Source organism: Palaemon carinicauda, unplaced genomic scaffold (assembly GCF_036898095.1).
Source record: "Palaemon carinicauda isolate YSFRI2023 unplaced genomic scaffold, ASM3689809v2 scaffold1, whole genome shotgun sequence".
NCBI classification, from domain to species: domain Eukaryota; kingdom Metazoa; phylum Arthropoda; class Malacostraca; order Decapoda; family Palaemonidae; genus Palaemon; species Palaemon carinicauda.
This window is the reverse complement of record NW_027168481.1, coordinates 917,538-989,626: the sequence shown is the minus strand read 5'-3', so window position 1 is coordinate 989,626 and position 72,089 is coordinate 917,538.

Genomic DNA, 72,089 nt, shown 5'->3' with positions numbered 1-72,089 from the left:
CGCGCTAGTTAGCGGGGGGTGGGGAAGGGTAGCTTGCTACCCCTCCCCCCTCCACACACCGGTGACTTGCTTCACTTCACTTTTGGCTCGGCGGTGATCAGACGTGTCTGTTCATCGCCTTCGTGACAGCCTTTAATTTTCTGCTTTTTCTTTTCAGCTTGTGTGATTGGTTGGAAGTTGACCTTCAGTTATTTTCTTTTATTTACTATGCGTACATGCCTTGGAGTTGCCGGCCGTCCTTGTGGGACTTTCATGTCGGACGTTATTACGGATCCTCACACCCTCTGCCCTCAATGTCGGGGCCGACGGTGCGACCAGGATAACATGTGCCGTGAGTGCAGGGAGTGGTCTGCCTCCCAGTGGGAGAGGTTTGGCCTTCGGCGTAAGAAGAAGTCCAAGAGAGACCGTTCTCCTCCGGGGTTAGCCTTGAAGGAGGAAGGTTCTCGGGACTCTTCTTCTGCCGCCCAAACCTCCTCCGAAGCTCCCCCTCGTCCGCCTCCTAAGGAGAGTCGTCCGAGTGGGAGCGCAGGCCCTTGTTCTGTTTCCCTACCTTCGGTGGGGGGAGAGGGCGTCGCCTCCCATAGCGAGGCGGTTCCCCCTCCTCCTCCGGGGGAGGTTATTGATAATAATGCCTTATCCAGTGATGATCTTTTACAGATTTGGTCGTCCCTGGGGCTTAAGGGCTTACCCTCCAGGGTCCCTCTTATTGACCTTGTCTCGTTGGGGGCCGCTGTTAAACAGTCGCCGGTGGTAGCGGAGGTAGACCCTCTGTCTATTGTCGACGTCGTGGTGACAGAGGCCTCCGACGTGGCTGGGCCTTCTGACGCAGGTGCTGTTGCTGGTGATGGTGCTCAAGGCTCTCCTCCTCCTTCCGTGCATCCTTCGAAGGGGGAAGTGAGTCCTTCGGTCTCGACTGCTGCCCAGCTTCCTTCTGAGGGAAGTGTTTTGTCGGAGAATCCCCTTTGGAGGACCGATGGTCCCGACGATCTCCCCCGAGGCCGCCTCCGCCGTAAGGCTCACCGCCCTCTACGCCACAAGGGCCTCCCTTCCCCTTACAGGGGGACTAAGAGGCGCCTTTTTGGGTCTTCGTCCTCCGGGGGGGACTCTCCTTGTCACCCTCAACCGACTACTCCGCCCTCCTTGAACCTCTCTGCAGACCGCTCACCATCTCCTGCCGGATCTTCGCCTTGTGGAGAACTCGTCACCCGACGGGCAACGGTCCCTTCGGGGCTAAGGGATTCTTCCCTTACGCGAGCAGGGCTAGCGCACAAGCGCTCTCCTGCTCGCCAGCGGTCTCCTGCTCGCCAGCGCTCTCCTGCTCACCAGCGATCTCCTGCTCGTCGACGATCTCCTGCTCGCCAAGACTCTCCAGCTCGCCGACGCTCACCTGCTCGTCGGCTCTCTCCTGATGTTCGCCCCCCTCGCCAGCGCTCTCCTGCTCGTCAGCTCTCTTCCGAGCATCAGCGCTCATTTGAGGACCATCGCCCTGCGGTCTCTGACCACCCTTTAGTTCCTGCTGAACTCCCTGCTCACCATCCACCTGGTCCTGTGGCTACGCAACATCGTGCTGCGCGTGTGTCAGAAACACATGTTCGCCAACGCGCCAGCGATCTTCCCGTTCCTGCTCGTGAACGCGCCGCACCACCTGTCCTCTCACAGGACACGCGTCGACCTTCTGCTCGCCAGCGATCACCAACTCGCCAGCGATCACCAACTCGCCAGCGATCACCTACACATGCTGCTCGCCATCGCACGACCCTGCATGATCGCCCGCTTACGCATGCTGCTCCTCATCGCACAACCCTGAACGATCGTCCTCCTGTGGATGCTGATCACCATCGCACCCTTTCACGCGATCATTCACCTGCGCATGCTGCTCGCCATCGCACAACCCTGCACGATCGCCCGCTTACGCATGCTGCTCCTCATCGCACAACCCTGAACGATCGCCCTCCTGCGGATGCTGATCACCATCGCACCCTTTCACGCGATCATTCACCTGCGCATGCTGCTCGCCATCGCACAACCCTGCACGATCGCCCGCTTACGCATGCTGCTCCTCATCGCACAACCCTGAACGATTGCCCTCCTGCGGATGCTGATCACCATCGCACCCTTTCACGCGATCATTCACCTGCGCATGCTGCTCGCCATCGCACAACCCTGCACGATCGCCCGCTTACGCATGCTGCTCCTCATCGCACAACCCTGAACGATCGCCCTCCTGCGGATGCTGATCACCATCGCACCCTATCACGCGATCATTCACCTACACATGCTGCTCGCCATCGCTTACCATCACGCGGTCATTCACCTGCGCATGCTGCTCACCATCACATCAGTGCATCGACATACCACAGCTCGTCATCGATCGCCTGTGGATCTACATCGCCAGCGATTTTCTTCACCTACGCGGCAGCACGATCCCTCGCCGTCGCGCCATCGCTTGCGTTCGTCGCCTCGGACACGTGTTCATTTACCTGCCCACCCTCACGCCCACTCGCCTGCGCGCCCGCGCGACCGCTCGCCTGCGCGCCCGCGCGACCGCTCGCCTGCGCGCCCGCGCGACCGCTCGCCTGCGCGCCCACGCGACCGCTCACCTGTGCGCCTGTGCGCCCGCGCGATCACCCGCGCGACCATTCGCCTTTGCGCGACCGTTCACCCTCGCGCGACCATAGTTCGCGGCTAATTCCACAGCCGGTGGTAGCAGCAGGGACGCGTGCTCCTAGACGGCACTCGGGATCACCTCCATCCAAGCACAGGTTGGTAGTTCAGGACGAAGACAGGTCAGTACAGCATTCTTCCCCACCTTCTTTTCAGGCAGGTACCGTCGTGTCCACTCCAAAGGATCGCCCGATCCCTTTCACCTTAGCGAGGATTTCGGACTCTGTGTCCTTGGAGCAGCAGACTGTGTTTGGTCCGCTGGCATGGGCGTTAGTGAGGGTTATGAAACCAGCACTCGCCGGCCAGGGTAACAAACCAGCGGCTGTCTCTCCTACGCTGAAGAGAAAGAGAGGAGTGGACTTCGTGGTGACTTCCCCCAGGGCGAAGTTGGTTCCCAAGAGGTCGGTCTCGAGGGTCCCCTCTCCTGCACGAGTACTCTCTCCTTCTCCCGTGGACGAGGCCTTTCCGTCCTCAGGTGAGTCCAGTGGGGCGGTAGTCTTCCCCTCAGCACCAGGGGGGGGAGACTTCGCTTCAGGCAGGAGAATCGTCTCGTGAGGAAGGGGCCCCTCGAACCTCGTTGTTGGGATCCTGTATCCCTCCCAGGAGGGAACCCAAGGATTCCAAGACCATCCCTAAATCCTCTGCAAGGATTCGTCAGGAACCCATGACTACCCAGGGGAATGTCCACGTATCACCCCAGGAAGAGATTCCTGGGGCAGGAGACTTAGCTGCCAGCCCGCAGGGAGGAGAACAGCAAGAGTCCGAACATGCCTTCTGGCAGGTCCTAAGCCTGATAAGGCAACTTAACAGTCTTACGGATCCAGTCATCCCCCCCCCCCCGTGAAGGCAAAGACATGATTCTGGATGAAGTGTTTGACGTTCGGAAGGCCCCTAAGACCAGTGCAGCTCTGCCCTGGTCTCGGGGGCTGAAGAGTGCCAGAGCTAGGGCCAATGCTCAGCTCGCACTTCTTGCCTCCTCCAGTCGTTCCACTGCCGGGAACAAACTCATCCCTCCTCCTCGCCTTCAGCAGAGGAGGTATTTCAAGATCCTGGGTGAGCACAACCTCGCTCTTCCTCTCCATCACTCTGTGGAGGAGCTGGCGAAGGGAGTTCCCTTGGAGAAACTCTCTGCCCGGCAGGTGTCGTTCTCGGTGGCAGAGATCCTTAACCACGAGAAGGTCGCTAAGTGTGCCATGCAGGCCACTTCGTGGCTGGACTTCTGGTTAGGATCTCTGGGCATCCTATTGCGATCGGAGGACTTGTCCAAGGAGACCAATAGGAAGGCCCTAGAGACCTTCTTGCTCTCTGGCACCCGCTCCATCGAGTTTTTGGCGCACCAGGTTACCACCCTGTGGGCCAACTCGGTGTTGAAGCGTCGCGATGCTGTGTCCGAGAGATTCCATCCGAAGGTCCCCGCCGTAGATGTGTGTAGGCTCCGACATGCCTCCCTCCTGGGGGAGAGCCTGTTTGAGCCTCAAGACTTGGAGCGAACGGCTGAGAGGTGGAGGAAATCCAGCACGGACTCCCTCTTCCACAGGGCCCTTACAACTCGGCCCTATAAGCCTCCAGCCCCGCCACAACAGCAGCAACAGCCTCGTAAGGCTCCCAAACAGGCACCGGCAGCTAAGAAAGTGGTGTCTAAGCCCCAGCCCTTTCCAGCCAAGGTCAAGAGGGGCGGTAAGTCCTCCAGGGGAGGCAAGACTTCTAGGGGTGGCGGCCGCGGCTGCAAGCCCTAGGGGTGGCAGTCCCCCTGCGTGTCCACCTGTGGGGGGATGCCTTCAGCGTTGCGTCCGCAGGTGGCAACATCACGGGGCCGTTGCTTGGACGGTCTCAGTGATCGGCCAAGGTTATCGCGTCCCGTTCAAGTCATCTCAACCTCACCTGACAGCGAATCCAGTGTCGTTGAGCTCCTATGCCATGGGATCGGCAAAGGGGCTGGCCCTTCAGGCCGAAGTCGAGACCATGTTCGAGAAGGGTGCTCTCCAGGAGGTCGTGGACGGCTCTCCAGGCTTCTTCAGTCGACTCTTTCTTGTAAAGAAGGCTACTGGAGGCTGGAGACCCGTCATCGATCTCTCGGCTCTGAACAGGTTTGTCAGACAAACCCGGTTCAGCATGGAGACAGCAGACACGGTCAGGCTTGCGGTGAGACCACAAGACTTCATGTGTACACTGGATCTAAAGGATGCGTACTTCCAGATCCCAATCCATCCGTCTCCCAGGAAGTACCTGAGATTCTGCCTAGACAACAAGATCTACCAGTTCAAGGTGCTGTGTTTCGGTCTCTCCACAGCTCCTCAGGTGTTCACCAGAGTGTTCACCCTGATTTCGACTTGGGCGCACAGGAACGGCATTCGTCTCCTTCGTTACCTAGATGATTGGCTGATCTTAGCAGACTCGGAGTCGACCCTTCTTCGGCACCGAGACAGGCTTCTAGATCTTTGCCAGGATCTGGGGATCATGGTAAACATCGAGAAGTCCTCTCTGCAGCCGGCCCAACGACTGGTTTATCTAGGCATGCTAATAGACACCAATCTCCACAAAGCCTTTCCATCAGACGACCGGATAGCAAGGCTGAGGAGGGTGGCGGAACCTTTCCTCAGGCGAAAAGAACTCCCCGCCCAATCGTGGTTGCGTCTCTTAGGCCACCTATCCTCCCTGGCCCGTCTGGTTCCAAACAGCCGCCTCAGGATGAGATCCCTTCAATGGCGGCTCAAGTCCCGGTGGAATCAAGGATCCGATTCGCCGGACATTCTGATCCCAATGGGGTCTCTGGAACAGACGGACTTGCGGTGGTGGCTGGCCGACGAGAACCTGCGAAAGGGAGTGAGTCTTCTCGTCCTCCCCTCGGAATTGACTCTGTTTTCGGACGCGTCAAAAGAAGGGTGGGGGGCGCACGTTCTGAACCAGAGGGCCTCAGGCCTTTGGTCAGAATCAGAAAAGTGCCTACACATCAACCTGCTAGAATTGAAGGCCGTCTTTCTGGCCCTTCAACAGTTCCAACGGTTCCTGGCGGGTCACTTCGTGGTGGTGATGAGCGACAACACCACGGTAGTGGCTTATATCAACAAGCAGGGAGGCACTTTTTCGCAACAGCTATCCCATCTTGCAGTAGAGACTCTGAGGTGGACCGAAACCCACTCGATAACACTATCAGCTCGCTTCATTCCTGGCAAGAGGAATGTGCTCGCCGACAGTCTGAGCAGGGCTTCGCAGATAGTGAGTACCGAGTGGTCTTTGGATCCTCAGATAGCCAACAAAGTCCTGACTTTGTGGGGTTCCCCGACGGTGGACTTGTTCGCGACAGCCTTGAACTTCAAGCTGCCCCTGTACTGCTCACCAGTCCCGGACCCCAAGGCACTCTGGCAAGATGCTTTCCAGCAACGGTGGGACAACATCAACGTGTACGCCTTTCCACCATTCTGTCTGATGAGAAGGGTGCTCAACAGGACCAGACTATCGGTCAACTGTTCCATGACTCTAGTAGCTCCGCTGTGGCATCACGCGGAATGGTTTCGGGACCTTCTGCAACTCCTGACGGAACTCCCAAGGGAGCTTCCTCCACGACACGAGCTTCTCAGACAACCCCACTCCGGTGTCCCTCACAGGGCCGTAGCCTCGCTTCGGCTCCACACCTGGAGACAATCCAGCGTCTCCTCGCGGAGAGAGGCTTTTCGCAACAGGTTGCGGAGAGAATGTCTCGGCACCTGCGAAGGTCCTCTGAGGGAGTCTACCAAGCGAAGTGGAGAGTCTTTTGTGGTTGGTGTCGTGGAAGGGGTATCTCTCCACTCGATGCCACTATTCCAGCAATAGCGGACTTCCTTGTGTATCTGCGAGAAGAAATGCGCCTTTCTGTCTCGGCAGTGAAAGGCTATCGCTCAGCCTTAAGCTTGGCCTTCAGATTGAAGGGCGTGGATATTTCTTCATCGCTAGAACTCTCGTTACTCATACGTAGCTATGAGCTTACCTGCCCCCAGTCGGAAGTGAGACCCCCTCCTTGGAACGTGGTTCGAGTCCTCAGGTCTCTCAAGAGACCTCCCTTCGAGCCATTACGCCAGGCCTCCGATCGCCACCTGTCTTGGAAGACGGCTTTCCTACTCGCCTTGGCCTCGGCCAAGCGAGTTAGTGAACTTCATGGTCTCTCGTACGACATCGCCCATTCAAGGGGATGGGGGGAGGTAACGTTCAGGTTCGTCCCTGAGTTTGTGGCCAAGACTTAGAATCCTGGAGTGCCGGATCCTAGGTTCGACTCTTTCAGGATCGCGAGTCTCCGTTCTGTAACAAACGACCCAGACCAGCTGCTACTATGCCCAGTGAGGTGTCTGAGGTACTACTTGAAGAGAACGGCTGCAGTCCGTCCTCATGTGCGAGCTTTGTTTGTGAGCACAGGCAGGACAAAGAGGAGGGTCACCAGGAACACCATCTCTACTTGGATTCAAAGGGTTATCCACCATGCCCTGAATCCTGACCCTCCTCCGTCACGTCGCCCTCGGGCCCACGATGTCAGGGGTATTGCTACATCCCTGGCCTTCAAGAGAAACTTCTCTGTGACGCAGGTACTTCAAGCTGGGGTCTGGAAGCGTCAAACGACCTTCACAGCCCACTACCTGCAAGACGTGACCCACAGGAGCCTCGATACGTTCTCTATCGGCCCTGTGGTGGCTGCACAACAGCTGGTCTAACCTCAGGCTCCTTTTTGGACAAGTAGCAGTAGGGTGAGGGCGTTGTTACCCGGTCTTAGTCTGTGTGAATGAAAGAGTATGTCTGACCCTTACTTCTTTCTTCATTCTCCCCTCTCTTGGGGAAGCAGCATCCTGGTCCTCGCATAGCTGACCTCGACCTCTGCAGGTAACCCATGCTTCTTTGTGCCCCTAGTATTAAGCTTAATACTGTTGCGTCTCCCATACCCTGACGAGGTGGTATGGGGAACGTCCTATCCTAGAATTCCTGTCTCAAGGTCAACTTCATAGGACGAGTCACACTCTCCTCCTCACACTACTTATATAGGCCACTCGTTCCTAGCGATGCTAGGAACCTGTGAGGTACAGGGGCTCCCTCTCTCTAGTGCTGCTCACTGAGGGATCGAGCCCCCGGGCAAGCCGAAGTCAGTAAGGCTGAGGACTTTCCACCCTTCCTAAGGGGTAAGTCACCCTTTGTAAATAGCGTGGTTTGTATTTCGGTTACGGAACAAATGACAAATTCGAAGATAATTTGTATTTTTCCTAACCATACAAACCTTAGCTATTTACACATATGTGCCCGCCATCCCTGACCCCCAAGTCAAGTCCTACCTCTAAGTGAAGTGAAGCAAGTCACCGGTGTGTGGAGGGGGGAGGGGTAGCAAGCTACCCTTCCCCATCCCCCGCTAACTAGCGCGGGGATAATTAACCCTCGTTAAAAACTATTGGCTCGTCATTTCAGCTGCGCTAAAAGTAATACCCTTTGTAAATAGCTAAGGTTTGTATGGTTAGGAAAAATACAAATTATCTTCGAATTTGTCATGTTCCTTTCCCTCGGGATTCCTCTTCGGAGCCTTCCCGGGGGAATGAATGTTAACTAATGATTTTTGTTTTATTTTTCACAGTTACCGATCTAGTTCGTTTCTGTAATGTGACAACGGAGTGAGCTGTCTTGTTGAGGCCTGGGGATTCGGCTGTTGCTGCCTCCCCTATAGATCTTCGTCAGGGGCGTGTCTCCTTCTCCTGGAAGTACTCCCGTTACGTTTAACAGCTCTCCAGTTCATTTTAGAACACTCAGGAGGCTCGCCTCCTTGGGTGGGTAACTTTCCTTCCGAGGGAAGTTTTTCCTGTCCAGGCTTGAGTTTTTTCCCCTTTTGGGGGGTTCTTCTCTTGCCTTTTTTTCGTGCGCCTATGCTCTTGGTGCTGAGCATTCGCACCTGCATGTACGCTCAAGGGGCTGGGCAACTGCAGGAGCCCCTCTTCGGAGGATTGCTCCTTTTAGGTCACTGGCTGACCCGTCTCTTCTACGAAGTGTTTCTCTTTCGTTCGCGAGAGAGTACACTCATAGAGACTCCTCTTCGGAGGACTCTTCTGCTGTTGTTGCTGTTGGCCGCCTTCACCGTAAGGCTCACCGTCCGCTACGTCGTAAGGGCCTCCCATCTCCCTATAAGGGTGCCTAGAGGCGCCTTTTTGAATCTCCGTATGCAGCCTACAACTCCTTCTTCTTGATCTTCCGCCCCTGGTGCAGATGGACAGCAGTCTGACCTCGTCTTCCGACGGGCAACGGTCTTCCCGACGGACAATGGTCTTCCGACGAACATCAGTCTCCCGACGGACATCAGTCTCCCGACGGACAACGATCCCTTCGGGGCAAAGGGTTGCCTCCCACGGGGGTTCTTCCCTTGTGTGTCAGGGTTCCCCTGCGCGCCCTTCTGCAGTGTTCTCTCCTGCTCAGTGTTAGCGCACTGGCGCTCTCCTGCTCATCAGCGCTTTCCTGATCGCTAGCGCTCTCCTGTTCGCCAGCGCTCTCCTGTTCGTCAGCGCTCTCCTGATGATCATCTCTGCTGTTCCTGTTGGTTCCTGTTACGCGCCCTGTGCGCCCACGTTCACCCTCGCGATCTGGAACTCCGGTTCAGGTCTTGGACAAGGACTCTTCTTCTACGCTCAGGCTTCCACGCGTTGCCTCCTGCTCGCCAGCGATCACCAACTCGCCAGTGACCACAGACGCGTCAACGTTCGCCTGCTCGTCAGCAATCTCCTACGCGTCAACGATCGCCATCGATCTGCACACGTGTCAGTTCCCCCGGACTCCATCAGTAGCGATCTAGCGCTCGCCTGCAGTGGACCACGATCTCCGGTAGCTGAGTCTTGCCGTAGATCTTCCTCCTGCTCGCCAGCGCTCACCTTTACTTCTGTCCTTCTGTGCGCCAGCTTTCTTCAATCGCCAGCGCACATCTGCGCGCCCTTTTCCGCCATGCACCTATTGGCGCCAACGGTTTTTTCTGACCGTCTAGGATCGCCTGATTAACAGCTTGCTTCCGCGCTCACCTTCCTGATGCACCCGCGCGCCTTCTGTTAGCGCAATGCGCGCTGACCATCCCTAGTCTCTTACGCGTTAGCGATCGCCTACGCGCCCGCGCGATTCTTCGCCTGCACGCTAGAGTTTTGTTAACGCACCACTGCTCGCCAACGCGCCGTCGCTTGCCGACGCGCCATCGCTTGCCGACGCGCCATCGCTTGCCGACGCGCCATCGCTTGCCAACGCGCCGTCACTCGCCTACGGGCCATCGCTTGCCTGAACTTGCCATCGCTTGCCTGAACGTGCCATCGCTTGCCTGAACGTGCCATCGCTTGCCTGAACGTGCCATCGCTCGCCTGAACGTGCCATCGCTCGTCAACGCGCCATTGCTCGTCAACGCGCTATCGCCCGTCTACGCGCTATCGGTCTCCCGACCGCCTGCGCTCACCCGCGCGCCCACGTGCCTGCGCGTCCACACGCCCACGTGCCCGCGCGACTGCACACCCACGTGCCCGCGCTTCTATGCTCATGCGCGAGCGCGCACATGTGCTCCAATGTTCGCTCGCGCGCGAACCAATGGTATTCCATCGCGCGGACCGAGGGTGTTCCGTCGCGCGGACCGAGGGTGTTCCGTCGCGCGGACCGTCGGCTTGATTCCTGCAGTACCCATTGCTCGCCTACGGGTCATCGCTCGCCGACCACCAACTCTCGCCCTTCCCACCACGCTCGCCCTCCTTCTGCGCTCCTTCGCGCACTTTCGTTTGCATTCCTGCGTGCCCGCGCATGGGCTCTTCCATGTTCGGCCACGCGCAAACCATTAATTTACCATCACGCGAGCGCCAGAACACGGCCTCACCCCGTAAACGCAGAGCATGGCATTTGCAAGAGCAGGAAGAATCTTCAGGGAGGTCTGAGCAACATTCTTCTTTCCAGAACTTGGGTTAGCCCTTCCCCGTCATTCTCTGGAAGGGTTTTGCAGGGAGCTTTCCGTTCGAGATTTCTCCATCGGCCAAGGGGTGACTGGTATACCCCTTCCTCTTCTCCTTCTCGTGAAAGGGGCTTACCGGGTCCTTTCCCTCTTCGGTTGCGACCCGAGGTTTTGTACAAGGAAGCTCCAGGAAGATCATGGGTACTCTCCTCCTCTCGGGCTCAAGCACCTTGGCTTTTCATCGCCAAGTTTCGAACTTGCAGGCAAGCTAGATGTTGGACCATCTGTACCTAATGACCGAGGGCTTCCTCTCGGGTGTCTCATCCGTGGATGTCGACAATCTCAGACACCCTTCCATCCTTGGGAAGAGCTTGTTTGTGCCCAAGGACAGAGACATAGACAGCGGTTGTGCGGAGGAAGTCGACTTCCGTTTTCACTCCTCCAAGGCGCTTTCTTCCAGACCCTGCAGGGCTCCAGCACCTCTTTCTTTCAGCCTCGTCAGCCTAAGTTATCGGACCGGCTACGACAACTAAGACAAGGTGTCTAATAGCAGTCCCCTCCTGTCAGGAACAGGTAGCACGGGAGGCTCTCCCAGGGGGGCATAATCCTAGAGGGAGCGGCAGAGTTCACGAACTCTAGGATTGGCAACCCCCCCTTGCAGGTCTCACGCTGGGAGGATGCTTAAGGTTACACATCCGGATAACAGCTTCCCGATGCCGATTCCTGCACGATCTCCGTGATCAGCCAAGGATATCGCGCCTGCCGTCTCTGTCAGCGAATTCGGTGTCACTGAACCTCTATGCCATGGGGTCGGCAAGAGTTTTGCCCGTTTGGGCAGAATGATTCATGCCTTAGGATAAGGTCCTCCATAGGATCGTCAACGGCTTCACCCCCCGGCTTCTTCAGTCAATCCTTTCTCGTAGGAAAGCATCTGAGACAGTAATTCCGTAGTCGACTCGGCGTCAATGACCTCAGATGTCAGGATGCCTGAAAACTTTAATCAATCAATCCGTAGTCGACCTCTCAGCTCTGATCAAGTTTGTCGAACAAACTTCGTCCAGCGTGGAACAGCAGAATCGATCAGACTGGCAACGAGGCGACAGGATTCCTTAGGCCCTGGATTGGAAGGACGGGTACAGTGAACCCTCGTTTATCGCAGTAGATAGGTTCCAGACGCGGCCGCGATAGGTGAAAATCCGCGAAGTAGTGACACCATATTTACCTATTTATTCAACATGTATATTCAGACTTTTAAAACCTTCCCTTGTACGTAGTACTGTTAATAAACTACCCTTTAATGTACAGAACACTTAATGCATGTACTATAGTACCCTAAACTAAAACAGGCACAGATATTAAAGGCAATTTTATATCATGCGTTTCCTAAACAAGCTAAAAAGCACGTTAAAAAATGTCAAACAATGTTTTGTTTACGTTTATCTCTGATTATAATGAAGAAACAAACGCATTTACACATCTGTGTATAGGTTAGTTTTTGCATTGATTATTCAGTACAGTATGTTGATTTGGTTATTACTAATGTTTTACTTAATTTTTCTTAGGACTTCCAAATGAAATTTTTTTCTTTATGACGCCGCCTGAAACGACGGCGTCATAAAGTACGCTCAGTAAACAAACTAAGGAATTTAACGCGCAAGGTGAAAGTGATAAATAATGATATTACAGTAAAAGCTTTTATAAAATATGTTATTACAAATATTATTTACCGTATCTATATAAAATCATACTTACGTAGCAAAGCAGGAAAACAATCTACGAGAGAGAGAGAGAGAGAGAGAGAGAGAGAGAGAGAGAGAGAGAGAGAGAGAGAGTTGTTTTACATACGTAAATGTAAATTTAAAAAAAAAAAAATAGCCCCATTTCATATAAAATAGATTACAAATATTTTACTTTATCATATTACAGTAGTCTGTATAATACTGTAAAGTTCAGTACAGTATGTTGTTGTTAAAGTCGTGGCGATGAAATTCTCACGAAACAAAAACACGCCATTTGATTACAACAGCTGATTCATTCTCTCTCTCTCTCTCTCTCTCTCTCTCTCTCTCTCTCTCTCTCTCTCTCTCTCTCTCTCTCTCTCTCTCTCTCTCCGTGTTATACAATACTTATATTTAGATGAAGAAACTAAAATTAGTTTTCTTAGTGTCAATTAAATACGAAACGAAAAAATTAGGCCGAGTCTACATCCATTTCAATCATAGCTAAAAATACGGCATCCGATTTCATCAGCAAACCACTATTTTTTGGGAAATATCATTTTATTCTAGAAAATTGCCACTCTTTAAATAGTTGATTGCACATTAAGAAAGCGTGTACTTTTGTTTTTAAATTTCGGGTGTGTTTTAAAAATCGAGTATTGTTGACTTCTTTTTTTTTACTTTTGGCTGTGATTAGATCAGCTGTCATCTAGCTGCCGCTCTTGAGTGTGTACGAATACACTAACAAAGTATCATTTATACCATTTCTTAACTTATTCAAACCGTCTACAGTATACAGTTGATATTACATAATCACCAATGTGTTATAACCTATCAAATTTTTTTGTTTATTACATTTAAACTCTCTCTCTCTCTCTCTCTCTCTCTCTCTCTCTCTCTCTCTCTCTCTCTCTCTCTCTCTCTCTCTCTCTCCCTATCTCTCTCTCTATCTCTCTCTCTACCTATCTCTCTCTACCTCTCTCTCTCTCTCTCTCTCTCTCTCTCTCTCTCTCTTTCTCTCTCTTTCTCTCTCTACCTCTCTCTCTCTCTGTGGGCTACTTTTCACTACCTCCCATTCCTTACCTCTCTCTATCTCTCTAGCAAATGATATCTTTGTTGCTCCTCAAAGTTTCATTTATATTGAAAATCAATCATGATTCAATTTTCCTTACTTTCTCCAATCTCGCACCATCGGTCACATCGCGGTATTTTCGATATTTCCGGAAAATCCGCGATATATGTATATACATGGGTTATGAAAAAAATCCGCGAAGTGGTGAATCCGCGATGGTCGAACCGCGAAGTAGCGAGGGTTCACTGTACTTTCAGTTTCCATTCCATCCATCTTCCAGGAAGCTCTTGGAATTCAGCCTAGACTACAGGTGTTCCTGCTTAAGATGCAGTGTGGCGATCCCGCCGTGGCATCGCAGGTTTTTCCCCAGAGAACTCTCCCTGCTTTCCTCATGGCCGCTCAGGAGCAGGTTTCCGCCTCCTTCGCCTTTTGAAGGTCTGATCAACTCCGGTAGGCACGGGTTCGACCTTCTTCAACGCCGGGACAAGCTTCCGGATCCTTACCATGAGTGGGGGTTCATGGTAATTTGCTAGGAGCCTTCTCTACTTCTGCCTCAACATCTGGAGTATCTAGCCATGATATTGAGTCAACGGCCTTACCACGTTGGAAACTACGCTTCTCGTCCGTCCAACGAGGTTAAGCAACGTCGGTTCTGGTCGGTACTTGGATGGGTGACCGCCTGGGGACGCCAGATTCTGTTGCCACCTCCTCCGAGCCTTCCCTTCAGTTGACTGTGGCAAGGCTGAGGAGAGTCGCAGTACCTGTTCTCTGTCAAGCAGAGCTTTCAGCCCTACCTTGGAACGTTTCCTTGGTCTCTTTTCCTCATTGACCCATCTAAAGTTCCGAACGGTCGCCTCAGGATAAGTTCCCTGTGGGGCGGCCCAAGTTCCGGTGGTTTCAAAGCAACGATTAACCGGACTTTCTGGCCCCTATGGGACCAGCGGAACAATTAGACCTGCAATGGGTGTTGACCTATGGAACCTCTTGATGGGAGTGGATATTCTCGTCCTTTCCCCACATTTTTTATGCTGTTCTTGGAATCGTCAAAGAAAAGGGGGGGGGGGGGGGCATGTTCCGTTTCAGGCCTATGGTCAGGACCTGAAGGATACCTCTCCATCATTCAGGCAGGCTTAGGGGCCGTAGTCTGGCCCCTCTACAGATCCTACAGCTGCTGCCGAGTCGCTCCATGCGCGACGACTTCATGGTACTGGGGTGTTCCAACCAGCAAGGGATACATTTTCATACCTTCGCATCTTGCAGTAGATATACTGAGATGATTTGAGATCCTCTCAATACCACCATCGGCTCGCTCATTCCGGGCAGAGGAATGTTCTCTCCGACTATCTGAGCAGAGCCTCGTAGAGAGATTGTACCTGGGGGTCTGTGGCCTTTAGTAACCAGCAAGTTCTGGCCTGGGGGACCTGATCGCGACAGCTTGGAACCTCAAGCTTCCGCTGTTCTTCCCCCCAGTCTCAGACCCCAAGACTGTTTGGCAAGATTCATTCCGTTGATGGTGGGACAACATCGACGCCTGCGTCTTTCCTCCTTTGTTGTCTGTTGAGAATGGGTCTCAACAAGACCAGGTTGTCTGTCAACCTTTCAATGGCCCTGAGAGCTCCACTGGGACTATACGCAGAACGGTTTCCGGACCCTCTGCTTCCCCTGACGGAACTCCCAGGAGAGCTTCTCCCATGGCACAGGCTACTCAAACAACCACACTGCAACATCTTTCACGAGCCGCCGAGCCGGGGCGTCGCTTCGGCTTCATGCCTGGAGACACTACGCCTCCTCCTCAAGAAGAGACAACCCGCTACAGTCGCAGGGCGGAGGTCGTGTCATCTGCGATAGTCATCCGCAGGGGTCTACCAGGCGAAGTGGAGAGTCTTCTGTGGTTGGTGTCGTGGGAGATATACCTCTTCCCTTGAGGCCTCTTCTCCAGGAATAACGAACTTATTGCTTTTCGGCGGGTGGAAACTCCTTTCCGCTCTCGGCAATGAAGCCTGTCGCTCAGCCTTTCCCTGACCTTCAGGCTGAAAGGAATAACTTTTTTCTTCCCGCTGGACCTTTCCTCGCTCATGCGAAGCTGCAAACGTCCCTGCCCTAGTCGGAGTGAGACCTCCAACATGGAGCTTGGTTCGGACTTTTTAGTCCCTTAAGAGATCTTCTCAAGACCCTTTACGACAGGCCTCTGATTGTATTCCGTCTTGGGTCTCCTGCTCACTCTGGCCGCGGCCAGTGTGTAAGCAATCTTCTTGGTCTCGTACGACTCCGCCCTTTCAAAGGAATGGGGGAAGGCAACATTCAGGTTCGCTCCTGAGTTGTTGGCTAGACTCAGAATCTTGGGGTCCCGGCCCTTCGGTCCAATTCCTTCAAGATTTCGAATCACCATTCTGTATCAGATGACCCAAAACCTTCTTCTTCTTGCCAGTAAAGGAATAGAGGGGTTATCTTTGGGAACAGCTGCAGTTTGTCCTCATGTGCAGCCGGGTTGGGAGCACAAGAGGGACACGGGGGAGAGTCACCAGTATAGCTCTTCAGCTCGGACTCAAGGACATTCATTTCGACCTGAATCCAGACCCTCCCCTGTCTCGTCGCCCTACAGCACGATGTTGGATACATCGCAACGTCCCTCGCCTTCGAGTAATACTACTCTGTGACGCAGGTGCTACAAGCTGGAGTCTGGAAGCGTCTAATGACCTTCGCAGCCCGCTTCTTGCAGGACGTGACCCACAGGAGTATCGATACGTTTCTATCGCTCTGCGGTGGCTACACAACAGGTGGTCTAACCTCAGGCTCCTTTTTGTACAGGTAGCAGAAGGTTAAGGGCATTGTTATCAGGTTTTAGTCTGCATGAACGTAAGAAGTATGTCTGGCCCTTACTTCTTTCTTCATCATCCCCTCTACTGGGAAGCAGCATCCTGGTCTCTGCATAGCTGACCTCAAACCTCTGCAGGTAAACCATGCTTCCTTGTGTTCCGAGTATTGAGTCAATACTGTCGCGTCCCCCATATCCTGACGAGGTGGTATTGGGAACGTCCTAACCCAGAGTTCCTTCTGGAACTCCAGGTCAACTGCCTAGGACGGGTCACACTTCTTCCTTCACACACAAGCTTATGTAGGCCACACGGTTCCTTGCGGAGCTAGGAACTTGTGAGGTGCAGGGACTCCTTTTCTCGAGTGCGACTCACTCGGATTCTGAGTCCCCGGGTAAAGCCAAAGCCAGTATGGCTGGGGACTTTCCACCCTTCCTAAGGGGTAAGTCACCCAATGTAAATAGCGTGGTTTGTATTTCGGTTACGGAACAAATGACAAATTCGAAGATAATTTGTATTTTTCCTAACCATACAAACCTTAGCTATTTACATATATTTGCCCACCAGCCCTGTCCCCCAAGATAAGTCCTACCTCTAAGTGAAAGTGAAGCAATTCACCGGTGTGCCAGGGGGGGAGGGGTAGCTAGCTACCACTCCCCTACCCCCTGCTAACTAGCGCGGGGGTAATACACCCTCCTTAAATTCTAATGGCTCGCCATTTCAGCTATGCTAAAAGGTAAACCCAATGTAAATAGCTAAGGTTTGTATGGTTAGGAAAAATACAAATTATCTTCGAATTTGTCATATTTTCTGTTCGAAATCAGAATCTGTAATACAGTAAAACTTTACCGAAAATGGTTCTAGGCCACAGAAAAATTACACATGTAAACTTATCTTTGTCAACAGAGTTTTAGATCGTGACCTCTGAATTAAATTGGTTTTGTTCCTTGGTCTTCCAGTTTAACTTTGTATTCTGGCCTTGGTGAGTTTTGAAATGAAAAAAATAAAAAATTGTTAATGGTTGTCTAACTCTCCTGATGAACAAACACATAGTGGCCAAGGTTAGGCGGTAAAGTTTTACTGTATTACAGATTATAATTTCGGACAGAAAATATATGTTTTCCTGTAGTAAGTAACGTAATTTGACCTTCATTTCAACCACAAACAAATAGAACAACCAGTTCGACTAACTTCAAGTAGCCGAACTGGTTGTTGTTTTTGCGGTTGAAATGAAGGTGAAAACCGGTTAAATCACGTTATTTACTACAGGAAAACATGTATTTTAAATATGTAACTTCCCTGGTAGTTACATATATACAGTATATAGCTTAATCCCGCCGATTCATCTCGCGCACGGCAGAAATTCAAATTTCGCGGCAATCACCGACAGGTGAGCAGGTGGTCATACCTGTGCCCCCTCTACCTAGGTAACTGGAACCATTCCCATAAGTCCTCAGAAATTCGCTGCCGTTGTTCGAGACAACACGTCGGAAATTTGCTACGTTGTGGGTTTGCTTTGTCTACAGATTTGGTGAAGTACCCATTGTTTGATTTATTGTTTGTGGCTTTCGCTGATATTGGATTTTCCTTTCTTTTTCACACGAATAAGATAGTTTTTGTTGGTCTAACTTGGACAGTTTAATTTAACTTGATTTTCAAGATGGCTCCTCTGTTGTTAGATACAGTGGTACCTCTACATACGAATTTAATCCGTTCCAGAACCAACTTCGGATGTAGAAAATGTTCGGATGTCGAAACGAATTTTCCCATAAGAATACATTGAAATAGGATTAATCCGTGGTTGAGCCCAAAAACCTATGATAACTTGTTAATAAACTGCTACACATAATTTTCCCATGAGAATAATGAACACTAAATTAGATAATAGACATGTAAATAAGGAGAATAGACATGTAAATAAGAAGAATTAGCAAAAAATGATAAATAAGAAACGGGTTTTTAGCGTCACTTTACCTTAGAAACTCCAGCGCAGGTGTTGTTAGTCTTGCTACGCAGAGAGGAGACGGACGGGCGGCGAGGAGGTAGAGAGGTTAACTACGATAAACGTACACTACCGTAACTTATTCTAACTTACACTAAGTGAACTTTAACATAACTTAGCTTATTTTTTTTTTTTATATTTTATATTTTTTTTTACATTTTCTTTTTTTCTCTTTGATGATTACGTAATTTTAATCACTATCACTTACATTTAAAATTGACTGAATTTCTTTTGCTTCACTCTTTTCCGTTTTCTGTGTTTCACTTTCTTCCGCTTCACTCTTTGCCGTTTTCTTCGGTTCACTTACATCCTCTTCATCGCGAGTTCGCTTCGCAGTTTTTTTAAAGAAAGCATCGATAGATAATTGCTTGGTACGGCTTTTCAGAATGTTTCGAAAGTGAGTTAGGTAAACATCATCAAATTGAGAAACTACGCGACAAACCTGCAATTTCTTTGGATGGTATTTGTCAATGAAGTCGACCACGTCTTGATATTTTCCCAACACCTCTTTTATTTGCGCTGAACCTAACACATGTTCTACCTCCTCGCTCTCTTCCTCGTCATCACTCACGTGCTCCGACATAGCATGGAGTTCCTTGAGCTCCTCTGTAGTAAGTTCGTCGTGATGTTCGGCGACGAATTCCGTGATGCCATCTGCGTCGACCTCTTGGCCCATAGACTTGCCAAGGGAGACGATTTCCTCTACGTTTTCCGCTGCACCCACCACGGGATCAGGTTCGGGGTCAAAACCCTCGAAATCTCGGGGAGAAACTGCATCAGGCCACAGCTTCTTCCAGGCAGAATTGAGGGTTCGTCGAGTTAATCCCACCCAAGCCTGATCTATGATCTTCAAGCAGTGCACGATGTTAAAGTGGCTTTTCCAAAATTCACGAAAGTTAAGTTTGTGCTTTGCGTGACATTAAAGCACTGCTTGAATAGGTGCTTGGTGTAGAGCTTCTTGAAGTTTGAGATGACTTGCTGGTCCATGGGCTGGAAGATAGAGCTGGTATTCGGTGGACGATACAGCACCTTTATGAACTTGAATTCTTCGAAGATATCATCTTCTATCGGCGGAAATAAAAAATACATGCGGCGCTATGAGTACCATCCACGCGTACGGGTACTGTATTGTTTACTTCGGGTGTAGAGTAGGAACGTGTTCGAATTGTACTTCACGCGTCGAAAAATTCGGATACAACCGGTACGACGAAAATTGCTTACTTCGTGTGTCGAAATAAAATTCGGGTGTAGAGTCGAAAAATTGCTCAAATTTTACTTCGGGTGTTGGAAAATTCAGATGTAGATACGTTCGTGAGTAGAGGTTCCACTGTACTTTGTATCGTTATTTAATATTTCGATATTGAGAATACTAATATTAATCGTATAGCCTATTGAATTCTCATTCTAGCCCTTGGCGAAAGAGTATGATCTCTCGCAACGAGCAGGTCTAATTATGGTCTGGTGTGAAATAGTTAAAAGTGCTAGTGTTCAGTGGCACGCAAGCATGACGCAGTGCAGTGAAGGGGTTATGGCTGCTCGGACCTGTCGTTCTCCTAGCACTGGACCTCTTCCATGCTCCCCAACCCCTGGGAGAAGGAAACTCAAAAGGCGAAGGGAGGCGAGAGGCGTTAGCCCCCGAGCAGTAGTCCCCTCGAGCATACCTGTTGAACGCTTCCCAGGACGCTCGCCCTCGCCATGGGAAAGGCGAGGTAAAAGTGTTATCCTCGCCGTCGGATGACGCAGCTCCTAGACGAGTCTGGCGTTTTACGTTTTTTTTTTTTTTTCCCTTCCTGCTACACAAGAAGAGAGTTGCTCGTCATGGAACCGAGTGTCGAGATCACGCTCCCTCGCAGCGATCTGGACGCGTTACGGGAGGCGGTAAGGATCTTGACGCTCCCTCACAGCATGCTGGATGCATACAGCATGCTGGACGCACGCGAGCAGGATGCTTCCTCGCAGCATGCTGGACGCATGCGAGCGGGATGCTTCCCGCGTCAAAATCGCGAACGTCATAGGACGCACGCGAGCTGCAGCGCTCATGGACGCTCCCTCGCAGCGATCTGGACGCGTTACGGGAGGCGGCAAGGATCTTGACGCTCCTTCACAGCATGCTGGACGCATGCAGCATGCCGGACGCACGCGAGCTGGACACACGCGAGCAGGACGCTTCCCCGCGTCAAGATCCCGAACGTCATAGAGCAGGCTGGACGCATGCAGGACACACCGCAAGCAGCATGTCTATCAGAGCTTCAACGGTCCATTACGTCCCTGTTGACGTTTACAAGTCGTAAACAGAGGAAGCTCGCAACAGCAGCAGCATGCTGGACGCATGCTGGATGTACGCAAGCATAACGCTTCCTTGCAGCATGCTGGACGCATACAGGACGCTCCCTCGCAGCATGCTGGACGCATGCAGGACGCTCCCTCGCAGCATGCTGGACGCATGCATGACGCTCCCTCGCAGCATGCTAGACTCATGCATGACGCACGCAAGCATGACGCTCCCTCGCAGCATGCGGGATGCATGCAGGATGCACGCAAGCATGATGCTTCCTCGCAGCAGGCTGTACGCATGCAGGATGCACGCAAGCATGATGCTTCCTCGCAGCAGGCTGGACGCATGCATTACGCTCCCTCGCAGCATGCGCGACGCAAGCAGGCAAGACGAGGCGTGTGTTTTCTCCCACTCGTTCTACATCGGAGATCACTAACCCTTTAGAGGAGATCTCAGAGGAGGAAATGTAGAAAACTCTTCATGCAGCAGATCTTAAAAGATTACTTGCAGTTCTGGCGGACTTATATCCGGAGGACTTTTCAGCAGGCTGTACCCTGGAGCCTGTCCTCGCAGTTTTTGAAGGGTAGACCCTAGGAATCTTCCTCTCTCAAGGAAACAGTGTTAGCCAGATCGGTCTAGAGGGCTTTTTCGACTCTGAACGATTGTATTCTCAAGAGAAGGAACAAGGAAGGACAACCTTTTCCTTCCCCCCTACGAGATTGGCTTCTAGATCCAGTGTGTGGTACGAGACTGGGGAGGCTCTCGGTTGGGAAGTTCCTGCCTCCTCCCAGGGAGACTTCTCGAAACTCGTTGACGCCTCGCATAGATCAGCCATGACTAAGGCTAAGGTGATGTGGTCCACGTCGGAGATGGATCACTTGCTGAGGGGCATCTTCAGAACAATCGAGGTCTTCAGCTTGATGGACTGGACTCTAGGAGTCCTCGCAGACGTCACAGACGATAAGAACGAGACGCAGATGCACCTTTTTGCCTGTCTCGATAAAGCCGTGAGGGACGGGTCGGTCGAACTCACAGCACTTTTTCACAGCAGGTATTATTAAGAAAGAGCTATGCTGTTTCTTTCCTGTCGTCAGGATTGACTCTCGCTCAGAGAGCAGAGCTCTTGTATGCTCCCTTGATCAAATACCTCTTCCCTTCAGAGTTAGTGAAGGACTTATCGGCAGCTCTTACGCACAAGCAACGCAAGATCTGATTATAAGGACTGCGAGGAAAGTTCTTCCGGATAACTTTTTAGCCCTTTCGTGGGAGAGCCTTTCTAGAAGAGGACAGAGAATGTCACTTTTTAATTTGTTATTGTTTTCGACTAGGAGTCTCTTCTCTTTGTCCCATTAATTTTTTTCTGAGGAGATTATTTCTTTCCCGTATAATATCATCTAGTTGGCGTTTCACATTCTCTAGTGCCTTTGTTGCATCTTGCTGTTCTATGACGTCATTCTAATCTTGATTGAATAGAACCTCTCCATTTTCAATAGGGATATCCTCACCACATACTGGTATATTTTCTTCAAACGATTCGTCAACTGATCGTTTCAGATTTCGTCTCTCTGCACGTGATTGTCGAAAAATGTTAGCTCATCACTACCTGGAATATAAAAGAAATTATTTGTTATATCAATAGGAAAACTTTCTTTTTGCTCACTCTTTCTTTCTATATATATTTATCTAACTATATATCTATCTATCTCTATCTCTAACTTCATTCATTTCATTTACCTTGAAAATATGAAATCTCTCTCTCTCTCTCTCTCTCTCTCTCTCTCTCTCTCTCTCTCTCTCTCTCTCTCTCTCTCAACTTACATGTATGATATTTTGTATACATATATTTCTAAGATTATACATATTTGGCATTACAGTGATGTTATTTGAAATGCATGATACGGTACTAACCTTTTGATTTATGTAAATGAAGCGTTGGAACTGCGTGTGACTTTAAGTCTCTTTCAAGGAGCACTGATAACACTTTCCAAATTGTGTGCAGGATTTCTTATATAAGCACTCTCCTCAAAATGTCTACTGCATATCCTACAGTTAGCATAATTGAATTTGTCTTTTCTTCGACAAATATTAATCCACTTTTGTCTTATATCTTGGTCTCTGGGGAAGCGAAAATGATATTCCTTTTTTTCTGCCGTGAGAATTACAACCAAACACTGCACAAATATATGGCATTGCTTGAAAATTACCGAAGAAAATAAAACGGTAACCACCAAGGAATTACAAATGTAATATCTTATTGAGGAACTCTTTCACTGTTGTTGACAATAACACAGAAAAAACTTGAATGAATGAAGTCAATCAGTGGTCAGATTCAAGGGTCTTGGGCGGCAGTATAGTGACCAGGATTTGACCCGTTGTACTCCAGACACCTGCAGATTGGGGAGTTTAATCCGCACCCACCCACAATTGAGCTACCTTCTCTCTTTCTCTTTACCTTGGGTGGGATGACACTGCGTTGGTCCGAGCGATTGCTTCCTCCTCATCCTCCCGTTCTTCCTCCTGGCCTTCGCTCTCATCTTCACTTTCTTCCTGGTGTAATTAAGTGTTGTGGATGGGGGGGGGGGGGGGGGGGGGTTGCTGGCTGTCCACCTCCACTTTCCTTCGTGAGTAAGCTAAGGTTCCTTATCAAAGGAGATTGGGGTAGAGTTTGGCGCCATTCATTAACACTATTTTCTGGATATTTTGCCATTGATTGTTCGAGCTTATAGACTCTTTCTTGTAGTAATGATACTGTTTGAAGTAGTTCTGCAATAATCAAATTATTATCATCAATGTTGTGTGCACTTTGCTCATTGAAAATTTTGTCTAATTCTTTATTTCTCACTGAATTAATTATGCACGTGCTAAGAGTTATAATATCGCTCACAATTATGTTTCACTTGTCGGTTCAATGGCTTTTTATTTTTATAGCCCGAAAATATTCTACTTCTTTCTATTATCAGGAGACCTCTTAAGGATATTAATAAGTCCTGATGACATTTGTCAAGCACTTCTTTGATATCATGTGTAGAATACTGGCATATCTTTTTCAGCGATTTAAGAAATACTTGTGGGTACACGTCTTGGTTAATTGTTTCCAAGATACCTACAGTAGGTTTTTTATTTCCAGGATAGGCTATGACGAAGCTTCCTCGTTGTTTAAGCCACTGGCAGCCATCCCTACACGATACTGTATTTCACAGAACCAGAAACACACGTCTGCACTCCACGAGGTCGAGAGAGAGAGAGAGAGAGAGAGAGAGAGAGTGAGAGAGAGAGAGAGAGAGAGAGAGAGAGAGTATTATTATCATGATAATTTGCTTAAATGTGAAAATCCTGATCTAGAAAATAATCTTTAGCACTGTTGTTCAATTAGTTTGTTATGCAGCTTGCATAAGATTTTTCACAAATCTGACCATATTTACATTCAGATCATCCTGGACAGTTCTATCCTGTTCGTAATACTAGGCATGCAATTAATTTCAATAGCCAGACCTTTTCCATCATGAGACTTCAATACTTCACAGCACTCCAGTAGTTTTATTCCAGCTGTGACCATGTTGTGGAATGATCTTCCTAATTAGGTAATTGAATCAGTAGAACTTCAAAAGTTTAAACTTGCAGCAAATGTTTTTATGTTGAACAGGCTAACATAAGTCTTTTTATAGTTTATATATGACATATCTGTTTTGATGCTGTTACTGTTTTAAGTATAATTAATTGTCAAAAAAAATTTTCTCATCGTTTATTTATTTCCTTATTTCCTTTCCTCACTGGGCTATTTAACCCTGTTGGAGCCCTTGGGCTCATATCATCCCTCTTTTCCAAATAGGGTTATAATTGGGCTGGCATTAATATATATATATATATATATATATATATATATATATATATATATACATACATACATATATATATACATACATACATACATATATATATATATATATATATATATATATATATATATATATATATATACATACATACATACATACATATATATATATATGTATATGTATATATATATATATATATATATATATATATATAATATATATATATGTATTGCTTCTAACTATAGTTGAACTGTTTAACATGTTTCTTTAAAAAAGCCCATGTACAAAAGACAAAGGAAATGAAAATAAGTCACTATATTTCAGTTTATACACATAGGCTTTCTCCACGGTGTCTTAGAAATGATAAAAGAAACGAAAAGAGACAGTTTATATGTGAAACCAAAATGGCTTTTCTATTTGTTTTAAGGGTTGACGCTCCAGTCTTGGTTCGGTCTAGGTCAGCGGTTCCCAAATAGGGGTAAATAACCCCACTGGGGGTAATTTCGCTTTTGTTGATGGTAATGGCAGTTTTTATTTTGAAAGGTGTTGTAATATATATATATATATATATATATATATATATATATATATATATATATATATATATATGTGTGTGTGTGTGTGTGTGTGTGTGTATGTGTGTGTATTATTGTCATTAAAATGATTAAACATTCAAATATTAGCGCACGTCCAGTATTCTCTAGCCGGCAATTAGTTGTCACCTCAGAGGAGTTTTGGGATAACGGTAAGAATGGCTGAAATCATGTGTGGACCTAACCAAGCTGACAGACTGAAATTGGTACCACTATCCAAGACAATTTAGCGTAGGATAAATAAACTGTCAACTGATATCAAGTATCAATTAATTTCACAGGTAAAACACAGTGGTATCTTCGCCATTCAACTGGATGAAACAAAAAAGGGTGTATATGTATTCAGAAGAGTTGATGCTTTTTTTAATGAAATAAATGTGCAACTAGATAGGAAAAACTGCATTGGAGTCGCAATAGATGGGGCGCCATCTATGCTAGGTGTTAACTCAGGATTTTTGGAGCATGTGAAAAAGGAAAATCCTTCAGTAATTGCAACACACTGTATTATCCATCGTCAAGCACTGGCAACAAAGTCTTTGCAACTTGATTCGGAGGAGATGTCTGACGTCATGAAAATACTTAGTTACATTAAGTCAAGTACTTTAAACTCAAGACTGTCTCGTTCTTTGAGTGGGTAGATTGATTCTGAACATCACTGTGTGTTGTATTATAATCCAACCAGATGACTGTCCCGAGGAAATGTTCTCGAATGAGTATTTCAGATCAAAACTGAGATTGAAATATTTTTGGACGATAAGGGGCACAATTTAGCGCGGAAACTGAGAAATCCAAAATGGATCTCCATTCTCTGCTATTTAGTGGACATTTTTGCATATAAATGCCATGAACACATCAATGCAAGTACCAGAAGAATATGCTATCTCATTGAATGAAAAAATACAAGCATTTTGTTGCAAACTGGAGTTTTGGGACTCAAAATTAAAAACTGGCAGAATAGCTGCATTTACTCAGTTGGGAGAGTTTTTGGAAGATACAGATCTGTGCACTTGAATGATATGGGGAGTATAATGAGTGCCTGTGTCTGAGGATGGAAGAATATTTCCCTGGAATTAACCAACTCAACTATGCTTCTATTCAGAATCCCTTCACATGTAACACTGAACATCTGCCAGAAAAAAACAAATGGTCTCGAAGAAATACTTGACGTAAAAGCAATCAACCTCATATAAAATGAATTTAACTACATGAAATTATCTACATTTTGGATTAGCCACAACAAAGTTCCATCTTGCACGTTTAGAAGCAGAGAAAATGCTTTTACTACTTACATGTGTGAGGCCGGCTTTTCAGATCTTTTGATCATCCGAAGCAAGGAGTGAAATAGATTGAACCCAGAGAATGACATCAATTGTGCTCTTACAAAACTCTCTCCTAGCATTACTGAAATTTTTCACAATACTGAAATTTTTTCTAAGCACATACATATATTTTTCGCACTAATTTCCAATTGGTGTGATTATTTACATAAATTATTTTATTCATCTATTTAATTGTCATTCCCCCCCCCCCGATGAACATTATTTTAATTATATATTCTCTCCATTTATTTCAGCGTTATTATATGTGTGAATTTTTTATCTTTATTTTCAATAAAATTAGTAGTACTACTTGATATATTTGTTTCAATAATAATTGAAAAAAATGGAAGGTTCAACCAACTAAATGTTTGTTTTAAATTAATTATGTTCAAAATAATAGATATTGCGGGGTTAACGAGCATGCCGCTAGCCAGGATTTTGGGAAAAGTGGGGTAATGGACAAATGTAATTGGGAACCGCTGGTCTAGGTATTGAGAAAATATAAATATCAGAAAAAAGTGTAATTGTATTCGACTATCATTCAGTGATAATATAAAATGTATTTATGCTGTGAACAGTAGCCTGTTATTTTACATATGGATTTTTTTTTTTTTTTTTTTGTCATCACCGGAGCGAGACTTGAGCAAGAGGGGAGTGGAGCTCCAGTGTGAATGCTTCCATTAAAATCATGTAACAATATTTGACCGGACCGTGACTGGAGGGAGAGCGAAGTGCTACCCGGACGATAGCGTGAATCAACCCTAAAAAGGTTGTATTTAGAGCATGAAATGATTAGCCAGGACCCTCTTACAAGTGGGTCCTGGATAGCCCTAACTTGGTCGGTATTGAGAATGAGTTTATAGTTAAGAATCAACATCGTTAGTAGGTTTTTGGTAAACTTATCAAGAAGGCCTACTGATATCTTATGATATTCATTATGTAAAAATTGTAATTGGTCACATAAGCATCCTCCAAACAATAAGATTTTGTTGTTGCTACAATCTGCTGTTAGAAGCCAGGAAATCACTCCGTCAGTACCTTTTCAAACATTAGTCCACAACACACACACAGAAATGTCTCTGATGATGATGAAATCATTTCTATACTAGGTTTTATTCTACCTTGAGGCTCCATATGCTTCATTTCCTGTGTATTATCATTATTCTCTCTCTCTCTTTCCTTCTTTTTCTCTTCATTCCCACCTTGCTTTCTCAATTCCCCCTTTGTCTTTAATAGATCCATATCCTCCATTTCCTGTTTATTATCATTATTCTCTCTCTCTCTCTCTCTCTCTCTCTCTCTCTCTCTCTCTCTCTCTCTCTCTCTCTCTCTCTCTCTCTCTCTCTCTATCCTTCCTTTTCTCATTATTCCCACCTGGCTTTCCCTATTCCCACCTTTGTCATAATTCCCTCCATTCCTCTCCATTTCCAGTTTATTATCATTATTCTCTCTCTCTTTCCTTCTTTTTCTCATCATTACCACCCTGCTTCCCCCATTCCCGCCTTCGTGTTCATTCCCTCCATTCCTCTCCGTTTCCAGTTTATCATCATTATTCTCTCTCTCTCTTTCCTTCTTTTTCTCATCATTACCACCCTGCATCCCCCATTCCCGCCTTCGTGTTCATTCCCTCCATTCCTCTCCGTTTCCAGTTTATCATCATTATTCTCTCTCTCTCTTTCCTTCTTTTTCTCATCATTACCACCCTGCTTCCCCCATTCCCGCCTTCGTGTTCATTCCCTCCATTCCTCTCCGTTTCCAGTTTATCATAATTTTTCTCTCTCTCTTTCCTTCTTTTTCTCCTCATTACCACCCTGCTTCCCCCATTCCCGCCTTCGTGTTCATTCCCTCCATTCCTCTCCGTTTCCAGTTTATCATCATTATTCTCTCTCTCTTTCCTTCTTTTTCTCATCATTACCACCCTCCATCCCCCATTCCCGCCTTCGTGTTCATTCCCTCCATTCCTCTCCGTTTCCAGTTTATCATCATTTTTCTCTCTCTCTTTCCTTCTTTTTCTCATCATTACCACCCTGCTTCCCCCATTCCCGCCTTCGTGTTCATTCCCTCCATTCCTCTCCGTTTCCAGTTTATCATCATTATTCTCTCTCTCTCTTTCCTTCTTTTTCTCATCATTACCACCCTGCTTCCCCCATTCCCGCCTTCGTGTTCATTCCCTCCATTCCTCTCCGTTTCCAGTTTATCATCATTATTCTCTCTCTCTCTTTCCTTCTTTTTCTCATCATTACCACCCTGCTTCCCCCATTCCCGCCTTCGTGTTCATTCCCTCCATTCCTCTCCGTTTCCAGTTTATCATCATTATTCTCTCTCTCTCTTTCCTTCTTTTTCTCATCATTACCACCCTGCTTCCCCCATTCCCGCCTTCGTGTTCATTCCCTCCATTCCTCTCCGTTTCCAGTTTATCATCATTATTCTCTCTCTCTCTTTCCTTCTTTTTCTCATCATTACCACCCTGCTTCCCCCATTCCCGCCTTCGTGTTCATTCCCTCCATTCCTCTCCGTTTCCAGTTTATCATCATTATTCTCTCTCTCTCTTTCCTTCTTTTTCTCATCATTACCACCCTGCTTCCCCCATTCCCGCCTTCGTGTTCATTCCCTCCATTCCTCTCCGTTTCCAGTTTATCATCATTATTCTCTCTCTCTCTTTCCTTCTTTTTCTCATCATTACCACCCTGCTTCCCCCATTCCCGCCTGCGTGTTCATTTCCTCCATTCCTCTCCGTTTCCAGTTTATCATCATTATTCTCTCTCTCTCTTTCCTTCTTTTTCTCATCATTACCACCCTGCTTCCCCCATTCCCGCCTGCGTGTTCATTCCCTCCATTCCTCTCCGTTTCCAGTTTATCATCATTATTCTCTCTCTCTCTTTCCTTCTTTTTCTCATCATTACCACCCTGCTTCCCCCATTCCCGCCTGCGTGTTCATTCCCTCCATTCCTCTCCGTTTCCAGTTTATCATCATTATTCTCTCTCTCTCTTTCCTTCTTTTTCTCATCATTACCACCCTGCTTCCCCCATTCCCGCCTTCGTGTTCATTCCCTCCATTCCTCTCCGTTTCCAGTTTATCATCATTATTCTCTCTCTCTCTTTCCTTCTTTTTCTCATCATTACCACCCTGCTTCCCCCATTCCCGCCTTCGTGTTCATTCCCTCCATTCCTCTCCGTTTCCAGTTTATCATCATTATTCTCTCTCTCTCTTTCCTTCTTTTTCTCATCATTACCACCCTGCTTCCCCCATTCCCGCCTTCGTGTTCATTTCCTCCATTCCTCTCCGTTTCCAGTTTATCATCATTATTCTCTCTCTCTCTTTCCTTCTTTTTCTCATCATTACCACCCCGCTTCCCCCATTCCCGCCTCCGTGTTCATTCCCTCCATTCCTCTCCGTTTCCAGTTTATCATCATTTTTCTCTCTCTCTCTTTCCTTCTTTTTCTCATCATTACCACCCCCGCTTCCCCCATTCCCGCCTTCGTGTTCATTCCCTCCATTCCTCTCCGTTTCCAGTTTATCATCATTTTTCTCTCTCTCTCTTTCCTTCTTTTTCTCATCATTACCACCCCGCTTCCCCCATTCCCGCCTTCGTGTTCATTCCCTCCATTCCTCTCCGTTTCCAGTTTATCATCATTTTTCTCTCTCTCTTTCCTTCTTTTTCTCATCATTACCACCCCCGCTTCCCCCATTCCCGCCTTCGTGTTCATTCCCTCCATTCCTCTCCGTTTCCAGTTTATCATCATTTTTCTCTCTCTCTCTTTCCTTCTTTTTCTCATCATTACCACCCCCGCTTCCCCCATTCCCGCCTTCGTGTTCATTCCCTCCATTCCTCTCCGTTTCCAGTTTATGATCATTTTTCTCTCTCTCTCTTTCCTTCTTTTTCTCATCATTACCACCCCCGCTTCCCCCATTCCCGCCTTCGTGTTCATTCCCTCCATTCCTCTCCGTTTCCAGTTTATGATCATTTTTCTCTCTCTCTCTTTCCTTCTTTTTCTCATCATTACCACCCCGCTTCCCCCATTCCCGCCTTCGTGTTCATTCCCTCCATTCCTCTCCGTTTCCAGTTTATCATCATTTTTCTCTCTCTCTTTCCTTCTTTTTCTCATCATTACCACCCCGCTTCCCCCATTCCCGCCTTCGTGTTCATTCCCTCCATTCCTCTCCGTTTCCAGTTTATCATCATTTTTCTCTCTCTCTTTCCTTCTTTTTCTCATCATTACCACCCCGCTTCCCCCATTCCCGCCTTCGTGTTCATTCCCTCCATTCCTCTCCGTTTCCAGTTTATCATCATTATTCTCTCTCTCTTTCCTTCTTTTTCTCATCATTACCACCCTGCTTCCCCCATTCCCGCCTTCGTGTTCATTCCCTCCATTCCTCTCCGTTTCCAGTTTATCATCATTTTTCTCTCTCTCTTTCCTTCTTTTTCTCATCATTACCACCCTGCTTCCCCCATTCCCGCCTTCGTGTTCATTCCCTCCATTCCTCTCCGTTTCCAGTTTATCATCATTTTTCTCTCTCTCTTTCCTTCTTTTTCTCATCATTACCACCCTGCTTCCCCCATTCCCGCCTTCGTGTTCATTCCCTCCATTCCTCTCCGTTTCCAGTTTATCATCATTTTTCTCTCTCTCTCTTTCCTTCTTTTTCTCATCATTACCACCCCGCTTCCCCCATTCCCGCCTTCGTGTTCATTCCCTCCATTCCTCTCCGTTTCCAGTTTATCATAATTTTTCTCTCTCTCTTTCCTTCTTTTTCTCATCATTACCACCCCGCTTCCCCCATTCCCGCCTTCGTGTTCATTCCCTCCATTCCTCTCCGTTTCCAGTTTATCATCATTATTCTCTCTCTCTCTTTCCTTCTTTTTCTCATCATTACCACCCCGCTTCCCCCATTCCCGCCTTCGTCTTCATTCCCTCCATTCCTCTCCGTTTCCAGTTTATCATCATTATTCTCTCTCTCTCTTTCCTTCTTTTTCTCATCATTACCACCCCGCTTCCCCCCTTCCCGCATTCGTGTTCATTCCCTCCATTCCTCTCCGTTTCCAGTTTATCATCATTATTCTCTCTCTCTCTTTCCTTCTTTTTCTCATCATTACCACCCCGCTTCCCCCATTTCCGCCTTCGTGTTCATTCCCTCCATTCCTCTCCGTTTCCAGTTTATCATCATTATTCTCTCTCACTCTTTCCTTCTTTTTCTCATCATTACCACCCTGCATCCCCCATTCCCGCCTTCGTGTTCATTCCCTCCATTCCTCTCCGTTTCCAGTTTATCATCATTATTCTCTCTCTCTCTTTCCTTCTTTTTCTCATCATTACCACCCTGCTTCCCCCATTCCCGCCTTCGTGTTCATTCCCTCCATTCCTCTCCGTTTCCAGTTTATCATCATTATTCTCTCTCTCTCTTTCCTTCTTTTTCTCATCATTACCACCCTGCTTCCCCCATTCCCGCCTTCGTGTTCATTCCCTCCATTCCTCTCCGTTTCCAGTTTATCATCATTATTCTCTCTCTCTCTTTCCTTCTTTTTCTCATCATTACCACCCTGCTTCCCCCATTCCCGCCTTCGTGTTCATTCCCTCCATTCCTCTCCGTTTCCAGTTTATCATCATTATTCTCTCTCTCTCTTTCCTTCTTTTTCTCATCATTACCACCCTGCTTCCCCCATTCCCGCCTTCGTGTTCATTCCCTCCATTCCTCTCCGTTTCCAGTTTATCATCATTATTCTCTCTCTCTCTTTCCTTCTTTTTCTCATCATTACCACCCTGCTTCCCCCATTCCCGCCTTCGTGTTCATTCCCTCCATTCCTCTCCGTTTCCAGTTTATCATCATTATTCTCTCTCTCTCTTTCCTTCTTTTTCTCATCATTACCACCCTGCTTCCCCCATTCCCGCCTTCGTGTTCATTCCCTCCATTCCTCTCCGTTTCCAGTTTATCATCATTATTCTCTCTCTCTCTTTCCTTCTTTTTCTCATCATTACCACCCTGCTTCCCCCATTCCCGCCTTCGTGTTCATTCCCTCCATTCCTCTCCGTTTCCAGTTTATCATCATTATTCTCTCTCTCTCTTTCCTTCTTTTTCTCATCATTACCACCCTGCTTCCCCCATTCCCGCCTTCGTGTTCATTCCCTCCATTCCTCTCCGTTTCCAGTTTATCATCATTATTCTCTCTCTCTCTTTCCTTCTTTTTCTCATCATTACCACCCTGCTTCCCCCATTCCCGCCTTCGTGTTCATTCCCTCCATTCCTCTCCGTTTCCAGTTTATCATCATTTTTCTCTCTCTCTGTTCACTGGAAATTCATTTGATTAGACTCCACTAATAATAATATTGCACTTGCTATGTTCGTGAACAAACCTAATCAAATTTTCATATTTAAGAGAACACTATGATAACGTAGGACTATCCTTAAAATTGGCCATTGTACAATATCAAAGGCTTTTTAATAGTTCACAAATGCCATCAAAAGTTTATTTCGATATTCTAAACATTGCTGTACAAGTCTTACATTGATAATTATGTCAATACAACCTTTACCTTTTCAAAATTCTGTTTGTTCATCTCTCAACTTTTCATCAATCTTTCTCTTTAGTCTTTATAGAATGAACATACAATATATTTTCATAACAACTAACATAAGTAAGATTCCTCTATAATTATCGCAGTTAGTTAGATATCCTTGTTTTTTTGGCTCAAGCCATGTCGTCCTGATGGAAGTTCCTATAGGGTAGCTTCCTAGGGTATATTACAACTACGGCGATATTCCCAGAGAATTTACCTTAAGGTACCAGAATTCTAACTCCTGGAGCGAGTATCCCTCGTGAAAGGGATATCGCGACATATCAGAGGACGTATTCTTGACACGCCACATGGCAATCTGCATCCCGAACAGAGATTTCGTCTCGCAGGGGGCAAATGGCAAGAAACGAATTCGGGAAAGAAAAAGGGGGAGCCGCTCCCAAGGCTCCCTATCTCCCGATTCGTAAGCGTGCCTGGCGCCAATCCTGGCGCCATCTGTATTCCTTTTTCCTTTTTGCTTTTCATGGCTTCTCCGTCTTCGTCGGCCTCCGATAAGTTTAGTACCATGTCTTTTATGTATAAATGTAGGCTCTTGGTAATTTTTTGAGTGATTAATAGGATTAATCTTTGTTACAAGAGCCGTAGCCTACCGGAGGCGTCATGGACGCTGTCGCTCGCTAGGTATAAGTTTAGTTAGTCAGAGCGACATTTCCGGTTGTTTTGCTTTAAAAAATTTTAGCTATTTAGCATTACATTGGATTTCCTTTCGTGCTTAGTATTATTTTGGCGAAGTATTCGCCATTCTGGCCTACGCTAGGCCATGTAGCCTAGTCGTTTGGTCTTAGTACTTTATGCATGATTTTGGTTTTTCCGAGTGTATTAAAATTTTATTGAAGCTTTAGGCTATGTTTTATACATCTAAGATTGTGTGGAATATTTCCAAGATAGTATACGAGTGAGTTTCGGTGATTTAGGTAATCGATTCTCTTGGTGCCTAGGCTAAGTTGCTTATGGAGCCTTAGTATACTTTCTCCCCGGTTGCTTTTTTTTTCTTCGGAGAAGGTCTGCAATCCCTTTCCCTCTGTTTAAGCCTTGGGCTTATCCCTAAGTGGTTTTTTCCGAATTAATTTTCGATAAAACTATACTGGGGTGTTACTGTACCTTCCTGTTCCAGTAAGTCTGGTTCAAAGAGGGACAGAACAACAGAGTTTTTAGTCTGAGTCTGTGCTTGTCTGGCTTGGGGTAGAGTCTCCCTCGCTGGCCTGACACAGACAAAGGTGGCTTAGCCTCCTTAGGTCACTACCGAAGGTTTCTGTGGATATGATTCCTTCTTTTGTGATCTACCAGACTAGTCCTTGTTACTGTTCTCGGGGGAGGATAAGTTTCTTTCCCTGGGAGTGGCAACACCTTCCTTGCTTTGGTGCTCTGGGAGCTGGCAAGTATTGCTGGCCTCCCCCCTTAGATCTCCCTTAGGCTAAGATAAGTTTCTTGGCTGCGGGTGATCCGTCACTAAAGCAAGGTTGGTAGGACCCTCTTTTGTCCCTTCCCCCTCTATCTCCGTAATGGCTTAGCCATTACATTACTGTAGCCATTACAGTACTGTACGTCGTTCTACATCTGGACCTAGTATAGGTTAGGATGTGGAATTGACTCAGCCCCCTGCCGGCCGGCAGAGCTGCCGGCTGGCAAGGGTCTTATATTTTGAGTGCTGCCCGGACCTCCCTTGGTCCCTCATCCATGCCTGCCTGTAGAGCCAGATGGCATTGGCCAGGAAGCCTGAATTAGAGTCTCCCCTTCCTTATATGCACTCTTTCGGATTGCCGGGCTTGGAGGTAGTGTACACTCTTATCCCGGCATCCATCCTATTTTTCTTCTAGTGCTGTACCCGACCCGGCTGCCGGCCTATGAGGCCGGCAGCCGGGCAGTTGTAGTCCTCTGGTTCTTTTGCTGCCGGCTGGCATCGGTTGTTTACCTTTGCTGGCCGGCTAATGTCAGCCCTTGTCTGCCGGTCACCAAGAGTGTGGCCAGCAGCTGGGTACTACCTTGTGTAGTTGCCGGCCGGCAATGGCTGCCAACCGGCACATGCATTTGAACCAGAGTTCTGCCGCCTTATAGCTGTTAAGTAGTATACTTTAAAGCTAGTTATGGTGTGTGCCGGCCGGCACGTATCCTCCTATACTGTACTAGTATTCTTCAGTATAACATATACAGTAAGAAGAAAACTATAGTATGGGTTTTGGTACAGCACTGTGTGTTCTAACACTCTTGTGTTTTCTTGCACAGTCCTTTGCTGTTGCCCTACAGATAGGAAAGTGAGTTCTTTCCTGTATATTATCCAGGATTTTAAAATCATTGCTTAGGTGTGAGCTCCACCAGTTTCCTCTGGAAACTTTGCATTGGTTACTCTAGAAGAGATTAACCATTTGATTTTATTATCTGGAAGGCTGCAGCAATGGGTTGTGAGGGAAACACAAGTGTGTGTCTTTCCTTTCTGAATTGTTATGCTATACTATGCATATCCAGTGATACATAGTTCACTTGATACTCATGGAAATTTCTTCTCTTTACAGAAGGACCCTCCGAAGTGCGGAAGTGCTTTCTGCAACGTCCGCAGCAAGAACCTTTGCGGACATGAGTTTTGTAGGAGACACGCAGCATGCGCTGTCTCCAAGGATGATCTCCGGTATTGGGACCCTCAGGTATGTACTGTGTGCACTAACCTGATTACTGAGGCCTTTGATTCCCCTAGGACGGCGGAATCAAGGGATATAGCTAGGAAGAAGCTTCGTACCTGGGTAAGGGGCTTCCAAAAGAACACTTCTGGCCCTTATCTTCCAAGTGAGAAGATGAGGGCGTATCTTTTCCCTAAGGCATCAGCTGATGCAGTGATTCCCCAGCCTCAAGAGGAGATCCCCCAAGTTCAGATCCAGGTGGATGCTGAAGTCGCGGTCGCGATGCAAGACATCCAGTTAGATGACAGGATGTCTGATGTGGACGAGCGTCTGGAGGAAGACCTCCTGGCAGAAGCCCAGGATGAAGTTCAAGCCCCAGACGTTGTAGAGGAAGAGGTCGACGAGGTGTCGGCTACTCCGGTTCAGATTCCGGAGCCTATTCCCTCAACATCGGCCGGTCTCCCAGTAGAGCTGGGACAGGCCCTCTCTTCTATTGTTGGAATGATCCAACAAATGCAGAAGGAGAATCAGGAGAAGGCGGCTGCAATGGAACTGCGGATGCAGTGCCTTGCAGAATCACATGGGCCCCAGAAAAAGCCCAATGTGAAAGACCTTCCCTTGTGCTCAGATGCTAACCCATGGAGGTATGCTGAGCACATGCCGATGACGACTGGAAAGATTGTCATCTCGTATAAGCTGGGCTCAGTTCCCCTGGAGGAGGTGGAATTCTGGCCCAGCAAGGCATCATATCCGGACTGTTATGTCCGGCTGAGGAAGGAACTAGCTTCAAAGGAGGAGACAGAGCCGAAGGAGGTCATAGTGATGGACCATGCTAAGGCTCAAGCTCTACTTTCATCCTCGATGAAAGAGAGGGGCTTCTCTAACTCAAAGGTAGCCGCATTGAGCAAGAAGCTCCCTTCCTTTGTGTCCTCGCCTACTAGAGCCTTCCCCTTTTTACAGAAAGGGTTTGCGGCTGTACTAAAAGCAGTCGAGGCCGGCAAGCCTTGCCCCTCCCTGGAGGAGTGTAAACCCTTGTTGCTGGCCCTGCCTATGGACCACAAAGACTGGAAGGACGTCCATCTTACGTTCTCAGTTGGAAAGTTGGAGGCTGATATTGCCGGACGTCAGTTCGGCGAGGACCTCCGTAAGCTGTCTGACTTTCTTTTGCGAAGAGAGTTCGAGACAAAAGAAAGACTGGCTGCCTCAATGTCTCTTCAGACTACTCTCGAGACGATGGCAAGTGACCCCAAGGTCCATGAAATGTTCATGGTGGTGGCCAAGACTCATCTGGCCACAGTGACGAAGGACCTTTATGGCTTCGTCAAGGCAAGGAGAGCTTGTAGGGAGTTCGTGTTCACCTCGGCTACGGTGAGGCACGAGCCAAGGAAACTAATCTCCTCCAACATTTGGGGAAAAGACCTTTTCCCTACCGACTTGGTCAAAGAAGTTGTTGATAAGGCCGCCTTGGAGAATAGAAACCTTCTCCAGAAGTGGGGCCTGGCTATCAAAAGAAAGTCTTCCCCGGATGAGGGTCCTCAACCAAAGAGGAAGACTATGAGGACTAGGCTACCGTCTCGGCCAGCCAAGCCTGTTAGACAGCAACAGCAACTGCAATTGCCATTGCCCCCAGTGCCCCAGATCGTGGCACAAACCCCGACCACTTTTCAGTGGGTACCCCAGGCCGTGTCGACACAGTCCACGGCATTCACCCCAGTGTTCGAAGGGCAGTCTACTTCCTTTCGAGCAAAGCCTAGAGGAGCAGCCAGAGGTTCGTCTAGGCGCCCCTCAAGGGGAAGGGGATTCAGGGGTGGTCGTGGTCAGGGAGGCAAGACCTCAGGACGGCAGTCCAAGTGAGATGATACCGGTAGGAGGGAGACTTCTGAAATTTCGGGATCGGTGGACCTTCGATCCCTGGGCCCACAGCCTACTCAAGAATGGACTGGGTTGGAGCTGGTACAGCACTCCACCCCCGTGCCTTCGGTTTTTCCAACACTCCACCCCCGTTATGGAGGAGTACGTTCAAGAACTGTTGGAGAAAAAAGGTGATCCGAAGGGTGAAGCCCATCAATTTCTAAGGGAGGCTGTTTTGTGTTCCCAAGAAAGACTCGGAAAAGCTCAGTCATTCTGAACTTGTCGCCACTCAAGTTCATAGTGAATTGCAAATTCAAAATGCTAACACTGCAACACATAAGGACCTTACTGCCCAAGAGGGCATATTCCGTTTCTATAGACTTGTCAGACGCCTATTGGCACATTCCAATTAGCCATCGACTCTCCCCCTACCTAGGGTTCAGGCTACAACGAAGACTATACGCCTTCGGAGCCATGCCATTTGGGCTAAACATAGCCCCAAGGATTTTTACGAAGCTTGCGAGCGTAGCTCTCGAACAATTACGCCTAAAGGGAATTCAGGTAGTAGCCTACCTGGACGACTGGTTGGTGTGGGCAGCATCCGAGACAGAATGCTTGCAAGCTTCCAGTCAAGTGATCCAGTTCCTAGAGTACCTAGGCTTCAAGATCAACAGAAAAAAGTCTCGACTTTCTCCATCTCAAAAGTTCTAGTGGCTGGGAATCCACTGGGACCTTTTGTCACACCGTTTCTCCATCCCGGCGAAGAAAAGGAAGGAGATAGCGGGTTCTGTCAAGAGACTTCTAGATTCCGAAAGGATATCAAGACGCGAACAGGAGAGGGTACTGGGCTCTCTCCAGTTTGCTTCGGTGACAGACCCAGTGCTAAGAGCACAGCTAAAGGATGCAACCGGAGTTTGGAGAAGTTATGCATCAAACGCGCGAAGAGATCTGAGAAGACCAGTTCCACTTCGGCTAAGTACTCTTCTCAGGCGTTGGTCCCAAGCCAGACATCTAAAGAAGTCGGTTCTTCTTCAGCCACCTCCCCCGTCGGTGACGATTCACTCAGACGCCTCGAAGGAGGGATGGGGAGGTCACTCTCATCGGAAAAAAGTCCAGGGGACTTGGTCCAAGCTATTCAAGACCTTGCACATAAAACTTTTTAGAAGCTATGGCAGTGCTCCTTACCTTAAAGAAAGTCTCCCCGCGTCACTCGATCCACATAAGGTTGGTGATGGACAGCGAGGTAGTTGTGAGATGCTTGAATCGACAAGGATCGAGGTCACCACCTCTCAACCAGGTGATGTTGGCCATCTTCCGATTGGCGGAAAAGAAGAAGTGGTACCTGTCGGCAGTTCACCTTCAAGGAGTCCGCAATGTGACGGCGGACGCTCTATCCAGGTTCACACCGATAGAGTCGGAATGGTCCTTAGACGCAGGATCATTCTCCTTCATTCTGAATCAAGTCCCAGAACTGCAGATAGACCTCTTTGCGACGAAAGACAACAAGAAGTTGCTCCTGTACGTGTCCCCGTAAAGAGATCTGTGGTAGCAGTGGGTCGCGGTGTTAACCCTACTGTTTAACTCTGCGAGGAACAGTGGTTTTAATTGGGACGATTAATTCCAGGGTGAGTGTGTAGTTACATACTGTACTACAAACTAAGTGAGGGCACTGTGTTGCCCATGTAGACTGTTCCATTTCCAAAGATGAACCTAGCATAAGTGCAGACATGTGTGCCGAGCGTTTCTAACGCTAATGTCATTGATTTGTAATACAGACTTCTATGACTTTGATACCTCGGTATCTTAAAAGTGGCATTTAATGTTTTTTTTTCAGACAAACAAGTTCTGTTTACTATCATACTTATGCTTAAAGTTTTGGGTTATCCTCTTCTTATGTATATATATATATAATTGTGGTTAACCTGTCTATTTATTGCCTGTCAATAAACTGGTTCTTGAGAACCTTGCGTCTCCTTCACCTGTGTCAATTTATTGGTATAATTGAGCATTCATTCTATGTACCTTATCTGGGATAATTCTAATAGAATTGTTCCTTTATGCAAGCTATGTTGCATTGGTTTTCCTCCTATGCGGATATAAAACCTTTGTCCAATACAAGTATTGTGCGGAGAACTGGTCGATATTTCATATTGACGCAGCGATTCTTTACAAACTATGCTTTACTTAATATAGGGCGAGACCACTATATTAGCTTGCCTGGTATTCATACATAGGTATATGTACTCTTCGAGACTTTTCCAGAGTCTAGTAGGACTCTTCCCTGTAGGGGGCAGGAAGCTCTAACATGGTTTATAGTTAGTTGAAAAGATGTATAACTTTAACATCTTAGGTCTCTAGGTCTAGTCGACCGGGAAAAATTACATCCGGGGAGTACGGCACGTTCTGAGAATCCACAGATACAGTAATGCTCTGGTATACTTCCATCAGGACGACATGGCTTGAGCCCAAAAAACGGATTTTGAGCGAAGCGAAAAATCTATTTTTGGGTGAGATGGCCATGTCGTCCTGATGGACCCGCCCTTGCCTTTCTAAGAAAGGGCAGTAGGACTCCTCCCTACATACAGTATCTGTAGCACCTCGTGTTCGCTACAAGGAATACAGATGGCGCCAGGATTGGCGCCAGGCACGCTTACGAATCGGGAGATAGGGAGCCTTGGGAGCGGCTCCCCCTTTTTCTTTCCCGAATTCGTTTCTTGCCATTTGCCCCCTGCGAGACGAAATCTCTGTTCGGGATGCAGATTGCCATGTGGCGTGTCAAGAATACGTCCTCTGATATGTCGCGATATCCCTTTCACGAGGGATACTCGCTCCAGGAGTTAGAATTCTGGTACCTTAAGGTAAATTCTCTGGGAATATCGCCGTAGTTGTAATATACCCTAGGAAGTTACCCTATAGGAACTTCCATCAGGACGACATGGCCATCTCACCCAAAAATAGATTTTTCGCTTTGCTCAAAATCCGTTTTTTTCTGCCATCTTCACCAACACTCCTACCTCCCATTCATCAGGTTTTGCCTCTTCACGCCACATTCTACAAAATAATCTTTAAGTATCATGGGAGTCTATTCATTTTCTCACAATATAAGAGAATAATTGAGTAATATTTTTGCGCTATTCTTACATCGTTTTCTTGATGCTCCATCATCATCAACATTTCCTTTACAAAGGTGTTGAGGTTATTACTTTAGGTTTCTTCTATTCTTTGATTGGAAATATATGAAGATATATATATATATATATATATATATATATATATATATATATATATATATATGTCGCGATATCCCTTTCACGAGGGATACTCGCTCCAGGAGTTAGAATTCTGGTACCTTAAGGTAAATTCTCTGGGAATATCGCCGTAGTTGTAATATACCCTAGGAAGTTACCCTATAGGAACTTCCATCAGGACGACATGGCCATCTCACCCAAAAATAGATTTTTCGCTTCGCTCAAAATCCGTTTTTTTCTGCCATCTTCACCAACACTCCTACCTCCCATTCATCAGGTTTTGCCTCTTCACGCCACATTCTACAAAATAATCTTTAAGTATCATGGGAGTCTATTCATTTTCTCACAATATAAGAGAATAATTGAGTAATATTTTTGCGCTATTCTTACATCGTTTTCTTGATGCTCCATCATCATCAACATTTCCTTTACAAAGGTGTTGAGGTTATTACTTTAGGTTTCTTCTATTCTTTGATTGGAAATATATGAAGATATATATATATATATATATATATATATATATATATATATGTGTGTGTGTGTGTGTGTGTGTGTGTACACACTAGTCAAAGTCACCCATACTGGATTGAATTGCTTTGAGAGATCAGCCTAAAATCTCTCAGTATCAACCATCGACAGTAACCAGGGTGTTGATGAAATATGGCCAAGCTCCTAACAAAAATAATTACATGTCTGAGGCCTTTGTCCTGAAGTAGACTAGATAAGGTTATATATTTTTGTATTTAGATTAAAAATTATATCATAAATTGATATTTCCGCCATATGTATTTTTAGACAGCAAATAGACATCAGAAGTATATTTTATACACAACCATATATATATATATATATATATATATATATATATATATGTATATAATTTTTGCGTTCACAATAATATACACGTTTACGTGTACATATTTCATATACAGTATATATATATATATATATATATATATATATATATATATATATATATATATATATATGTAAATTTCGTGTTTACAATAATATACACATGTTTATGTGTACACACACACACATATATATATATATTATATATATATATATATATATATATATATATATATATATATATATATAGTTTATTTATATAATCATTTATTAAAGATTTCCTGTCAATGTACTGTACAGAAGATGAAAAGAATATAGATAGACGGAGAGAGTTGACTCGAGCGGCCGACCCTGCTATACAATGGGACTGACAAGGTTGAAAGAATCAGACAGGTTCTTGAATAGTTAAACCCATCTATAGTCTATGCTTTGCAATGAGAGCTTAGCTGTTAGGAACTTTGTTTTCAATTATGGCTCAGCAATAGCTTATTAGGAGGCAGCGAGTTCCCTGGTGTGTTGCAATAAGTATAAAACGATTGAAAAAATTTTATCTACAAGAACAATATCATGTCAACCTTTCAGTGGTCTGGAATTTAGTCTGAACATTGTGTCACTGTGATGTGCTATAAAGATAAAAGACTTTCACCTTAAACTACCATATTCCATATTTATTAGGCCTATAAATATTTCCATTTCTCAGCTTGAATATCCAGCCTAGAATATCCATCGAACGGTCACAAATAATTTCCAAGATTTCACTATAACTGTTGTTTGTCCGTAACTTTGTCTAAAGTCTAAACAATATTTTTAAACCATGTTTGATCCTATTCTTTGGAAACTTATCCGTTACAGATTATATATATATATATATATATATATATATATATATATATATATATATATATATATATATATATATATATATATATATAATGAATTTTATTTCAAACTTTTTACAGTATTAAAATGTTAAAACTGGTCATTTTAATTTGTGGAAAGCAACTTCACGAGAACAGATTCTCTTAATTAAAAACAAAAAAAAAAAGTCCTCAGAATTAGAAGCTGTGAGTCTAGATTCAAGGGAAATTGGGTAATCGTTTGTACACTTGAATTGATCGTATTTGCTGCTACTGGAGAAACACAGGAAGGAAAAGAATTGCTGGATTTTAGAATACTGCACAAAAGCAACGATGTTCCTGCTGACTGTAATGTCAGGTAGGACTACAATGCAATGTCTCTATGATGTCATATAGGCCTACAATGCAACGCTTAGAAAATATAGATGCAGAAGCTGCAATGTAAGATAGGCTTGCAATACAACGCTTAAAACATATAAACCATTTAAAATGAAACCATGATGATGCTTTTATTCTTTGATATCGCCGCACTTGGAGAATTGTCTTCAACGGAACGAGGAGGAAGCAAGTTAATACCTTAGGCAGCTGGCGGTAACTGGCTTTTGTGCAAAGTCGCTTACTAAACCATTTTCTAATCTTTCTTCCTAGTTTGGAACTTATCCTTATTTCTTCATCTGTGGCTTTCATCTAACTGCTTTTATTCTTAAATTAGCGTATTTAATTTGTCTATAAATATGCAAAACACTTAGGATTTCCTCCTCTCCTTTCTTGTTGCTGCTCCTCTCATTCCGAGCAACTTGCAGGGAAGGAAATTATCTGTTCAATTTCATGGACAAAAATGCTTTTACAAAGGCAGCCTATATCGAAATAGTTAAATCCCCAAATAAATATATTTATTTTTGATAAATGTATAATTCACATTAGTTTTGGAATAAAATTAAGATTTAATCATTAGAAAATCACATAGATATTTAGGATATTGATATATTATAAAACTATTTTGATGAGTATTTTCTGTGTAGATGCGAATAACACAGTGTTCGCTTAGACTCGGTGCCGACAACTACTCTGGATTATGTGCATCGTAACCTCCCGAAATGTTCACTGTGATTCCCGTAGAGTTCAACCACGATGTCCATTTGGTATCTGGGAGAACATGGATGGTATTTTTACCCTAAGGAAAACAGACATTGTGATGGTTATATAACCTGTACATGTGATCTCTGTGATGGCTATAAGGAGCAACGTGATTTCATATTCAAGAAATTGAAAAGACATAACTACACTGTAAACCCAGTAGTGATTTACCACAAACTCTACTGTTCCTGTGAGGGATGTAAAGATATCTCTGACCAGCTTCAAAAGTGTAATAAGGAAATAATCCTTATGCGACAGAACAAGAAAAAGAAGACATCTACAGACTCTTCACCAGTGCCAGAACCAGCCCCAGCATCGCCACTTGTGACTCCAAGGACTGAGAGCACAGACTCGTCCTTGTCTGTCCCTACAACTCCTCAGCAATTAGGTGCAACAGCAGTCATCCCTCCTACCAACGAGCCTGAGTCCTCCAACGCCATGGAGACCGAACAGGGGGCCCACTCTATGGACTGCAACTGCACAGATTGCCTCCAGACACTCCTGCAAGAAGCCACTGTTATACAAGAGAACATCCCAGCTACACAGCCAAAGAAACCTCTGCCAAAGTTTCGACTTTCACAGGCAAACCACGAGCTCTCTTATGCCTCTGTTGCTGCCATGGCTGCCAAGCCTGGCATGCAACTCACTGCAAGACCTAACAGGAAAGGTGATCTTATCATCTATCCCAAGGACATTGAGACAGCCAGATTCCTTCAGGAAGACTCCACCTTAACACTGCTGGATCCTGCTTTTATCAGGAAGAAGGCAGTCATTACTAGGTATCCTGTGACGATGCCTATCTCCATTGTAACCTCGTGCAGCAATATTGACTGTGCTGTTCGCTGCACAAGCAATGATGACGTTCCTGTTCAACGCCTAATAGCCACCTTTATAGGTCCAGTTCCTTCCAAACTGAACTTAGGAGTCTGGGGTACTTTCCCCATCGAGGAATACACACCTGAGCCCCTTCGATGTTACAGATGCCAACGCTTTGGACATCATAAAGAAGAATGCAGAGGCCCCATTATTTGCGGTATCTGCAGCCAGCGACATAGCACAGAAGTGTGCATAAAGGCCCATAAAGAAGGACGACAAACCACATCCAAGTGCCCCAATTGTTCCAAGCCACACCATGCTTGGAATAAGCGCTGCCCAGAGCGTCTCAAGAGGATAGCAGCTATGAAGAATACATCCTCTTCAAACCAAAACAAACCAGCTCCATCCCAGCCACCTAAAGAACAGAGAACTCCTCGCCAGAGAAGACCAACTCAGCCAACTCCTGCTCCTACTTCTACATCTACAATAGCTCCTGCATCTACACCTACAACTGCTCCTAAAAAGGACCAGCAACGACCTGCAACTGTTCCTAAGAAGGATCAGCACCGACCTGCAACTGCTCCCCAAAGGGACCAACAACGACCTACAACTGTTCCTAAGAAGGATCAGCACCGACCTGCAACTGCTCCCCAAAGGGACCAACAACGACCTACAACTGTTCCTAAGAAGGATCAGCACCGACCTGCAACTGCTCCCCAAAGGGACCAGCAACGACCTTCATCCTCTTCCCCTTCCCAAACCTTGACTCAAGCAATTGAGTCTCTCACCTTGCAAGACCTCATCCCTATCGCCTTCCAGATCCTTACCAAAGTCCTCTCCCTCTCATCAACCTCCACCTTCCAGCAACTCCTGCAACAGTTCCAGTTCTCAGCCACTGAGCAGAGATAATCCTTCCCTGCTTGCAATCCTCCCCTTCCCAATTCCCTATTCCTAAATGGAGAATAGTTATTACAAGGCTGTCTTCCTCATAAGGAAACACCTCTTGTTTTTCCTGTCTCCCACCCTCTTTCCCTGTTAACCCTCTTCTTACCCTATCCTTAGGGGGCCTTTCTCGTGCCAGCTGTCCGAGCGCAGCACAGTTTTGGCCCCCTCCCCCTTTCCATCACAAGAGCAGGAATAAGCTTCTTTGTTTAAACCTACTCCTATTCTCTCCTACTAAAATTCCTTCACTCCTCTCCCAGTCTCTTTTACTTACTGGGACTTACTACTATCAATACTTTATCCTCTGACTAAAACTTTCTTTTGTGGACCTAAAAGGGAGACCCCCTTTTCGGGTTACTATCTACCCCTTGTCACGTCTTGTACCATTCCATTCCATCACTCATTCATCATCCTTACATCTCAATTCCTTTACCTATCCTTTACCTAACACTCCTTTTCCTATTTTTAACTAACGTTCCTTTTATTAATATAAATTTTACTCCTTGGAGTATACCCTTTAAAAATCCAGTTCTCTTACGGGCTGCCCAGCGGCAAGAGCCCGTGTCATGCTATATGCATGGCAATCTACACACACACACACACACATGCGAATAACAACAACATCGCCATAATCCCCGCTAACTTTTATTTTTGGTATCAACCATTATCATTATTTATGAATGTTACGGAGTATTCGTATTCTAAGAAAGTTATAGTAGTTTGAGGCCTTTTACCAAGACTTTCTTTATTATTTTTACCATAAACAACTGTCTTCCTTATTGAAAGTGTAAGAGTAATTATATTATTGCATTTTACCCTGAATTCGGTTGTGATGAAATTAGTTATGGCAACCTTTTATGCTTTTTCGTCCATTTCCTTGATTCATGGCCGTCTTCTGCAATTATACAACATAAACACTCTTGTAACTCGTTCTCTTCATGTTCCAAAATGTTCTGTATTACTTTCTTTGCACAGGTCACAAACATCATCTCTGCATTTTCTCCTGAAATTTGCTTTTATTTTGAGCAAATTTATCCTTTTTCTCATAATTAGATAGAAATTTGAAAGTTCCTTTATTGGAAAGAAACTTTGGTTGGGCTATTTGTTAGAACGTGTGCATGTGTATTGAAGCCTAGATGAAATGAAAGCATATAATCCAGTGGTTCTAACCTTTTCTAGTTCGTGACATATTCGACGAATTCTGATATATATATATATATATATATATATATATATATATATATATATATATATATATATATATATATATATATATATATATATATATGATACAATGAAAATGTGTAATCAGTGATTTCAAGAATTCACTAAACTTTTCAGTGAATAAGTGTAATCACTGTGGCCGTTAATGAATACATGTAATCACTAAAGATTTCAGCGATTTCATGTAATCACCGAAAATGTGGATCAGTGATTGCATGAAATCCGTGAACGATGTCAATTACGTTGATAAAAATTCATACTTAATATTTCATTGGTATAGAATGTAATTTCAGTAATTAGAGTATGGTTTAATGTTCAATCACCATAATCTATTATACTATTAATAGTATATTCTTCTTCAGCTGCGAGCAATCACATCGTTAGGTAGTAGGTTGACCAGGACACCAGCCACCCGTTGAGATACTACTGTTAGAGTGTCAGTGGGTATTTTGACTGGCCAGACAGTACTACTCTGGTTACCGCTCATTTTTCCTATGCTTACACATATACCGAATAGTCTGGCCTATTCTTTCCTCATTCTCCTCTGTCCTCATATATATGGCAACAATTCTCCTTCGATCAAGGGGTTAACTATTGTTGCTACCTGACATATAGCCATGCCCTAGTATGACATAAAGCCAAGACTACAGAGCCATATTATTATTATTATTATTATTATTATTGTTGTTGTTGTTGTTGTTGTTGTTGCTGTTGTTGTTATCCGAAATACGTTGCTATTGTAGAATCTGCACATTATAGGTGTGGCTGAAATGTGACCCGATTATAGACTTCCTTTCGTAAAGTAAAATTAAATAATAGTGGTAGAATTAATTACATTTGTAATAGCGAATGTAACACACCATCTTACTTTATTACTCATTTATTTATCATTATTTATTCTCCCTGAATAAACCCCATTGAGAGATTAGACCTGTATAGGCAACGTTGACTATAATCTAAGCTTTGGCTTATAATGATTTATTACAAGTTCCGAAACCACGATCCTAACTAACTTTTACCTTATACACAAAACGACATAAGCTAAATCAAATAATAACTTTGAATTCATAACCCAAATCTATAAATTGTTATCATTAGACGACAAGACTAAGCTTAATTTATTTTCCCTCTTCCTCACACAGACTTTATCTACACAGACAGTGCCAGGAACAGTCTTAAGGAGTCACGGTGTTCAGATGGATTCTTGCTACATTAACATATTTAATTTTTGTTCTGATCTTTATAACGATCTAATATTTTTCAATGATATAATTTTTCCTAACCCATTTATTTGTAGTAGAGGAAGAAAAGAAGGAAAAGGATAAGAGAGAGAGAGAGAGAGAGAGAGAGAGAGAGAGAGAGAGAGAGAGAGAGAGAGAGAGAGAGAGAGAGAGAGAGAGAGAGAGAATTCAACACCAGACCAAAGAAAGTCTGTTGCTGTTTTGCTGGATAACCGGGGGACGTCAGTGACAGGATGCTCTCTTTCTATCCTGCCTGTCTCGGAACCCCAAACCGAGAGGTAGTCCTGAATCGGAAGACAACCAAGAGGAAGGATCCTTCAGATTTACTAATGTGCTTTCTACCACCATGTACACATGAATACTAAAGCTCATGGAACTTTATATCTGTATTGAAATGGCAATTCGGCATTCTCTTGCGAGCTGTAGCAATTGTTCTGCTGTGTCTTTTCCACAACTGTATACTGTATAGCTAGCGAATTGAAAACTTTTCAGTTTTTCCTCTTGTTAAGTATATGAACTAAAAGAATCTCCAACACTGAAATCCATGGGTGCTGCTATACTGAAGTTTTTAAAGAAACTGAAATTCTGGGTTGTAAAGGTACAGAATATACTAGTTGAATGTGATGAATTCTTGCCAAGAATTACTCTACTTTTGAAATATGATTGTAAGAGATATTCTTGCCAAGTGCTATTTTAAAAACATTGCCTTTTAGAGAGATTGTTTTAAAGTTTATTTGTATGATAGAATTACTCAACAACTACTTTTGAAATATAATTGTAAGAAGAATTCTTGCCAAGTGCTATTTTGAAAACATTGCCTTTTAGATAAGAGCCTTTTCAAGTTTGTAAGATAGAACTGTTCAACAACTAATTTTCGTATTTGAAACATTTGCTCAATAACTACTTTTCAATATATTTGTTATTAACTTGTTAGATAATTTCTTGCTTAGTACTTTTTTTTATACAATTGCCAATAACATTGCCAGGAACTTATAAAACAATAGAATATTCATATTTGTTTGAGACCGGCAAAATAAGCTTCAAAGCATGTCTGTCTATTTTACCGGACCGGCAAAATAAGCTTAAAAGTAGGTTTGTCTATTCTACCGGGACCGGTTAAATAGCCTATTCGTTCTTTCAATGAGAAATCGAGAAACTTACAAAAAACTGAATATTTTTGATATCATTAAAAGTTAAGGTTTTGAAACAAGAACTAAAAGTTTTGAAAGATTATAGCTAAAAGTACAAAATGAGGATACAATTTGTCTATAATGGGATGCCTACCTTCTTTATCTTAGGAGACTATCGTATATATAACTTTGGAGGGGATGTATATATATATATATATATATATATATATATATATAAATATATATATATATATATATATATATATAATATATATATATATATATATATATATATATATATATATATATATATATATATATATATATATATATATATATATATATCATCATCCTCATCATCATCACCATCATCTCCTCCCACGCCTATTGACGGAAAGGGCTTCGGTTAGATTTCGCCAGCTATCTCTATCTTGAGCTTTTAATTCAATACTTCTCCATTCCTCATCTTCTACTTCGCCCTTAAAGTTCCTAGCCATGTAGGCTAACGCTTCTAGTGCCTTGTGGAGCCCAGTTGAATGTTTGGTGAACTAATCTCTCTTGGGGAGTGCAAAGAGCATGCCCAAACCATCAACATCTACCCATTATCATGATCTCATCCACAAATGGTACTCGAGTAATCTTTCTCGTAGTTTAATTTCTAACCCTGTCCTGCCATTCTTCTTCTTCTTTGTCTGCATCTTTTCCCACTTTCATGTGGGGTCGATGTTTCTGGCCAGCGTTCTCCATCTATCTCTGTCCCACACTTCATCACCGGTTAATCCCTTTGATTGAAGGCCAATCTTGATACAGTCCAACACACCGAAGACAGTTATGCTTTGGAATTTTAAGTTCAAAGTCGTAGGGAGTTGTAGTTAGTTGGTTACCCCGAGGGGTCTAAAGTTAAATTCTTTTTTCCATATCTTAGATGTTAACCCAGTGGAATACCTCAATTCGATGCATAGACGAATATGCAAAATAAGATATATTAAATACACATGTGTAACCAAACAAAAAAGATAAACAAAAGATAGAACAAATTCAATGATTCGTTTTATTTTCAAATTTCTCTAGAAGAGAAATCTGTCTATAAACTTTCATTTCAGATTTATTCTGACATTGAAGTTATTGTGATGCTTGGTATTTGTGATATCTTTTATTATTACTCTAGAAGAAAAAAACATTGAAACAATTACGCAAAACGATGTGCAATATTAGGAAGTTTCAAATTCAAAATCTTACTTTTTTTTGCAAGCGATATCAGTAAACTACCGGGAATTTATACTGTTATCATAATGCATATATAATGTGATATACAGTATGTGATCAGGTTTTGCATTTATCGATTGATTTTATAGAACAGTGTTTCCAGAAGCCCAGAATGATTTTGAATTTATGAAAATATTTATTTTTGAAAATTAATGAAAAAATTATACTTTAACACTACAGAAAATAAACCATAATTACACATTAACTTAAACGTAACTGTTACTCTTACGACCTTTAGTCTCACACAAGGTTACCGAAGTTTAAAGTAAAAAATAAATGAATTTAATTTTTTAACCAAATCACACAGGGCCAGTCAGAAAAAATAAATCAATTTTACAATATAAACTGTACTAACAAATACACTCCACTCCTTTCAAATTAAACACACAATAATATCACTAATGTTTGAATCACCATTAACGTTCGAGAGAAAACTTAGTGGCTGGATAGATGGTGCTGAGAGGACTGTTGGACGTTTGGCTGTTTCGGAATGTCAGGCTGGATCTCTCTCTCTCTCTCTCTCTCTCTCTCTCTCTCTCTCTCTCTCTCTCTAGATGAATAGACAAACGTGGGAATTTACGTTTATGTATGCATTCCAAATAATTATATGTATGTTTTAATAAATTATGGCAGTATGCTATTTATTTAAATTATAACATTTGTATTTTCAGTCTTAATCATTATGTATTACTTGGTTCATTAGTGTCTTTATGAAGTTTCGTCTTTTGAAATTTACTTATTATTTAGTTAGACCCATCTTGTGAAGGTTTAAGTGCCCAGTTTGCCCCTCCTCGCCTTACTGTCAGATGTGACTTGAAGTTCGCATTTCAGATTTTATAATTCTTATTATGCCTTTAGGCCTAGAAATAAAATAAAGAAGGATGAATACTGCATCGAGACTGTGGAGAAATTTCACAAAATGTACTGTATGGCCAGAGAGACACCCTTTATAGGTTACAAGATTTGATGCAAATATTTATTGTAGCTACCTGACATATAGCCATGGCCTAGTATGTTATAAAGCCAAGACTACAGAACCATATTATTATAATTATTATTATTATTATTGTTGTTGTTGTTGTTGTTGTTGTTGTTGCTGTTATTTGAGATACGTTGCTATTGTAGAATCTGTTCATTATAGGTGTGAGTGAATATGTCTGACCCGATTGTAGTAAAATTAAATAATAGAGGTAGAATTGATTAAATTTCTAATAGCGAAGATAACACACCACCTCGCTTATATATTTCTCATTATTCCTTCTTCCTGAATAAAGCCATCGAGAGACCTATATAGGCAACGTTGACTATAATCTAAGCTTTGGCTTATAATAATTTATTGCAATTTTCGAAACCACGGCCCTATCTAACTTTTACTTTATACACAAAGCCATATAAGCAAAATCAAATAATGTTTTAGAATTCATAACCTAAATGCATAATAGTTATCGTTAGACCACTGGACTAAGCTTAATTATTGTCCCTTTTGACGCCCTCTTTCTCACTCAGACAGTTCCTCGATAGTCTCACGGAGTCACGGTGTTGAGAGGGATTCGTGCTCTATCAACATATTACTTTTTGTTCTGAAATATTATTCTAACACGAATTCGTTTAATACTTCTCAATCATACAATTTTCCATAACATTTGACCAACGTTGTCTCGTACATACGCATGCTTACAAAGTGAAATATATATATATATATATGTATATATATATATATATATATATATATATATATATATATATATATATATATATATATATATATATATTAATACTAAGTGGAAGGTTATGAACAACGCTTGTCCGATGCAAAAAAAAAAAAAAGAAAAAAAAAAGAGATCACCAGTTTCCCTCACCCAATGGCCATGTATTAGTAGAGGAAGAGAAGAAGGAAAGAGATAAGAAAGCTTTGATGATGAGAGAGAGAGAGAGAGAGAGAGAGAGAGAGAGAGAGAGAGAGAGAGAGAGAGAGAGAGAGAAGAGGATGCAAAAAAAAAAAAGTATCACCATTTTCCCTCACCCAATGGCCATGTATTAGCAGAGGAAGAGAAGAAGGAAAAGGATAAGAAAGTGTTGACGATGAGAGAGAGAGAGAGAGAGAGAGAGAGAGAGAGAGAGAGAGAGAGAGAGAGAGAGAGAGAGAGAGAGAGAGAAGGAAGAGTAGAATTCAACACCAGACCAAAGAAAGCCTGTTGCTGTTTTGCTGGATAACCGGGGGACGTCAGTGACAGGATACTCTCTTTCTATCCTGCCTGTCTCGGAACCCCAAACCGAGAGGTAGTCCTGAATCGGAAGACACCCAAGAGGAAAGATCCTCAACGGAGTCGATTTCTTAGGGCTTGACCCGAATCAGGACTCTCGGAAAACCCAAGTCTCTTTACTTCAGGTTATCCAGGAAGATACAGACATCACTGCCATTACTGGTCGGAAAATATTCTCCATTTAAGAAGACTCAAACATTTTATGCAAAGTTTATAGATTTCTTGATAAATTCATAATTCCTTATAAAGGTTAATAATTAAGAATTTAGTTGCCTTTAATAATTATTATCATTACAACTATTTATGAATTTTATATATATTTTTTTCAATCAAATAAATCAGTATTTTGATGGCCAAGGGTAGGCACCTGCTGATGCTTTGGCATTATGGTACTATATTGGATCCCTCTCTAGTTCAAGCTCATTTTTCCTTTGCCTAATTTTCGAGTCAACACAATAAGAAACTAACCACTAACCATTAAAGGCCAAGACTAAATAACATTTTTTTTATTCAATTCTGATTTGAAATAAAATAGTTTATTTATATAATCATTGATTGAAGATTTTCTGTCAATGTACTGTACAGAAGATGAAAAGAATATAGATAGATGGAGAGAGTTGACTCGAGCGGCCGACCCTGCTATACAATGGGACTGACAAGGTTGGAAGAATCAGACAGGTTCTTGAATAGTTAAACCCATCTATAGTCTATGCTTTGCAATGAGAGCTTAGCTGTTAGGAACTTTGTTTTCAATTATGGCTCAGCAATAGCTTATTAGGAGGCAGCGAGTTCCCTGGTGTGTTGCAATAAGTATAAAATGATTGAAAAAATTTTATCTACAAAAACAATATCATGTCAACCTTTCAGTGGTCTGGAATTTAGTCTGAACATTGTGTAACTGTGATGTGCTATAAAGATAAAAGACTTTCACCTTAAACTGCAATACTCCATATTTGTTAGGCCTACAAATATTTCCATTCCTTAACTTGAATATCCAGCCTAGAATATCCATCGAACGGTCACAAATAATTTCCAAGATTTCACTATAACTGTTGTTTGTTCGTAACTTTGTCTAAAGTCTAAACAATATTTTTAAACCATGTTTGATCCTATTCTTTGAAAACTGATCCGTTACAGATTATATATATATATATATATATATATATATATATATATATATATATATATATATATATATATATATATATATTTATATATATAATGAATTTTAATTCAAACCTTTTACAATATTAAAATGTTAAAATTGGTCATTTTAATTTGTGGAAAGCAAATTCACGAGAACAGATTCTCTTAATTAAAAAAAAAAAAAAAAAAAGGTTTTCAGAATTCGAAGTAGTGAGACTAGATTCAGGGGAAATTGGGTAATCGTTTGTACACATGAATTGATCGTATTTGCTGCTACTGGAGAAACACAGGAGGAATAGAATTGCTGGATTTTAGAATACTGCACAAAAGCAACGATGTTCCTGCTGACTGTAATGTCAGGTAGGCCTACAATGCAATTCTCTGTAGATGCAGAAGCTGTTATATCATATAGAGGCCTACAATTCAACGCTTAAAACATATAGATGCAGAACCTGCAATATAAGATAGGCCTATAATGCATCACTTATAACATATAGATGCAGAAGCTGTAATGTAAGATAGGCCTACATTGCAACGCTTAGAACATAAAACATTTAAAAGGAATTTATTCTTTGGTATCGCCACACTTGAAGAATCTTCTTCAAACTTTTTCTAGTTTGGCACTTTCCCTTATTTCTTCATCTGTGGCTTTGATATTACTGATTTTATTCTTTTATTACCGTATTTAAATTGCCTAAACACTTGCGATTTCCTCCTCTCCTTTCTTGTTGCTGCTCCTCTCACTCCGAGCAACTTGCTCAGAAGCAAATTATCTCTTCGATTCCAGGGACAAAATTGCTCATACAATTAGTTATCCCTTATAGAAATAATTAAATCCCTTAATATAAATATATCATTTTAATAAATGCATAATTCATATTACTCATGGAATATAATTTAAATTTTATCATTAGAAAATCACATAGATATTCAAGATATCGATATATTATAAAGCTATTTTGATGAGTAGTTTGCGTGCAGTTAGGAATAATACTTCAGGTTCAGGTTCCTAACCATCTTCTTTTTTTTATTTTTGGTATCAACCATTATCATTATTTATAAAAGTTACGTAATATTCATAGCCTAAAACAGTTATAGTGGTCTTAGGCCTTCATCGAAGCCTTTTTTTTTTTCAATAGTAATTATATTATTCCACTTTACCCTGAATTCAGTTGTAATGATATTAGCTGTGGCAACCTATTATGATTTTCCAACCATATCCTTGATTCATGGCCGTCTTTTGCAATTATACAACATATCTTTTCTTTTAACTCGTTCTCTTCATGTTCCAAAATTTTCTGTATTACTTTCTTTGCACCTGTCACAAACATCATCTTTCCATTTTTTCCTGAAATTTGCTTTTATTTTTGAGCAAATTTATACTTGCTCTCATGATTAGATAGAAATTTGAAAGTTCCTATATTGGAAAGAAACTTTGGTTAGGCTATTTGTTAGAATGTGCACATGTGGATGGAAGCCTAGATGAAATGAGAGCATTTAATCCAGTGGTTCTAATCTTTACTAATTATTGACAGTCGACGCATTTTAATATATATATATATATATATATATATATATATATATATATATATATATATATATATATATATATATACGAAACTGTACTAGTGTCAATAAAACATTTTTTTGGGCTTTGTTGAAGATGATTGTTGTGTTAAGGATCTTCCTCTCTAAAAGAAAAGTTAATGTGCCAGAATTTTGGTTCCAATCTTGCAATGTTTTTCTTTTTTTTTTAGAATGATTTTATTTTTATTTATGCTACATTGGTACCAAAATAAGAAAATTAACTTTTATCATAGAAACTAAATATTTCTTTAAACCAGGTTTTATGTATGATATTTTCATAATAAATGTAATTTTGATAAGTGATATACTTTTAAATCACAACCATCTGTGAATCATTAGGAATTTTGATATATAAGTATATTGTAAAAGAATGTTGTTGATTATTATGAGAGCCAATGGAAATCAATCTTGTTAGTTCATGCATTGCTTTCTTTCTTATTACGGGTAATTTTGTTTCTTGTTTATTTTTTCCCAAAATATTTCAAAGATGAGAAAATCACTCCATTTAAAGAATATATATTTTTGATGTTATTCTATTTTTTTTAATATGTATTGCTTCCTTTTCTCATCAATTTCATTTGAAATATTTTTCACTTATTTTTAGATGATAACATTGTTTACTTTTTTCCAAAAATATTTCAAAGATGATAACATCACTCTGTTTCAAAAAATATATATTTTTTATATTTTTAATATGTATTACTTCCTTTTCTTCATTAATTTCATTTTTTTAAAGGTGATAACATCACCCCATTTCGGTATATGTATATATATATATATATATATATATATATATATATATATATATATATATATATATATATATATTTCTTTTTCTTACATGTTGTTAGGATATCCTCTTGTTGCCATATTTCTATCTCCTAGCGTTATTCCCATCATTATTCTTTCCATAGCTCCTTGAGTTTTAGGTAGCTTATGTTCTAAGGCTTTACCTAGGGTCCGAGTTTCTGATACATAAGTTAATACCGGCAGGATATTCTTATTAAATACTTTTCTTTTTAGAGAAAGTGGCGTTTTACATTTCATAATGAAATTCTATTTACCAAGAAGAAATGAATATGGGCAGGACATAAACTGAGGATGACAGACAATAGATGGACATTAACAATAACATAATGAGTCTTCAGAGATTGTAAAAGAAGCAGGGGAAGGAAGAGAAGTTGAGTGATTGACGAACTAGAAAAGTTTACGGGTGTGGACTGGTATGCAAAGGACATGTCTGAGGCTTTTATTCTTCAGTGGACTAATAACGGCTGATGATGATGATAATTGTATACATATATACATATATATATATATATATATATATATATATATATATATATATATATATATATATATATATATATATATATATATATATATATAAATTTATATATAATTTTATTTCTTAACATGTAGGTAGTAGGTTAGCCAGGGCACCATTCACCGTTGAAATACTAACACTAGAGAGTTATGGAGTCCTTTGACTGGGCAGACAGTACTACATTGGATCCTTCTCTCTAGTTACGGTTCACTTTCTCTTTGTCTATACATACACCGAATAGTCTAGTCTATTCTTTACAGATTCTCCTCTGTCCTCATACATCTGACAACACTGAGATTACCTAACACTTCTTCTTCACCCAAGGGTTTAACTACTGCACTGTAATTTTTCAGTGGTTACTTTCCTCTTAATAAGGGTAGAAGAGACATTAAAATTATAGCTATTGGGTAGTGCCATAGCTTCTGTACCATGGTCTTCCAATGTCTTGGGTTATAGTTCTCTTGCTTGAGGGTACACTCGGGCACACTATTCTATCTAATTTCTCTTCCTCTTGTTTTGTTAAAGTTTTTATAGTTTATTAAGGAAATATTTATTTCAATGTTGTTATTGTACTTAAAGTATTCTATTTTTCCTTGTTTCCTTTCCTCACTGGGCTATTTTCCATGTTGGGCCCCCTGTACTTCTAGCAGCCTGCTTTTCCAACTAGAGATGTAGCTTAGCAAGTAATAATAATAATAATAATAATAATAATAATAATACTTTCTTTTTCATTAATTTCACTGGATATATATTTTAAAAATGATATCATCACTCCATTTCGAATATTATTTTATGTCAGTAGTAATAGCAATTTCGTTATTAACCTTTTCCACAACAAGGGAAGCCACAACCATCCTTATTGTGACTCACACACTCAGCCAAAGAGGTTTTCTCTCCTTTAATCTTGATGACCAACTCGACTCTGATGGACGAAGGAAGGAGAGAGTTATGCCTTCACCGGAAGGATCTTCGGTCATTTCCTCTTGAAGGACCGTGATGAGTTGGGCTCCATCAGGAGATTAGAAGCGAGTGTTGTTATTCGAGCTTTCCATCATCGAGGCTTTTTTTATTACGTCCGCGATACTTATACTTGTGACAGAGTTTATGTATGGTATTCGTGCTCTCTTGCCTCCAGATACAGACACGCGAAAAAGAAAGAAACATATATGCATTTTAAGATGTTGATTAAAGAATTTCGAAAAATGCCTTTCCGGAGTCAAGAGGAAATTGCAAACATGATTTTTTTCATAAAAGATGCAATTTTGATAAGTGATACACTTTTAAGTCATAACCCTCTGTGAATCATTATGAATTTTGATATATGAATATATTGTAAAAAATGTTGTTCATTATTATGAGAGCCAATAGTTCATGCATTGCTTTTTTTATATCACCGGTACTTTGTTTTCGAATATATCTCAAAGATAGTAACATCACTCCATTTAGAAAAAGTATGTATTTTATTTTATTTTATTGTTTCCTCTTTTCAATAGTTACATTTCATATGTTTCTTTTTTTTAGAGATGATAACATCGTTTATTTTTCCAAACATATTTAAGAGATGGTAACATCACTCTATTTCAAAAAATATATATTTTTTAAATTTTTGATATGTATTACTTCCTTTCATTCATTCATTTCATTTAGTATTTTTTTAAAGGTGATAACATCACTCCATTTCGATATATATATATATATATATATATATATATATATATATATATATATATATGTATATATATATATATATATATATATATATATATATATGTATATATATATATATATATATATATATATATATATATATATATTCCTTTTTCTTACATGTTTTTAGAATATCCTCTACTTCAGCTTGCTGTCGTATCCATGTTGCCATATTTTTGTCTGCTAGTGTTATTCCCATCATTATTCTTTCCATAGCTCCTTGAGTTTTAACTAGGTTATGTTCTACGGCTTTAGTGAGGGTCCGAGTGTCTGATACATTAGTTAATACTGGTAGGACCATTGTATAAATACTTTTCTTTTTAGAGAAAGTGACATTTTACGTTGTATAATCAAATTTCGTTTACCAAGAAGAAATGAACATACTTATACCATTAGAGGTTCTTTGACCTCTATTTTCAGGGGCTTAACCTATAGCATTCAATGCTCTTTGACCTCTATTTTGAAGTGCCATACTTGTAGCATTGGAGGATCTTTGGCCTCTATTTGAGGCGCCTTACCTATAGCATTTGAGGCTCTTTTACCTCTATTTTGACGCGCCTTACCTATAGCATTTGAAGCTTTTTGACCCCTATTCTGAGGTGCCATACTTCTAGCATTAGAAGTTGTTTGACCTCTATTTTGAGTCGCCTTACCTATAGCATTTTAGTCTCTTTGACTTCTATTTTGAGGTGCCTTACCTCTAGCATTAGAGGTTCTTTGAACTCTATTTCGAGTCACCTTACATATAGCAATTGAGGCTCTTTGACCTCTATTTTGAGGTGCGATACTTGTAGCATTAGAGGTTCCTTGACCTCTATTTGAGGAGCCTTACCTTTATCATTAGAGGCTCCTTGACCTTTATTTTGAGTTGCCTTACATCTAGCACTTGAGGCCCATTGATTGTCTTTTTGAGGTGCCATACTTACAGCACTGTGAGTATGAGGCACCTTACTTCTAGCATTAGAGGCTCTTTGACCTATAATATCAAGTGCCATACATCTAGCATTAAAAGTTCTTTGACATCTCTTTGGAGTGTCATATTTCTAGCAATAAAGGCTCTTTGACCTCTACTCTGACTTTCCTTTTCTATAGCATTAGAGGCTCTTTGACCTCTATTTGAGTTGCCTTACCTATAGCAACAGAGGCTCTTTGACCTCAATTTTGAGTTGCCTTAGCTATAGCAGTAGAGGTTCTTGTACCACTTTTGAGTTTTCTTACTTCTATCAATAGAGGCTCTTTGACCTCCATTTCAAGGTGCTTTTCTTCTAGCAGTAGAGGTTGTTTGATCCCTATTTGTGTGCGCCTTTCGTCTAGTATTAGAGGATCTTTAATTTATATTTTGAGGTTGCATACTTTTAACATTTGAGGCTCTTTGACATTCACTTTTAGGAGCCATAATTCCAGCATTAGAGGCTCCTTGTCCTCTATTTTGATGTGCCATACTTCTAGCATTAGAAGCAGTTTTACCACTTATTCAAAGGCGCCTAACCTCTAGCATTAGAGACTTTTATACTTCTATTTAGTGGTGCCCTATCTCTAGCATTTAACGCTTGTTGACCTTTAATCCTGTCCTGCCATTTAACATTTTTTGAATGTAATTTCAGACGATTTTATTTCCAAATTTTGCTTAACCCAAAATACTTGAATGATTCTTGGTCATTAATCCTTTCTCCTTCCAATGATATATCATCTCCCATTGCATACTCCGTTCTCATCATTTCTGTCTTCTATTTATCTTAAGCCCAACCTTTTTTGATATTTCATGCATTCTGGTAAACAAGCATTGCAAATCCTGTGGTGTTCTGCTAACAAGGACAGCATCATCAGCATAATCTAGGTCCACTAAATTCCTATAGCCAATCAAGTCCAATCCTTCCCCACCCTCTCGGACTGTTCTACGCATTACAAAATCCATGGGGAGGATAAACAACTTAGGTGACACCACATTCCCTTGGAGTACTTCGCTGTTCACTGGAAATTCATTTTATATGACTCCATTAACGTTACCTTGCACTTGCCATGCTTATGAAAAGACAATCAAATTCACATATTTAAGAGGAATTCCATAATAATGCAGGACTCTCCATAAAATTGGCCGGTGCACACTATCGAGGTTTTTTTATAATCCATTTATGCCATCAAAAGTGTATTTCTCTATTGTATGCATTACTGTAAAACATATCTCAAAATGAAAATTTGGTCAGTGAGACTTCGACCTTTTCTAAATCCTGCATATTTATCCCTCGGCTTCCCATTAATCTTTCTCTTCAGTCTCTTTGGAAATAAGCATACTATACATTTTCATAACTGACGTAAGTGTTATGCCTCAGTAATTATTGCAATCAGTCAGGTCTCCTTTTTTATCATTTTCACCAACACTCCTAACTCCCATTCATTAGGTTATGCCTTTTCATGCCACATTCTACGAAATAATCTTGTAAGTACAATGTGAGCCACATCATTTTAGGTCCGTATGATTTAATGAGTTATTCTATGATATCCAATGGTTTTCTATATCTTTAGTGTCTATAGGATAACCTCAGCTTCAACCACACTGAATTCATTCATAAGAGCATCAAGGTCTTCATCACCTTTAGATATAACTCCGAGTATTTTTTTCAACGCAAAATATCTGATATTATTATGTAAATTTATAAGTAATTAGACATCATTGAGTTTTCAAACATTTATTATAGGAATTACAATTACTTTTTCAATACAAATACAAAAATATTTTTCTAAAGGATTCCCAAATGGTATTTTAATGCATATTTAATTGTATCAATTTGAAAACCTTATTTTCCATAACGTTCCTATAATTTTGCTTTGTCTCCAGACGATTTCTTCAAAATTTTGTTTGGAAGTGATTGATACAAGACTTCCTTCCCTGGTTTGGACATATAATTTCGTACATTACATATTAATTTATTGAAGCAAATATTTATAGATATAAGTATTAATTTTATCTAAAGTTAAACTTAATTCGTTATTAAAACATTTAATGAATACATATAATAATAATGTCTACTGCCTCAAAATATTATATGACATTTTCCTAATTATTTGCTTTAAATCTTCATTATTATAACGTCTGCAAAGTCTTCTCACTCTTCAAGGATATAAGAGAATAATTAAGTATTATTTTTGCTCTCTGTCTGTGGATCGTTTTCTTGTTGCTCCATCATCATCATCAACATTTCCTTTACCAAATTGTTGAGGTTATTCCTTTAGGTTTCTTCTATTCTTTGATGGGAAATATATGAAGATTATATATATATATATATATATATATATATATATATATATATATATATATATATTCTTTGATGGGAAATATATATATATATATATATATATATATATATATATATATATATATATATATATACATACATATTATATATATACATATATATATATATATATATATATATATATATGTATATATATATATATATATATATATATTATATATTCTTTGATGAGAAATATATGAAGATATATATATATATATATATATATATATATATATATATATATATATATATATTATATATTCTTTGATGAGAAATATATGAAGATATATATATATATATATATATATATATATATATATATACACATACATACATACATACATACTAGTCAAAGTCACCCATACTAGATTGAATTCCTTTTAGCGATCAGACTAAGATCTCAAAGTATCGCCCATCGGCAGTGACCAGCGTTTTGATGGAAAATGGCCAAGCTCCAAACAAGAACAATAGCAAGTATGAGGCCTTTGTTCATTCAACCTTGGTTCTTTTTTATGTTTTTTTTTTATGAATTAGCAACGGCAAAATGTCACGTGTACTGCATTGTAAATTGCACATTTTCACAATGTACCAGGAAGATATGTCAACATTACCTCTTTGTGCAAACAAGATCCAGATCATCGCATGATTTCGACCTTTTTGCTTTTATTATTTACAAATTTGATTTAATTTATTTTTTTATATATATAAAACAAATGATATCGGCGTCAATGACCTTCGATGTCATGATGCCAGATAACTCGAAATCAATGAATCAATCGTTAAAACCAATTGAAGTGTGTGAAACATATTGTTTAGAAACCATTAATTCGTATCTCATCAATTTTGTTTCCTGATTTATTTCAGTAAATAAATTTGTATATTACAAATAAAAGTTTTATTCCATCCAAGTTTCTTTCATGATTATTTTGCACATCATGAATTAATCAGTGAGGCTTTAAGTAAATAATTCATATAAAAAAGACTTCAATTATTCATTGGTAATTAAAGTTGAGAGATGAATATAAGTTATTTAGTAGACCTGTTTGTGCATATGAACTGAGAGAGAGAGAGAGAGAGAGGAGAGAGAGAGAGAGAGAGAGAGAGAGAGAGAGAGAGAGAGAGAGAGAGAGAGAGAGAGAGAGTACTCTAATCTTCTTGATAACAGAAGATGAATCATACTCACAGAAAGGATTTCTGTGGGTAACTGACACCTCCCACCGGACCTCCCCTCCTCTGTCCCAACACTCAACTCATCCCTGAAGATTTATTAGTGGCCTTCGACCTGGCCTTGATTTATTGAGGGATAAATCATATTTCGCTGGAGTTCATCGAGGGAACTTTTCATTCACATTTTGATTAAAAGAGCGAGAGAGACTGGAAGGGGTGGGGGGGTGCGTAAAGCGTGTTGACGGTTGGAGGTAACATTGTAAAATCTAATTCTGGTGTTCCCCCTAGGGTTGTAGCGAAGGTAGTAATAATAATGATAATGATAATGATGATAATAATAATAATAATATTGATAATAATAATACCAATAATGATATATCACCGCTAGAGAGATAGGGGGTCCTTTGACTGGCCAGACAGTACCATATAGGATCCTTCTCTCTGGTTACGGTTCTTTTCCTTTGCCTACACAGACACCGAATAGTCTGGCCTATTCTTTACAGATTCTCCTCTGTCCTCATACACCTGACAACACTTGAGATTACCAAACAATTCTTCTTCACCCAAGGGGTTAACTACGGCATTGTAATTGTTCATTGCCTACTTTCCTCTTGGTAAGGGTAGAAGAGACTCTTTAGCTATGGTAAGCAGCTCTTCTAGGAGAGGGACACTCCAAAATCAAACCATTGTTCTCTAGTCTTGGGTAGTGCTATAGCCTCTTTACCATGGCCATCCACTGTCTTGGGTTAGAGTTTTCTTGCTTGAGGGTACACTCAGGCACACTGTTCTATCTAGTTTCTCTTTCTCTTGTTTTGTTGAAGTTTTTATTGTTTATATAGGAAATATTTATTTTAATGTTGTTACTATTCTTAAAATATTTTATTTTTCCTTGTTTCCTTTCCTCGCTGAGCTATTTTCCCTGTTAGGGTCCCTGGGCTTATAGCATCCTGCTTTTTCAACTAGGGTTGTAGCTTAGCATTTAATAATAATAATAATAATAATAATAATAATAATAATCACAAGGCTTCTCTAGAAATGAACTAAAATAAATCGACGGTTGAGTTTCGTCTGTAAAGGAGGAATCTTTCGTAGGCCTCAATGTTTACTGGCGCTCAATGGGAATTTCTCCTCCTCTAAGCGGAACTTACTTATCGACGTGACTTGTTGGCGAAAATAAACATTCGGAGAAATTGTATTTGAGGTGAATATGGAACAGTTCGGAAAACAAACCAGAGCGAGAACTATATTGATAATATCTTTGTTATATGCGACCTCTTTTCCTTTTTTTATATCAGGAATCAAGTTAGAAATTTAGGGTTTGCTCTTTAAATTATACTGTATTAATAGCAGAGAAAGATGATCGCATATTAATTAGTTTTGTCTGAAGGTAGAAGTTATATTTTTAGTTTTGTCTTTCATTTGTGGTAGAAATTTTGATTCGAAAAATGTAATCCGTTCCTCTATACTTTGTGTCCTAATTGGCAGGTAATTTAGAGGGAAATGTTGCACAATGTTAATCAAAAAAATTGTAAAAATTAAAGAAAAATAACTGATACAAGGAATGAAATTACACGGGAATATTTATGAATATTCGTAACTAATTCTAATACTCATTTAGAATGATCAAATTCATAGGAGAAAATATTGAGCATATCTCTCCAGTCCATAAATATTTTCACATTTCCCTCACCTCTTTCTGTTGTAAAACGCGGATGGAAAAATGAAGAGTCTAAAACACTGGCTCAGTAAATGACCAAATTTCAAATCTTCGTCGAGGTTGATATATTGAATAAGCAAACTTCCAGACAGACTCGTCCCGCCGCCTCTTCGGCTTCTGGATAAACCTGGAAAAGTTTAGCACGAATAAATGTTTGAGGTCGGGGAAAACTAAAGACTATCAACAACAACAACAACTATTACAACAGTCAAGGGTTGTGTTTATACGCAATGAGCAAATTCAATAACGGTAGAAATCACATGTTAATGTTTTTCCCTTTTACATTCTGCAATCGAGGGAATATATGTGATACTTTGATACCTTTTATTTCTTTATTAGGTCGTATTTCATAAAGTTTGGAATATACGGCGACTTTATTATTTATTTTTCTTTCACGGGGAACTTTGCTTTCTCTGACATTCCGAATAGGTTTAACAAATGGCGAGTGATGGTAGATATATTGATACGGTATCTTTTTTAGGTATATATATATATATATATATATATATATATATATATATATATATATATATATATATATATATATATATCCATTTCTAATGGGAACACCTTAACTTGTTGAAAGGGTTTGTGTAAGGGCATGATTAGCAAATCTGTACTGTGAGCGATCAGCCTAAAATCTTCCACCACGAAACCGCAGTGACCAGCGTTGGGCTAAAAATGGGGAAACCTCGGACATGAATAAGGATACTACTTCTAGAGAGTTATGGGATCCTTTGACTGGCCAGACAGTACTATATTGGATGCTTCACTCTGATAGAAAAATTTTTATCTACAAGAACAATATCATGTCAACCTTTCAGGTGTCGGAAATTTAATCTGAATATTGGGTCACTGAGATGTGCTTTAAAGATAAAAGACTTTTCACCCTCAACTTCAATACATATTTGTTAGGCCTAGAAATTTTCCATTCCTTAACTTGAATATCCAGCGTAGAATATCCATCGAACGATCACAAATAATTTCCAAGATTTCACTGCAACTGTTGTTTGTTCGTAACTATGTCTAAAATCTAAAGAATATTTTTAAACCATGTTTCATACTATTCTTTGGAAATTTATCCGTTACAGATTATATATATATATATATATATATATATATATATATATATATATATATAATTTATATATATATATATATATATATATATATATTATTTATATATATATATATATATATATATTATTTATATATATATATATATATATATATAATTTATATATATATATATATATATATAACGAATTTTAATTCAAACTCTTCAAAATATGAAATTAAAACTTGTTATTTTTATTTGTGAAAAGCAGCTTCACTAAAATACATTCTCTTAATTAAAAAAAGTCCTTAGAATTCAAGGGAAATTGGGTGATTGTTTGTACACATGAATTGATCATATTTGCTGCTACCAAAGAAACACAGGAGGAATATAAATGCTGGATTTTAGAATACTGCACAAAAGCAACGATGTTTCTGCTGACTTTTATGTCAGGTAGGCCTACAATGCAATGCTCTATAGATGCAGAAGCTGTGATGTCATATAGGCCTACACTTCAACGTTTATAACATATAGATGCAGAAGCTGCAATGTAAGATAGGCCTACAATGCAACGCTTAAAACATATAGATGCAGAAGCTGCAGTGTAAGCTAGGCCTACATAGAAACGCTTAAACTCGCTTATTAAGCCATTTTCTAATCTTTCATTCTGTGGCTTCGATCGAACTGATTTTATTCTTTAATTAGCGTATTTAAATTGTCTATAAATGTTCAAAACACTAAGGATTTCCTCCTCTCCTTTCTTGTTTCTACTCCTCTTACTCCGAGCAACTTCCACAGAAGCAAATTATCTCTTCGATTTCAGGGACAAAAAGGCTTATACAAAGTCATCCGATTTAGAAATAATTAAATCGCCTAATAAATATATATTATTTTGATAAATGTATAATTCACAATAGTTTTGGAATATGATTAAAATTTTATCATTAGAAAAATAGCATAGATATTTAAGATATCGATATATTATAAAATTATTTTGATGGCTATTTTGCGTGCAGTTGCGTAAAATCTACGGGCCAACCAAGGGAAAGGCCCGTGCCAACAACAAGTGTTGGCTTTAATACCCCAACAACATGCGTAAAATATTCCTTAAGGTATATACGCCCACAATCTTTTATTTTTGGTATCAACTAATATCATTGTTAATAAGAGCTACGTTTTGCATCAAACAAAAGCCTAAAACACTTAAAGCGGTCTTAGGCCCGTTTCCAAGACTCTCTGGGTTTTTTTTTTTTTTTTTTTTTTTTTGTGTGTGTGTAATTATACTATTCCCTTTTACGCTGAATTCGGTTGTGATGAAATTAGTTTTGGCAACTTTTAATGTTTCTCAAGCCATTTCCTTGTTTCATCGCCGTCTTCTGCAATTAACGTATCCACTCTTATATCTTACTTGTTACTTTACTTGTTATGGATTTAAATCCAACCCTCCACTGAAGTCGAGTGAACTACTTCTCGGGCGGGTCCATGTTAATCATCTAACGAAACATTTTCATTATATCTTATACAATTCTTTGATTGTAGCATCTTCCATATCATATGATCCTGTGAAAAGTAATGTCTTAAGTTTCTTCTTAAATTCAATTGCTCCCTTTAGGTCCTTCATTTCAGTTGGCAGTTTATTATAATTGTGACCCACACACTCAGCCAAAGAGGTTTTCTCTCCTTTAATCTTTATGACCAACTGGACTCTGATGGACGAAGGAAGGAGAGAGTTATGCCTTCACCGGAAGGATCTTCGGTCATTTCCTCTTGAAGGACCGTGATGAGTTGGGCTCCATCAGGAGATTAGGAGCGACTGTTGTTATTCGAGCTTTCCATCATCAAGGCTTTTCTATTATGAGGTGCCATACTTCTATCATTAGAGGTTCTTTGACCTCTATTTCGAGGCGTCTAACCTATAGCATTTAGGGCTCTTTGACCTCTATTTTCAAGTGCCATACCATTAGCATTAGAGGATCTTTTGCCTCTATTTTGAGGCTCTTTGACCTCTATTTTGAGGTGCCTTAATTCCAGCACTAGAGGCTCTTTGACCTAAATTTTCAAGTGCCATACATATAGCACTAGAAGTTCTTTGACGTATCTTTGGAGTGCCTCACCTTTAGCATTTGAGGCTCTTTGACCTCTATTTTGAGTAGCCTCACCTATAGCATTTGAGGCTCCTTGACCTCTATTATGAGGTGCCATATTTCTACCATTGGAGGTTCTTTGACCTTTATTTTGAAGTGCCTAACCTATAGCATTTAGGGCTCTGACCTCTATTTTGAAATGCCATACTTCTAGTATTAGAGTATCTATAGCAGGCCTTGGTGTGTGAAAAAATAATTTCTTTCCAGTTAATATTTTGCTCTGTTAGTGCTTCCTGCCCCCTACAGGGATGAGTCATACTAGACTCTGGAAAAGTCTCGAGGAGTACATAAAAACTTATGGATGACAAAATGACAAGCTTGTATAGTGGTCTCGCCCTATACATTATAAAGCAAAGTTTATATAAGAGTCGCCAAAGTCAGAATGAATTTGTGACACCTTCCCCAAAGTGACCACTCTTAGTAACTATTGGATAATGGTTGTATCCGCATAGAAACAAATTTTGCCTCTTTGCCACCAACCCGTTAGGGTACAGGGTTAGAGTGAGTGGACTTTTGCTTGAATCAGGGAACAGTCTCGAAAGACATACCATGATAAAAATATCCATATTTTAATCTTAATGCTCAGTACATTTCTAATAAAATGAATGTGGGCGAAAAGAATTTAATAAACGAACATATCAGATCACATTTATAAAATTTATATAATGTGGATGATATGCGTAAAAGCATAAAGAAAAACAGTCAACAGAAAATATTGTTTCATCTACTAGGAAACAGATTTGCCACTTCAATAGAATTATTAATAATAAAGATATAGTCTGTATACTGTTTACATACACTAGCGTAAAAAACGCTTGGCACAAGTGTCCGTATTATGCTATAGATTACCGACGTCAAAGGAACAGTTCGTAAGGACACTTTCGTGGCCTATCGCTCAGCGTGTAGTAACATACAGTGACTACACGCGCACCCTCTTAATTAATCGTCCCAAATTAATTACACTGTTCCTCGCAGACTTAAAACAGAAGGTTAAAGAATTCTATCTGCTGCTACCACAGATCTCATAAGTTGCTCCACTTGCTTCGCATAGTGCATAAAGAACGCCTTGGATGACTACCAGCCGGTGTGCAAACAAGGATGTTCAAAGTCCATATAATTAAAGAAATTTTATGGAGGAGGCAACTTTCCTCGGATCATGACCGACGGGTGTACTGTCTGGATCCGTTCTGCGAATAACACGGGTGAATTTCGCCCTTAGTTATAGATAACTTTGAACCCAGGGTTTCTCTTCTGAACAGCTGTCCTCCCATAAAGTCTGAAGTTCTATGAAGATAGACCTTTAGGCACTCCACTGGACATAGAGATGCATCTTCCTCCAGAGGGCAGATTCTCTAGGGACCCCACCTGTAGGTGGGTAGCTTGTTCCTGGTAAAAAACGTTGGGTCTGGAAATAGATTCAGTTCTCCCTCCAAGAACTGGACGTGGCCTTCCTCTGGAGAGAGAGCCACTATTCACTAACTCTGGCCCCCAATGCGAGTACAAACAGAAATATGACTTAAGTTCAAAACCTTCCAAGCACATTCCTCATTGCTTATCATTTATACACAATGAGGAATCATATCTAATGGCCAAGCAAATGGTCTTTGGAAGCACTGAAGGGCTAGCTCATTAACTGACTGTAGTGCAAACTCGCTTACTAAGACAATTTCTAATCTTTCTTTCTAGTTTGGCACTTTCCCTTATTTCTTCATCTGTGGCTTTGATCCAACTGATTTCATTCTTTAATTAGCGTATTTAAATTGTGTATAAATATTCGAAACACTAGGATTTCCTCCTCTTCTTTCTTATTGCCGCTCCTCTTCGATCAATTTGTCCCAAACATCATCTCTGCATTTTCTCCTGAAATTTGCTTTCATTTTGAGCAAGTTTATCCTTTTTCTCATAACTAGATAGAGATTTGAAAGTCCTATATTGGAAAGAAACTTTGGTTGGGCTTTTTGTTAGAATGTACTCATGTGGATGTAAGCCTGGATGAAATAAGAGTACATAATCCAGCTGTTCTAACCTTTTCTAATTCTCGACATAGTCGACGCATTCTGAGATGACATATATACATACATATATATATATATATATATATATATATATATATATATATATATATATATATATATATTATATATATATACATATATATGTATATATATATATATATATATATATATATATATATATATATGTATATATATATATATATGTATATATATATATATATATATATATATATATATATATTATATATATATATATTTATATATATATATATATATATATATATATATATATATATATATATATATATATATTATGTATATATGAAACTGTAATATTGTCAATAAAACAATATTTTGTGCCTTATTAAAGATGATTCTTGTGTTAAGGATCTTCCTCCCTAAATAAGATACAACAGAATTATTGTCTCTAAAAGAAAAGTTAATATGGTAGAATTTGGGTTCCAGTCTTGCGATGTTTTTGGTTTGTTTAGAATAATTTCATTTTTATCTATGCTACATTGGTTCCAAAATAAGAAAATTAACTATTGTCATCGAAACTAATTATTTCTTTAAACCAAATTTTTGTACACAGGATTTGTGGGCTGAAAGGAAACAGTGTAAAGATGAAAGATAATAGAAAAAAAAACTGCATCAGTTTGAGAAATGCAAATAGAGACTTGTTGGTTCTTGGTAAGATGACTAGTTTGATTCTCTCATATTCCATTTTTTTTTGTTTTCGTTTTACATTCATGCACTGAAAAAAATAATCATGCATTTTAAGATGTTGATTAAAGAATTTTGCAAAATGCCTTTCCGGAGTCAAGCAGAAATTGCCATACTCGTAGCATTAGAGGTTCTTTGACCTCTATTTGGCGAGCTTTACCTCTAGCATTTGAGGCTCTTTGGCCTTTATTTTGAGTTGCCTTACATCTAGCACTTGAGTCTCTTTGACTTCATTTTTGAGGTGCCATACTTATAGCCCTAGAGGTTCTTTGACTTCCATTATGAGGCACCTTACTTCTAGCATTAGAGGCTCTTTGACCTATATATCCATGTGCCATTCATCTAGCATTGAAAGTCCTTTGACATCTCTTTGGATTGCCATATTTCTAGCATTACAGGCTCTTTGACCTCTATTTTGAGTTGCCTTACATATAGCATTAGAGGCTTGTTTTCTATTTGAGTTTCCTTACCTATATCAATACAGACTCTTTGACCTCTATTTTGAGTTTCCTTACATATAGCATTAGAGGCTCTTTGACCTCTATTTGATTTGCTTTATGTGTAGTAATACAGGCTCTTTAACCTCTATTTTGAGTCGCCTTACCTATAGCATTAGAGGTTCTTGTATCACCTTTGAGTTTCCTTATCTCTATCAATAAAGGTTCTTTGACCTCCATTTCGAGGTGCTTTTCTTCCAGTAGTAGAGGTTGTTTGACTGCTATTTGTATGCGTCTTATGTCTAGCATTAGAGGATCTTTAACCTACATTTTGAGGTTGCATACTTTTACCAATAGAGGCCCTTTGACATTTACTTTGAGGAGCCATAATTCTAGCATTAGAAGCTCCTTGTCCTCTACTTTGATGTGCCATACTTCTAGCAGTAGAAGCTCTTTTACCTATTATTGCAAGGTGCCTGACCTCTATCATTAGAGGCTTTTATACCTCTATTTTGAGGTGCCATGCATCTAGTATTAGAGCCTCTTTGACCTGTATTTAGTGTGTCCTATCTCTAGCATTTAAACCTTGTTGACCTCTAATCCTGTCCTGCCATTCAACTTTTGTGTGTGTAATTTCAGACGATTTGATTTCCAAAGTTTACTTAACCCAGCCATTGTCTGATTTTCTTTTTTCAATCTTTCACTTAACTTTAATTCTGAAGACCCTGTATTGGAGATCATAGTTCCTAAATACTTAAATGATTTTAGGTCATTAATCTTTATTCATTCCAATGATATTTCATCTTCCATTGCATAGTCCGTTCTCATCCTTTCTGCCTTTAACCTACATTTTGAGGTTGCATACTTTTCCATTAGGGGCTCTTTGACATTTACTTTGAGGAGCCATAATTCTTGCATTAGAGGCTCCTTGGCCTCTATTTTGATGTGCCATACTTTTAGCATTGGAAGCTCGTTTTCCTCTTATTCCAAGGCGCCTAACCTCTAGCATTAGAGGCTCTTTTACCTCTATTTTGAGGTGCCATGCATCCAGCATTAGAATCTATTTTACCTCTATTTAGTGGTGCCTTTTCTCTATCATTTGAACCTTGCTGACCTCTAATCTTGTCCTGCCATTTAACTTTTTTGTATGTAATTTCAGACGATTTGATTTCCAAATTTTACTTAACCTAGCCATTGTCTGATTCGGTTTTCCTAAATACTTAAGTGATTATAGGTCTTTAATCCTTTCTCCATCTAATGATATTTCATCTTCCATTGCATATTCCATTCTCATCATTTCTGTTTTTCTTCTATTTATCTTCATCCCAACCTCGTGTGATATTTCATGCATTCTGGTAAACAAGCATTGCAAATCCTGTTGTGTTATGCTAACAAGGACAGCATCATCAGCATAATCTAGGTCCCCTAAATTCATATAATCAATGCAATGCAATCCTTCCCCTCCATATCCGACTGTTCTACGCATTGAAAAATCCATGAAGTGGATATACAAATGAAAATTTGGTCATTGAAACTTCTACCTTTTCTAAATCCTCTC